Source organism: Perissodus microlepis, chromosome 16 (genome assembly GCF_051167445.1).
Source record: "Perissodus microlepis isolate ML-2025 ecotype Zambia chromosome 16, ASM5116744v1, whole genome shotgun sequence".
Taxonomy (NCBI): Eukaryota; Metazoa; Chordata; class Actinopteri; order Cichliformes; family Cichlidae; genus Perissodus; species Perissodus microlepis.
In genome coordinates this window covers 25188342-25260430 of record NC_140476.1, presented here as the reverse complement: position 1 = coordinate 25260430, position 72089 = coordinate 25188342, and the positions used below count along the sequence as shown (strand labels likewise).

The 72089-nt window shown below is 38.7% G+C and overlaps 2 protein-coding genes across 6 annotated transcripts; both read right to left on the bottom strand.

Annotated features, from left to right (window-relative positions):
• Positions 1 to 32233: 32233 nt before the first annotated feature.
• Positions 32234 to 58963, bottom strand: rif1 (replication timing regulatory factor 1). 5 transcript variants are annotated; one of them, XM_084907869.1, is made up of 37 exons: positions 58737 to 58963; positions 58207 to 58255; positions 57178 to 57312; positions 57013 to 57091; positions 56826 to 56922; positions 56518 to 56648; positions 56264 to 56358; positions 54927 to 55116; positions 54717 to 54809; positions 54404 to 54542; positions 54164 to 54315; positions 53240 to 53357; positions 52983 to 53162; positions 52476 to 52586; positions 51922 to 51984; positions 51152 to 51252; positions 49654 to 49740; positions 49495 to 49568; positions 47972 to 48152; positions 42101 to 42208; positions 41853 to 42002; positions 41500 to 41599; positions 41127 to 41416; positions 40830 to 41032; positions 40555 to 40648; positions 40342 to 40473; positions 39965 to 40107; positions 39788 to 39877; positions 39642 to 39696; positions 36687 to 39318; positions 36406 to 36572; positions 36187 to 36315; positions 36023 to 36109; positions 34219 to 34334; positions 33959 to 34109; positions 33745 to 33868; positions 32234 to 33617 (listed from the first exon to the last, which is right to left on the bottom strand). In XM_084907869.1, the coding sequence occupies exons 3-37, from the start codon at positions 57291 to 57293 to the stop codon at positions 33328 to 33330; spliced, it is 7068 nt and encodes a 2355-aa protein (XP_084763995.1). In that variant the 5' UTR covers positions 57294 to 57312; positions 58207 to 58255; positions 58737 to 58963; the 3' UTR covers positions 32234 to 33327. The 5 variants fall into 5 exon arrangements, with proteins under 5 accessions (XP_084763995.1, XP_084763992.1, XP_084763991.1 ...); XM_084907866.1 differs by having other exon boundaries at positions 36406 to 39318; positions 58730 to 58963; XM_084907865.1 differs by having other exon boundaries at positions 36406 to 39318.
• Positions 58964 to 63435: 4472 nt separating this feature from the next.
• On the bottom strand, positions 63436 to 71446 carry tnfaip6 (tumor necrosis factor, alpha-induced protein 6). The gene is made up of 6 exons (XM_084954564.1): positions 70908 to 71446; positions 69077 to 69214; positions 68188 to 68349; positions 63980 to 64208; positions 63763 to 63803; positions 63436 to 63672 (listed from the first exon to the last, which is right to left on the bottom strand). The coding sequence occupies exons 1-6, from the start codon at positions 71005 to 71007 to the stop codon at positions 63572 to 63574; spliced, it is 771 nt and encodes a 256-aa protein (XP_084810690.1). The 5' UTR covers positions 71008 to 71446; the 3' UTR covers positions 63436 to 63571.
• Positions 71447 to 72089: the final 643 nt, after the last annotated feature.

Here is a 72089-nt window from a genome sequence, read left to right as displayed (position 1 = left end):
AAATGTGTTCAAACAAGTACAAGATATTTACAATAAGCAGACCTCAGTACAAGAAAGAGTCTTTCCAACACTGAAAACACAGAGGAAAACTTTAACATTAAAAGGTGTTCAAACAAGTACAAGATATTTACAATAAGCAGACCTCAGTGCAAGAAAGAGTCTTTCCAACACTGAAAACACAGAGGCCGACTTTAACATTAAAAGGTGTTCAAACAAGTACAAGATATTTACAATAAGCAGACTTCAGTGCAAGAAAGAGTCCTTCCAACACTGAAAACACAGAGGAAAACTTTAACATTAAAAGGTGTTCAAACAAGTACAAGATATTTACAATAAGCAGACCTCAGTGCAAGAAAGAGTCTTTCTAACACTGAAAAGCACAAAGGCCGACTTTGACATTAAAAGGTGTTCAAACAAGTACAAAATATTTACAATAAGCAGACCTCAGTGCAAGAAAGAGTCTTTCCAACATTGAAAAGCACAAAGGCCGACTTTAACATTAAAAGGTGTTCAAACAAGTACAAGATATTTACAATAAGCAGACCTCAGTGCAAGAAAGAGTCTTTCCAACACTTAAAAAAACAGAGGAAAACTTTAACATTAAAAGGTGTTCAAACAAGTACAAGATATTTACAATAAGCAGACCTCAGTACAAGAAAGAGTCTTTCCAACACTGAAAACACAGAGGAAAACTTTAACATTAAAAGGTGTTCAAACAAGTACAAGATATTTACAATAAGCAGACCTCAGTGCAAGAAAGAGTCTTTCCAACACTGAAAACACAGAGGCCGACTTTAACATTAAAAGGTGTTCAAACAAGTACAAGATATTTACAATAAGCAGACCTCAGTACAAGAAAGAGTCTTTCCAACACTGAAAAGCACAAAGGCCGACTTTAACATTAAAAGGTGTTCAAACAAGTACAAGATATTTACAATAAGCAGACCTCAGTGCAAGAAAGAGTCTTTCCAACACTGAAAACACAGAGGAAAACTTTAACATTAAAAGGTGTTCAAACAAGTACAAGATATTTACAATAAGCAGACCTCAGTGCAAGAAAGAGTCTTTCCAACACTGAAAAGCACAAAGGCTGACTTTAACATTAAAAGGTGTTCAAACAAGTACAAGATATTTACAATAAGCAGACCTCAGTACAAGAAAGAGTCTTTCCAACACTGAAAAGCACAAAGGCTGACTTTAACATTAAAAGGTGTTCAAACAAGTACAAGATATTTACAATAAGCAGACCTCAGTGCAAGAAAGAGTCTTTCCAACACTGAAAAGCACAAAGGCTGACTTTAACATTAAAAGGTGTTCAAACAAGTACAAGATATTTACAATAAGCAGACCTCAGTACAAGAAAGAGTCTTTCCAACACTGAAAAGCACAAAGGCTGACTTTAACATTAAAAGGTGTTCAAACAAGTACAAGATATTTACAATAAGCAGACCTCACTGCAAGAAAGAGTCTTTCCAACACTGAAAACACAGAGGCCGACTTTAACATTAAAAGGTGTTCAAACTAGTACAAGATATTTACAATAAGCAGACCTCAGTGCAAGAAAGTTTCTTTCCAACACTGAAAAGCACAAAGGCCGACTTTAACATTAAAAGGTGTTCAAACAAGTAAAAGATATTTACAATAAGCAGACCTCAGTACAAGAAAGAGTCTTTCCAACACTGAAAAGAACAAAGGCCGACTTTGACATTAAAAGGTGTTCAAACAAGTACAAGATATTGAAAATAAGCAGACCTCAGTGCAAGAAAGAGTCTTTCCAACACTGAAAACACAGAGGCCGACTTTAACATTAAAAGGTGTTCAAACAAGTACAAGATATTTACAATAAGCAGACCTCAGTACAAGAAAGAGTCTTTCCAACACTGAAAACACAGAGGAAAACTTTAACATTAAAAGGTGTTCAAACAAGTACAAGATATTTACAATAAGCAGACCTCAGTGCAAGAAAGAGTCTTTCCAACACTGAAAAGCACAGAGGAAAACTTTAACATTAAAAGGTGTTCAAACAAGTACAAGATATTTACAATAAGCAGACCTCAGTACAAGAAAGAGTCTTTCCAACACTGAAAAGCACAAAGGCCGACTTTAACATTAAAATGTGTTCAAACAAGTACAAGATATTTACAATAAGCAGACCTCAGTACAAGAAAGAGTCTTTCCAACACTGAAAACACAGAGGAAAACTTTAACATTAAAAGGTGTTCAAACAAGTACAAGATATTTACAATAAGCAGACCTCAGTGCAAGAAAGAGTCTTTCCAACACTGAAAACACAGAGGCCGACTTTAACATTAAAAGGTGTTCAAACAAGTACAAGATATTTACAATAAGCAGACTTCAGTGCAAGAAAGAGTCCTTCCAACACTGAAAACACAGAGGAAAACTTTAACATTAAAAGGTGTTCAAACAAGTACAAGATATTTACAATAAGCAGACCTCAGTGCAAGAAAGAGTCTTTCTAACACTGAAAAGCACAAAGGCCGACTTTGACATTAAAAGGTGTTCAAACAAGTACAAAATATTTACAATAAGCAGACCTCAGTGCAAGAAAGAGTCTTTCCAACATTGAAAAGCACAAAGGCCGACTTTAACATTAAAAGGTGTTCAAACAAGTACAAGATATTTACAATAAGCAGACCTCAGTGCAAGAAAGAGTCTTTCCAACACTTAAAAAAACAGAGGAAAACTTTAACATTAAAAGGTGTTCAAACAAGTACAAGATATTTACAATAAGCAGACCTCAGTACAAGAAAGAGTCTTTCCAACACTGAAAACACAGAGGAAAACTTTAACATTAAAAGGTGTTCAAACAAGTACAAGATATTTACAATAAGCAGACCTCAGTGCAAGAAAGAGTCTTTCCAACACTGAAAACACAGAGGCCGACTTTAACATTAAAAGGTGTTCAAACAAGTACAAGATATTTACAATAAGCAGACCTCAGTACAAGAAAGAGTCTTTCCAACACTGAAAAGCACAAAGGCCGACTTTAACATTAAAAGGTGTTCAAACAAGTACAAGATATTTACAATAAGCAGACCTCAGTGCAAGAAAGAGTCTTTCCAACACTGAAAACACAGAGGAAAACTTTAACATTAAAAGGTGTTCAAACAAGTACAAGATATTTACAATAAGCAGACCTCAGTGCAAGAAAGAGTCTTTCCAACACTGAAAAGCACAAAGGCTGACTTTAACATTAAAAGGTGTTCAAACAAGTACAAGATATTTACAATAAGCAGACCTCAGTACAAGAAAGAGTCTTTCCAACACTGAAAAGCACAAAGGCTGACTTTAACATTAAAAGGTGTTCAAACAAGTACAAGATATTTACAATAAGCAGACCTCAGTGCAAGAAAGAGTCTTTCCAACACTGAAAACACAGAGGAAAACTTTAACATTAAAAGGTGTTCAAACAAGTACAAGATATTTACAATAAGCAGACCTCAGTGCAAGAAAGAGTCTTTCTAACACTGAAAAGCACAAAGGCCGACTTTGACATTAAAAGGTGTTCAAACAAGTACAAGATATTTACAATAGGCAGACCTCAGTGCAAGAAAGAGACTTTCCAACATTGAAAAGAGCAAAGGCCGACTTTAACATTAAAAGGTGTTCAAACAAGTACAAGATATTTACAATAAGCAGACCTCAGTGCAAGAAAGAGTCTTTCCAACACTGAAAACACAGAGGAAAACTTTAACATTAAAAGGTGTTCAAACAAGTACAAGATATTTACAATAAGCAGACCTCAGTGCAAGAAAGAGTCTTTCCAACACTGAAAAGAACAAAGGCCGACTTTGACATTAAAAGGTGTTCAAACAAGTACAAGACATTGAAAATAAGCAGACCTCAGTGCAAGAAAGAGTCTTTCCAACACTGAAAACACAGAGGCCGACTTTAACATTAAAAGGTGTTCAAACAAGTACAAGATATTTACAATAAGCAGACCTCAGTGCAAGAAGTGTCTTTCCAACCCTGAAAAGAACAAAGGCCGACTGTAACATTAAAAGGTGTTCAAACAAGTACAAGATATTTACAATAAGCAGACCTCAGTACAAGAAAGAGTCTTTCCAACCCTGAAAAGAACAAAGGCCGACTTTGACATTAAAAGGTGTTCAAACAAGTACAAGATATTTACAATAAGCAGACCTCAGTACAAGAAAGAGTCTTTCCAACACTGAAAACACAGAGGAAAACTTTAACATTAAAAGGTGTTCAAACAAGTACAAGATATTTACAATAAGCAGACCTCAGTGCAAGAAAGAGTCTTTCCAACACTGAAAACACAGAGGCCGACTTTAACATTAAAAGGTGTTCAAACAAGTACAAGATATTTACAATAAGCAGACTTCAGTGCAAGAAAGAGTCCTTCCAACACTGAAAACACAGAGGAAAACTTTAACATTAAAAGGTGTTCAAACAAGTACAAGATATTTACAATAAGCAGACCTCAGTGCAAGAAAGAGTCTTTCCAACACTGAAAACACAGAGGAAAACTTTAACATTAAAAGGTGTTCAAACAAGTACAAGATATTTACAATAAGCAGACCTCAGTACAAGAAAGAGTCTTTCCAACACTGAAAAGCACAAAGGCCGACTTTAACATTAAAAGGTGTTCAAACAAGTACAAGATATTTACAATAAGCAGACCTCAGTGCAAGAAAGAGTCTTTCCAGCACTGAAAACACAGAGGAAAATTTTAACATTAAAAGGTGTTCAAACAAGTACAAGATATTTACAATAAGCAGACCTCAGTACAAGAAAGAGTCTTTCCAACACTTAAAAGCACAAAGGCCGACTTTAACATTAAAAGGTGTTCAAACAAGTACAAGATATTTACAATAAGCAGACCTCAGTGCAAGAAAGAGTCTTTCCAACACTGAAAAGAACAAAGGCCGACTTTAACATTAAAAGGTGTTCAAACAAGTACAAGATATTTACAATAAGCAGACCTCAGTACAAGAAAGAGTCTTTCCAACACTGAAAAGCACAAAGGCCGACTTTAACATTAAAAGGTGTTCAAACAAGTACAAGATATTTACAATAAGCAGACCTCAGTGCAAGAAAGAGTCTTTCCAACACTGAAAACACAGAGGCCGACTTTAACATTAAAAGGTGTTCAAACAAGTACAAGATATTTACAATAAGCAGACCTCAGTACAAGAAAGAGTCTTTCCAACACTGAAAAACACAGAGGCCGACTTTAACATTAAAAGGTGTTCAAACAAGTACAAGATATTTACAATAAGCAGACCTCAGTGCAAGAAAGAGTCTTTCCAACATTGAAAAGAACAAAGGCCGACTTTAACATTAAAAGGTATTCAACCAAGTACAAGATATTTACAATAAGCAGACCTCAGTGCAAGAAAGAGTCTTTCCAACACTGAAAAGCACAAAGGCGACTTTAACATTAAAAGGTGTTCAAACAAGTACAAGATATTTACAATAAGCAGACCTCAGTACAAGAAAGAGTCTTTCCAACACTGAAAACCACAAAGGCCGACTTTGACATTAAAAGGTGTTCAAACAAGTACAAGATATTTACAATAAGCAGACCTCAGTACAAGAAAGAGTCTTTCCAACACTGAAAACACAGAGGAAAACTTTAACATTAAAAGGTGTTCAAACAAGTACAAGATATTTACAATAAGCAGACCTCAGTACAAGAAAGAGTGTTTCCAACACTGAAAAGCACAAAGGCCGACTTTGACATTAAAAGGTGTTCAACCAAGTACAAGATATTTACAATAAGCAGACCTCAGTGCAAGAAAGAGTCTTTCCAACACTGAAAAGCACAAAGGCGACTTTAACATTAAAAGGTGTTCAAACAAGTACAAGATATTTACAATAAGCAGACCTCAGTACAAGAAAGAGTGTTTCCAACACTGAAAAGCACAAAGGCCGACTTTGACATTAAAAGGTATTCAACCAAGTACAAGATATTTACAATAAGCAGACCTCAGTGCAAGAAAGAGTCTTTCCAACACTGAAAAGCACAAAGGCGACTTTAACATTAAAAGGTGTTCAAACAAGTACAAGATATTTACAATAAGCAGACCTCAGTACAAGAAAGAGTCTTTCCAACACTGAAAACCACAAAGGCCGACTTTGACATTAAAAGGTGTTCAAACAAGTACAAGATATTTACAATAAGCAGACCTCAGTACAAGAAAGAGTCTTTCCAACACTGAAAACACAGAGGAAAACTTTAACATTAAAAGGTGTTCAAACAAGTACAAGATATTTACAATAAGCAGACCTCAGTACAAGAAAGAGTCTTTCCAACACTGAAAACCACAAAGGCCGACTTTGACATTAAAAGGTGTTCAAACAAGTACAAGATATTTACAATAAGCAGACCTCAGTACAAGAAAGAGTCTTTCCAACACTTAAAAGCACAAAGGCCGACTTTAACATTAAAAGGTGTTCAAACAAGTACAAGATATTTACAATAAGCAGACCTCAGTGCAAGAAAGAGTCTTTCCAACACTGAAAAGAACAAAGGCCGACTTTAACATTAAAAGGTGTTCAAACAAGTACAAGATATTTACAATAAGCAGACCTCAGTACAAGAAAGAGTCTTTCCAACACTGAAAAGCACAAAGGCCGACTTTAACATTAAAAGGTGTTCAAACAAGTACAAGATATTTACAATAAGCAGACCTCAGTGCAAGAAAGAGTCTTTCCAACACTGAAAAGAACAGAGGCCGACTTTAACATTAAAAGGTGTTCAAACAAGTACAAGATATTTACAATAAGCAGACCTCAGTACAAGAAAGAGTCTTTCCAACACTGAAAAGCACAAAGGCCGACTTTAACATTAAAAGGTGTTCAAACAAGTACAAGATATTTACAATAAGCAGACCTCACTGCAAGAAAGAGTCTTTCCAACACTGAAAACACAGAGGCCGACTTTAACATTAAAAGGTGTTCAAACAAGTACAAGATATTTACAATAAGCAGACCTCAGTGCAAGAAAGAGTCTTTCCAACACTGAAAAGAACAAAGGCCGACTTTGACATTAAAAGGTGTTCAAACAAGTACAAGATATTTACAATAAGCAGACCTCAGTACAAGAAAGAGTCTTTCCAACACTGAAAAGAACAAAGGCCGACTTTGACATTAAAAGGTGTTCAAACAAGTACAAGATATTTACAATAAGCAGACCTCAGTACAAGAAAGAGTCTTTCCAACACTGAAAATACAGAGGAAAACTTTAACATTAAAAGGTGTTCAAACAAGTACAAGATATTTACAATAAGCAGACCTCAGTGCAAGAAAGAGTCTTTCCAACACTGAAAATACAGAGGAAAACTTTAACATTAAAAGGTGTTCAAACAAGTACAAGATATTTACAATAAGCAGACCTCAGTGCAAGAAAGAGTCTTTCCAACACTGAAAATACAGAGGAAAACTTTAACATTAAAAGGTGTTCAAACAAGTACAAGATATTTACAATAAGCAGACCTCAGTACAAGAAAGAGTCTTTCCAACACTGAAAATACAGAGGAAAACTTTAACATTAAAAGGTGTTCAAACAAGTACAAGATATTTACAATAAGCAGACCTCAGTGCAAGAAAGAGTCTTTCCAACATTGAAAAGCACAAAGGCCGACTTTAACATTAAAAGGTATTCAACCAAGTACAAGATATTTACAATAAGCAGACCTCAGTGCAAGAAAGAGTCTTTCAAACACTGAAAAGCACAAAGGCGACTTTAACATTAAAAGGTGTTCAAACAAGTACAAGATATTTACAATAAGCAGACCTCAGTACAAGAAAGAGTCTTTCCAACACTGAAAACCACAAAGGCCGACTTTGACATTAAAAGGTGTTCAAACAAGTACAAGATATTTACAATAAGCAGACCTCAGTACAAGAAAGAGTCTTTCCAACACTGAAAACACAGAGGAAAACTTTAACATTAAAAGGTGTTCAAACAAGTACAAGATATTTACAATAAGCAGACCTCAGTGCAAGAAAGAGTCTTTCCAACACTGAAAACATAGAGGCTGACTTTAACATTAAAAGGTGTTCAAACAAGTACAAGATATTTACAATAAGCAGACCTCAGTACAAGAAAGAGTCTTTCCAACACTGAAAAGCACAAAGGAAAACTTTAACATTAAAAGGTGTTCAAACAAGTACAAGATATTTACAATAAGCAGACCTCAGTGCAAGAAAGAGTCTTTCCAACACTGAAAACACAGAGGAAAACTTTAACATTAAAAGGTGTTCAAGCAAGTACAAGATATTTACAATAAGCAGACCTCAGTACAAGAAAGAGTCTTTCCAACACTGAAAAGCACAAAGGAAAACTTTAACATTAAAAGGTGTTCAAACAAGTACAAGATATTTACAATAAGCAGACCTCAGTACAAGAAAGTGTCTTTCCAACACTGAAAACACAGAGGAAAACTTTAACATTAAAAGGTGTTCAAGCAAGTACAAGATATTTACAATAAGCAGACCTCAGTGCAAGAAAGAGTCTTTCCAACATTGAAAAGCACAAAGGCCGACTTTAACATTAAAAGGTGTTCAAACAAGTACAAGATATTTACAATAAGCAGACCTCAGTACAAGAAAGAGTCTTTCCAACACTGAAAAGCACAAAGGCCGACTTTAACATTAAAAGGTGTTCAAACAAGTACAAGATATTTACAATAAGCAGACCTCAGTGCAAGAAAGAGTATTTCCAACACTGAAAAGCACAAAGGCCGACTTTAACAGTAAAAGGTGTTCAAACAAGTACAATATATTGAAAATAAGCAGACCTCAGTGCAAGAAAGAGTCTTTCCAACACTGAAAACACAGAGGAAAACTTTAACATTAAAAGGTGTTCAAACAAGTACAAGATATTTACAATAAGCAGACCTCAGTGCAAGAAAGAGTCTTTCCAACATTGAAAAGCACAAAGGCCGACTTTAACATTAAAAGGTGTTCAAACAAGTACAAGATATTTACAATAAGCAGACCTCAGTACAAGAAAGAGTCTTTCCAACACTGAAAAGCACAAAGGCCGACTTTAACATTAAAAGGTGTTCAAAGAAGTACAAGATATTTACAATAAGCAGACCTCAGTGCAAGAAAGAGTCTTTCCAACACTGAAAAGCACAAAGGCCGACTTTAACAGTAAAAGGTGTTCAAACAAGTACAAGATATTTACAATAAGCAGACCTCAGTACAAGAAAGAGTTTTTCCAACACTGAAAAGCACAAAGGCGACTTTAACATTAAAAGGTGTTCAAACAAGTACAAGATATTTACAATAAGCAGACCTCAGTGCAAGAAAGAGTCTTTCCAACACTGAAAACACAGAGGAAAACTTTAACATTAAAAGGTGTTCAAACAAGTACAAGATATTTACAATAAGCAGACCTCAGTGCAAGAAAGAGTCTTTCCAACACTGAAAAGCACAAAGGAAAACTTTAACATTAAAAGGTGTTCAAACAAGTACAAGATATTTACAATAAGCAGACCTCAGTACAAGAAAGTGTCTTTCCAACACTGAAAACACAGAGGAAAACTTTAACATTAAAAGGTGTTCAAGCAAGTACAAGATATTTACAATAAGCAGACCTCAGTGCAAGAAAGAGTCTTTCCAACATTGAAAAGCACAAAGGCCGACTTTAACATTAAAAGGTGTTCAAACAAGTACAAGATATTTACAATAAGCAGACCTCAGTACAAGAAAGAGTCTTTCCAACACTGAAAAGCACAAAGGCCGACTTTAACATTAAAAGGTGTTCAAACAAGTACAAGATATTTACAATAAGCAGACCTCAGTGCAAGAAAGAGTATTTCCAACACTGAAAAGCACAAAGGCCGACTTTAACAGTAAAAGGTGTTCAAACAAGTACAATATATTGAAAATAAGCAGACCTCAGTGCAAGAAAGAGTCTTTCCAACACTGAAAACACAGAGGAAAACTTTAACATTAAAAGGTGTTCAAACAAGTACAAGATATTTACAATAAGCAGACCTCAGTGCAAGAAAGAGTCTTTCCAACACTGAAAACACAGAGGAAAACTTTAACATTAAAAGGTGTTCAAACAAGTACAAGATATTTACAATAAGCAGACCTCAGTGCAAGAAAGAGTCTTTCCAACACTGAAAACACAGAGGAAAATTTTAACATTAAAAGGTGTTCAAACAAGTACAAGATATTTACAATAAGCAGACCTCAGTGCAAGAAAGAGTCTTTCCAACACTGAAAACACAGAGGAAAATTTTAACATTAAAAGGTGTTCAAACAAGTACAAGATATTTACAATAAGCAGACCTCAGTACAAGAAAGAGTCTTTCCAACACTGAAAAGCACAAAGGCCGACTTTAACATTAAAAGGTGTTCAAACAAGTACAAGATATTTACAATAAGCAGACCTCAGTGCAAGAAAGAGTATTTCCAACACTGAAAAGAACAGAGGCCGACTTTAACATTAAAAGGTGTTCAAACAAGTACAAGATATTTACAATAAGCAGACCTCAGTGCAAGAAAGAGTCTTTCCAACACTGAAAAGCACAAAGGCCGACTTTAACATTAAAAGGTGTTCAAACAAGTACAAGATATTTACAATAAGCAGACCTCAGTGCAAGAAAGAGTCTTTCCAACACTGAAAACACAGAGGCCGACTTTAACATTAAAAGGTGTTCAAACAAGTACAAGATATTTACAATAAGCAGACCTCAGTGCAAGAAAGAGTCTTTCCAACACTGAAAAACACAGAGGCAGACTTTAACATTAAAAGGTGTTCAAACAAGTACAAGATATTTACAATAAGCAGACCTCAGTGCAAGAAAGAGTCTTTCCAACACTGAAAAGACCAAAGGCCGACTTTGACATTAAAAGGTGTTCAAACAAGTACAAGATATTTACAATAAGCAGACCTCAGTACAAGAAAGAGTCTTTCCAACACTGAAAAGAACAAAGGCCGACTTTGACATTAAAAGGTGTTCAAACAAGTACAAGATATTTACAATAAGCAGACCTCAGTACAAGAAAGAGTCTTTCCAACACTGAAAAGAACAAAGGAAAACATTAACATTAAAAGGTGTTCAAACAAGTACAAGATATTTACAATAAGCAGACCTCAGTACAAGAAAGAGTCTTTCCAACACTGAAAATACAGAGGAAAACTTTAACATTAAAAGGTGTTCAAACAAGTACAAGATATTTACAATAAGCAGACCTCAGTGCAAGAAAGAGTCTTTCCAACACTGAAAAGCACAAAGGCGACTTTAACATTAAAAGGTGTTCAAACAAGTACAAGATATTTACAATAAGCAGACCTCAGTACAAGAAAGAGTCTTTCCAACACTGAAAACCACAAAGGCCGACTTTAACATTAAAAGGTGTTCAAACAAGTACAAGATATTTACAATAAGCAGACCTCAGTACAAGAAAGAGTCTTTCCAACACTGAAAACACAGAGGAAAACTTTAACATTAAAAGGTGTTCAAACAAGTACAAGATATTTACAATAAGCAGACCTCAGTGCAAGAAAGAGTCTTTCCAACACTGAAAACATAGAGGCTGACTTTAACATTAAAAGGTGTTCAAACAAGTACAAGATATTTACAATAAGCAGACCTCAGTACAAGAAAGAGTGTTTCCAACACTGAAAAGCACAAAGGCCGACTTTAACATTAAAAGGTGTTCAAACAAGTACAAGATATTTACAATAAGCAGACCTCAGTGCAAGAAAGAGTCTTTCCAACACTGAAAAGCACAAAGGCGACTTTAACATTAAAAGGTGTTCAAACAAGTACAAGATATTTACAATAAGCAGACCTCAGTACAAGAAAGAGTCTTTCCAACACTGAAAAGCACAAAGGCCGACTTTAACATTAAAAGGTGTTCAAACAAGTACAAGATATTTACAATAAGCAGACCTCAGTGCAAGAAAGAGTCTTTCCAACACTGAAAAGAACAGAGGCCGACTTTAACATTAAAAGGTGTTCAAACAAGTACAAGATATTTACAATAAGCAGACCTCAGTACAAGAAAGAGTCTTTCCAACACTGAAAAGCACAAAGGCCGACTTTAACATTAAAAGGTGTTCAAACAAGTACAAGATATTTACAATAAGCAGACCTCACTGCAAGAAAGAGTCTTTCCAACACTGAAAAGAACAAAGGCCGACTTTGACATTAAAAGGTGTTCAAACAAGTACAAGATATTTACAATAAGCAGACCTCAGTACAAGAAAGAGTCTTTCCAACACTGAAAATACAGAGGAAAACTTTAACATTAAAAGGTGTTCAAACAAGTACAAGATATTTACAATAAGCAGACCTCAGTACAAGAAAGAGTCTTTCCAACACTGAAAATACAGAGGAAAACTTTAACATTAAAAGGTGTTCAAACAAGTACAAGATATTTACAATAAGCAGACCTCAGTACAAGAAAGAGTCTTTCCAACATTGAAAAGCACAAAGGCCGACTTTAACATTAAAAGGTATTCAACCAAGTACAAGATATTTACAATAAGCAGACCTCAGTGCAAGAAAGAGTCTTTCCAACACTGAAAAGCACAAAGGCGACTTTAACATTAAAAGGTGTTCAAACAAGTACAAGATATTTACAATAAGCAGACCTCAGTACAAGAAAGAGTCTTTCCAACACTGAAAACCACAAACGCCGACTTTGACATTAAAAGGTGTTCAAACAAGTACAAGATATTTACAATAAGCAGACCTCAGTACAAGAAAGAGTCTTTCCAACACTGAAAACACAGAGGAAAACTTTAACATTAAAAGGTGTTCAAACAAGTACAAGATATTTACAATAAGCAGACCTCAGTGCAAGAAAGAGTCTTTCCAACACTGAAAAGATAGAGGCTGACTTTAACATTAAAAGGTGTTCAAACAAGTACAAGATATTTACAATAAGCAGACCTCAGTACAAGAAAGAGTCTTTCCAACACTGAAAAGCACAAAGGCCGACTTTAACATTAAAAGGTGTTCAAACAAGTACAAGATATTTACAATAAGCAGACCTCAGTACAAGAAAGAGTCTTTCCAACACTGAAAAGCACAAAGGAAAACTTTAACATTAAAAGGTGTTCAAACAAGTACAAGATATTTACAATAAGCAGACCTCAGTACAAGAAAGAGTCTTTCCAACACTGAAAAGCACAAAGGCCGACTTTAACATTAAAAGGTGTTCAAACAAGTACAAGATATTTACAATAAGCAGACCTCAGTGCAAGAAAGAGTCTTTCCAACACTGAAAACACAGAGGAAAACTTTAACATTAAAAGGTGTTCAAACAAGTACAAGATATTTACAATAAGCAGACCTCAGTGCAAGAAAGAGTCTTTCCAACACTGAAAACACAGAGGAAAATTTTAACATTAAAAGGTGTTCAAACAAGTACAAGATATTTACAATAAGCAGACCTCAGTGCAAGAAAGAGTCTTTCCAACACTGAAAACACAGAGGAAAATTTTAACATTAAAAGGTGTTCAAACAAGTACAAGATATTTACAATAAGCAGACCTCAGTACAAGAAAGAGTCTTTCCAACACTGAAAAGCACAAAGGCCGACTTTAACATTAAAAGGTGTTCAAACAAGTACAAGATATTTACAATAAGCAGACCTCAGTGCAAGAAAGAGTATTTCCAACACTGAAAAGAACAGAGGCCGACTTTAACATTAAAAGGTGTTCAAACAAGTACAAGATATTTACAATAAGCAGACCTCAGTGCAAGAAAGAGTCTTTCCAACACTGAAAAGCACAAAGGCCGACTTTAACATTAAAAGGTGTTCAAACAAGTACAAGATATTTACAATAAGCAGACCTCAGTGCAAGAAAGAGTCTTTCCAACACTGAAAACACAGAGGCCGACTTTAACATTAAAAGGTGTTCAAACAAGTACAAGATATTTACAATAAGCAGACCTCAGTGCAAGAAAGAGTCTTTCCAACACTGAAAAACACAGAGGCAGACTTTAACATTAAAAGGTGTTCAAACAAGTACAAGATATTTACAATAAGCAGACCTCAGTGCAAGAAAGAGTCTTTCCAACACTGAAAAGACCAAAGGCCGACTTTGACATTAAAAGGTGTTCAAACAAGTACAAGATATTTACAATAAGCAGACCTCAGTACAAGAAAGAGTCTTTCCAACACTGAAAAGAACAAAGGCCGACTTTGACATTAAAAGGTGTTCAAACAAGTACAAGATATTTACAATAAGCAGACCTCAGTACAAGAAAGAGTCTTTCCAACACTGAAAAGAACAAAGGAAAACATTAACATTAAAAGGTGTTCAAACAAGTACAAGATATTTACAATAAGCAGACCTCAGTACAAGAAAGAGTCTTTCCAACACTGAAAATACAGAGGAAAACTTTAACATTAAAAGGTGTTCAAACAAGTACAAGATATTTACAATAAGCAGACCTCAGTGCAAGAAAGAGTCTTTCCAACACTGAAAAGCACAAAGGCGACTTTAACATTAAAAGGTGTTCAAACAAGTACAAGATATTTACAATAAGCAGACCTCAGTACAAGAAAGAGTCTTTCCAACACTGAAAACCACAAAGGCCGACTTTAACATTAAAAGGTGTTCAAACAAGTACAAGATATTTACAATAAGCAGACCTCAGTACAAGAAAGAGTCTTTCCAACACTGAAAACACAGAGGAAAACTTTAACATTAAAAGGTGTTCAAACAAGTACAAGATATTTACAATAAGCAGACCTCAGTGCAAGAAAGAGTCTTTCCAACACTGAAAACATAGAGGCTGACTTTAACATTAAAAGGTGTTCAAACAAGTACAAGATATTTACAATAAGCAGACCTCAGTACAAGAAAGAGTGTTTCCAACACTGAAAAGCACAAAGGCCGACTTTAACATTAAAAGGTGTTCAAACAAGTACAAGATATTTACAATAAGCAGACCTCAGTGCAAGAAAGAGTCTTTCCAACACTGAAAAGCACAAAGGCGACTTTAACATTAAAAGGTGTTCAAACAAGTACAAGATATTTACAATAAGCAGACCTCAGTACAAGAAAGAGTCTTTCCAACACTGAAAAGCACAAAGGCCGACTTTAACATTAAAAGGTGTTCAAACAAGTACAAGATATTTACAATAAGCAGACCTCAGTGCAAGAAAGAGTCTTTCCAACACTGAAAAGAACAGAGGCCGACTTTAACATTAAAAGGTGTTCAAACAAGTACAAGATATTTACAATAAGCAGACCTCAGTACAAGAAAGAGTCTTTCCAACACTGAAAAGCACAAAGGCCGACTTTAACATTAAAAGGTGTTCAAACAAGTACAAGATATTTACAATAAGCAGACCTCACTGCAAGAAAGAGTCTTTCCAACACTGAAAAGAACAAAGGCCGACTTTGACATTAAAAGGTGTTCAAACAAGTACAAGATATTTACAATAAGCAGACCTCAGTACAAGAAAGAGTCTTTCCAACACTGAAAATACAGAGGAAAACTTTAACATTAAAAGGTGTTCAAACAAGTACAAGATATTTACAATAAGCAGACCTCAGTACAAGAAAGAGTCTTTCCAACACTGAAAATACAGAGGAAAACTTTAACATTAAAAGGTGTTCAAACAAGTACAAGATATTTACAATAAGCAGACCTCAGTACAAGAAAGAGTCTTTCCAACATTGAAAAGCACAAAGGCCGACTTTAACATTAAAAGGTATTCAACCAAGTACAAGATATTTACAATAAGCAGACCTCAGTGCAAGAAAGAGTCTTTCCAACACTGAAAAGCACAAAGGCGACTTTAACATTAAAAGGTGTTCAAACAAGTACAAGATATTTACAATAAGCAGACCTCAGTACAAGAAAGAGTCTTTCCAACACTGAAAACCACAAACGCCGACTTTGACATTAAAAGGTGTTCAAACAAGTACAAGATATTTACAATAAGCAGACCTCAGTACAAGAAAGAGTCTTTCCAACACTGAAAACACAGAGGAAAACTTTAACATTAAAAGGTGTTCAAACAAGTACAAGATATTTACAATAAGCAGACCTCAGTGCAAGAAAGAGTCTTTCCAACACTGAAAAGATAGAGGCTGACTTTAACATTAAAAGGTGTTCAAACAAGTACAAGATATTTACAATAAGCAGACCTCAGTACAAGAAAGAGTCTTTCCAACACTGAAAAGCACAAAGGCCGACTTTAACATTAAAAGGTGTTCAAACAAGTACAAGATATTTACAATAAGCAGACCTCAGTACAAGAAAGAGTCTTTCCAACACTGAAAAGCACAAAGGAAAACTTTAACATTAAAAGGTGTTCAAACAAGTACAAGATATTTACAATAAGCAGACCTCAGTACAAGAAAGAGTCTTTCCAACATTGAAAAGCACAAAGGCCGACTTTAACATTAAAAGGTGTTCAAACAAGTACAAGATATTTACAATAAGCAGACCTCAGTACAAGAAAGAGTCTTTCCAACACTGAAAAGCACAAAGGCCGACTTTAACATTAAAAGGTGTTCAAACAAGTACAAGATATTTACAATAAGCAGACCTCAGTGCAAGAAAGAGTATTTCCAACACTGAAAAGCACAAAGGCCGACTTTAACAGTAAAAGGTGTTCAAACAAGTACAATATATTGAAAATAAGCAGACCTCAGTGCAAGAAAGAGTCTTTCCAACACTGAAAACACAGAGGAAAACTTTAACATTAAAAGGTGTTCAAACAAGTACAAGATATTTACAATAAGCAGACCTCAGTGCAAGAAAGAGTCTTTCCAACATTGAAAAGCACAAAGGCCGACTTTAACATTAAAAGGTGTTCAAACAAGTACAAGATATTTACAATAAGCAGACCTCAGTGCAAGAAAGAGTCTTTCCAACATTGAAAAGCACAAAGGCCGACTTTAACATTAAAAGGTGTTCAAACAAGTACAAGATATTTACAATAAGCAGACCTCAGTACAAGAAAGAGTCTTTCCAACACTGAAAAGCACAAAGGCCGACTTTAACATTAAAAGGTGTTCAAAGAAGTACAAGATATTTACAATAAGCAGACCTCAGTGCAAGAAAGAGTCTTTCCAACACTGAAAAGCACAAAGGCCGACTTTAACAGTAAAAGGTGTTCAAACAAGTACAAGATATTTACAATAAGCAGACCTCAGTACAAGAAAGAGTTTTTCCAACACTGAAAAGCACAAAGGCGACTTTAACATTAAAAGGTGTTCAAACAAGTACAAGATATTTACAATAAGCAGACCTCAGTGCAAGAAAGAGTCTTTCCAACACTGAAAACACAGAGGAAAACTTTAACATTAAAAGATGTTCAAAGAAGTACAAGATATTTACAATAAGCAGACCTCAGTGCAAGAAAGAGTCTTTCCAACACTGAAAACACAGAGGCCGACTTTAACATTAAAAGGTGTTCAAACAAGTACAAGATATTTACAATAAGCAGACCTCAGTACAAGAAAGAGTCTTTCCAACACTGAAAAGCACAAAGGCCGACTTTAACATTAAAAGGTGTTCAAACAAGTACAAGATATTTACAATAAGCAGACCTCAGTGCAAGAAAGAGTCTTACCAACACTGAAAACACACAGGAAAACTTTAACATTAAAAGGTGTTCAAACAAGTACAAGATATTTACAATAAGCAGACCTCAGTGCAAGAAAGAGTCTTTCCAACACTGAAAAGCACAGAGGAAAACTTTAACATTAAAAGGTGTTCAAACAAGTACAAGATATTTACAATAAGCAGACCTCAGTGCAAGAAAGAGTCTTTCCAACACTGAAAACACAGAGGCCGACTTTAACATTAAAAGGTGTTCAAACAAGTACAAGATATTTACAATAAGCAGACCTCAGTGCAAGAAAGAGTCTTTCCAACACTGAAAAGCACAAAGGCCGAGTTTAACATTAAAAGGTGTTCAAACAAGTACAAGATATTTACAATAAGCAGACCTCGGTGCAAGAAAGAGTCTTTCCAACACTGAAAACACAGAGGAAAACTTTAACATTAAAAGGTGTTCAAACAAGTACAAGATATTGAAAATAAGTAGACCGCAGTGCAAGAAAGAGTCTTTCCAACACTGAAAACACAGAGGCCGACTTTGACATTAAAAGGTGTTCAAACAAGTACAAGATATTTACAATAAGCAGACCTCAGTACAAGAAAGAGTCTTTCCAACACTGAAAATACAGAGGAAAACTTTAACATTAAAAGGTGTTCAAACAAGTACAAGATATTTACAATAAGCAGACCTCAGTGCAAGAAAGAGTCTTTCCAACATTGAAAAGCACAAAGGCCGACTTTAACATTAAAAGGTATTCAACCAAGTACAAGATATTTACAATAAGCAGACCTCAGTGCAAGAAAGAGTCTTTCCAACACTGAAAAGCACAAAGGCGACTTTAACATTAAAAGGTGTTCAAACAAGTACAAGATATTTACAATAAGCAGACCTCAGTACAAAAAAGAGTCTTTCCAACACTGAAAACCACAAAGGCCGACTTTGACATTAAAAGGTGTTCAAACAAGTACAAGATATTTACAATAAGCAGACCTCAGTACAAGAAAGAGTCTTTCCAACACTGAAAACACAGAGGAAAACTTTAACATTAAAAGGTGTTCAAACAAGTACAAGATATTTACAATAAGCAGACCTCAGTACAAGAAAGAGTCTTTCCAACACTGAAAACACAGAGGAAAACTTTAACATTAAAAGGTGTTCAAACAAGTACAAGATATTTACAATAAGCAGACCTCAGTACAAGAAAGAGTCTTTCCAACACTGAAAACACAGAGGAAAACTTTAACATTAAAAGGTGTTCAAACAAGTACAAGATATTTACAATAAGCAGACCTCAGTACAAGAAAGAGTCTTTCCAACACTGAAAACACAGAGGAAAACTTTAACATTAAAAGGTGTTCAAACAAGTACAAGATATTTACAATAAGCAGACCTCAGTGCAAGAAAGAGTCTTTCCAACACTGAAAACACAGAGGAAAACTTTAACATTAAAAGGTGTTCAAACAAGTACAAGATATTTACAATAAGATGACCTCAGTACAAGAAAGAGTCTTTCCAACACTGAAAAGCACAAAGGCCGACTTTAACATTAAAAGGTGTTCAAACAAGTACAAGATATTTACAATAAGCAGACCTCAGTACAAGAAAGAGTCTTTCCAACACTGAAAACACAGAGGCCGACTTTGACATTAAAAGGTGTTCAAACAAGTACAAGATATTTAAAATAAGCAGACCTCAGTGCAAGAAAGAGTCTTTCCAACACTGAAAACACAGAGGAAAACTTTAACATTAAAAGGTGTTCAAACAAGTACAAGATATTTACAATAAGCAGACCTCAGTACAAGAAAGAGTCTTTCCAACACTGAAAAGGACAAAGGCCGACTTTAACAGTAAAAGGTGTTCAAACAAGTACAAGATATTTAAGATAAGCAGACCTCAGTACAAGAAAGAGTCTTTCCAACACTGAAAACACAGAGGCCGACTTTAACATTAAAAGGTGTTCAAAGAAGTACAAGATATTTACAATAAGCAGACCTCAGTACAAGAAAGAGTCTTTCCAACACTGAAAAGCACAAAGGCCGACTTTAACAGTAAAAGGTGTTCAAACAAGTACAAGATATTTACAATAAGCAGACCTCAGTGCAAGAAAGAGTCTTTCCAACACTGAAAAGCACAAAGGCGACTTTAACATTAAAAGGTGTTCAAACAAGTACAAGATATTTACAATAAGCAGACCTCAGTACAAGAAAGAGTCTTTCCAACACTGAAAACCACAAAGGCCGACTTTGACATTAAAAGGTGTTCAAACAAGTACAAGATATTTACAATAAGCAGACCTCAGTACAAGAAAGAGTCTTTCCAACACTGAAAACACAGAGGAAAACTTTAACATTAAAAGGTGTTCAAACAAGTACAAGATATTTACAATAAGCAGACCTCAGTGCAAGAAAGAGTCTTTCCAACACTGAAAACATAGAGGCTGACTTTAACATTAAAAGGTGTTCAAACAAGTACAAGATATTTACAATAAGCAGACCTCAGTACAAGAAAGAGTCTTTCCAACACTGAAAAGCACAAAGGAAAACTTTAACATTAAAAGGTGTTCAAACAAGTACAAGATATTTACAATAAGCAGACCTCAGTACAAGAAAGAGTCTTTCCAACACTGAAAACACAGAGGAAAACTTTAACATTAAAAGGTGTTCAAACAAGTACAAGATATTTACAATAAGCAGACCTCAGTGCAAGAAAGAGTCTTTCCAACATTGAAAAGCACAAAGGCGACTTTAACATTAAAAGGTGTTCAAACAAGTACAAGATATTTACAATAAGCAGACCTCAGTACAAGAAAGAGTCTTTCCAACACTGAAAAGCACAAAGGAAAACTTTAACATTAAAAGGTGTTCAAACAAGTACAAGATATTTACAATAAGCAGACCTCAGTACAAGAAAGAGTCTTTCCAACACTGAAAAGCACAAAGGCCGACTTTAACATTAAAAGGTGTTCAAACAAGTACAAGATATTTACAATAAGCAGACCTCAGTACAAGAAAGAGTCTTTCCAACACTGAAAAGCACAAAGGAAAACTTTAACATTAAAAGGTGTTCAAACAAGTACAAGATATTTACAATAAGCAGACCTCAGTACAAGAAAGAGTCTTTCCAACACTGAAAACACAGAGGAAAACTTTAACATTAAAAGGTGTTCAAACAAGTACAAGATATTTACAATAAGCAGACCTCAGTGCAAGAAAGAGTCTTTCCAACATTGAAAAGCACAAAGGCCGACTTTAACATTAAAAGGTGTTCAAACAAGTACAAGATATTTACAATAAGCAGACCTCAGTACAAGAAAGAGTCTTTCCAACACTGAAAAGCACAAAGGAAAACTTTAACATTAAAAGGTGTTCAAACAAGTACAAGATATTTACAATAAGCAGACCTCAGTACAAGAAAGAGTCTTTCCAACACTGAAAAGCACAAAGGCCGACTTTAACATTAAAAGGTGTTCAAACAAGTACAAGATATTTACAATAAGCAGACCTCAGTACAAGAAAGAGTCTTTCCAACACTGAAAAGCACAAAGGAAAACTTTAACATTAAAAGGTGTTCAAACAAGTACAAGATATTTACAATAAGCAGACCTCAGTACAAGAAAGAGTCTTTCCAACACTGAAAAGCACAAAGGCCGACTTTAACATTAAAAGGTGTTCAAAGAAGTACAAGATATTTACAATAAGCAGACCTCAGTGCAAGAAAGAGTCTTTCCAACACTGAAAAGCACAAAGGCCGACTTTAACAGTAAAAGGTGTTCAAACAAGTACAAGATATTTACAATAAGCAGACCTCAGTGCAAGAAAGAGTCTTTCCAACACTGAAAAGCACAAAGGCCGACTTTAACATTAAAAGGTGTTCAAAGAAGTACAAGATATTTACAATAAGCAGACCTCAGTGCAAGAAAGAGTCTTTCCAACACTGAAAAGCACAAAGGCCGACTTTAACAGTAAAAGGTGTTCAAACAAGTACAAGATATTTACAATAAGCAGACCTCAGTGCAAGAAAGAGTCTTTCCAACACTGAAAACACACAGGAAAACTTTAACATTAAAAGGTGTTCAAACAAGTACAAGATATTTACAATAAGCAGACCTCAGTGCAAGAAAGAGTCTTTCCAACACTGAAAAGCACAGAGGAAAACTTTAACATTAAAAGGTGTTCAAACAAGTACAAGATATTTACAATAAGCAGACCTCAGTGCAAGAAAGAGTCTTTCCAACACTGAAAAGCACAAAGGCCGAGTTTAACATTAAAAGGTGTTCAAACAAGTACAAGATATTTACAATAAGCAGACCTCGGTGCAAGAAAGAGTCTTTCCAACACTGAAAACACAGAGGAAAACTTTAACATTAAAAGGTGTTCAAACAAGTACAAGATATTGAAAATAAGTAGACCGCAGTGCAAGAAAGAGTCTTTCCAACACTGAAAACACAGAGGCCGACTTTGACATTAAAAGGTGTTCAAACAAGTACAAGATATTTACAATAAGCAGACCTCAGTGCAAGAAAGAGTCTTTCCAACATTGAAAAGCACAAAGGCCGACTTTAACATTAAAAGGTATTCAACCAAGTACAAGATATTTACAATAAGCAGACCTCAGTGCAAGAAAGAGTCTTTCCAACATTGAAAAGCACAAAGGCCGACTTTAACATTAAAAGGTATTCAACCAAGTACAAGATATTTACAATAAGCAGACCTCAGTGCAAGAAAGAGTCTTTCCAACACTGAAAAGCACAAAGGCGACTTTAACATTAAAAGGTGTTCAAACAAGTACAAGATATTTACAATAAGCAGACCTCAGTACAAGAAAGAGTCTTTCCAACACTGAAAACCACAAAGGCCGACTTTGACATTAAAAGGTGTTCAAACAAGTACAAGATATTTACAATAAGCAGACCTCAGTACAAGAAAGAGTCTTTCCAACACTGAAAACACAGAGGAAAACTTTAACATTAAAAGGTGTTCAAACAAGTACAAGATATTTACAATAAGCAGACCTCAGTGCAAGAAAGAGTCTTTCCAACACTGAAAACATAGAGGCTGACTTTAACATTAAAAGGTGTTCAAACAAGTACAAGATATTTACAATAAGCAGACCTCAGTACAAGAAAGAGTCTTTCCAACACTGAAAACACAGAGGAAAACTTTAACATTAAAAGGTGTTCAAACAAGTACAAGATATTTACAATAAGCAGACCTCAGTACAAGAAAGAGTCTTTCCAACACTGAAAAGCACAAAGGCCGACTTTAACATTAAAAGGTGTTCAAACAAGTACAAGATATTTACAATAAGCAGACCTCAGTACAAGAAAGAGTCTTTCCAACACTGAAAACACAGAGGAAAACTTTAACATTAAAAGGTGTTCAAACAAGTACAAGATATTTAAAATAAGCAGACCTCAGTGCAAGAAAGAGTCTTTCCAACACTGAAAAGAACAGAGGCCGACTTTAACATTAAAAGGTGTTCAAACAAGTACAAGATATTTAAGATAAGCAGACCTCAGTACAAGAAAGAGTCTTTCCAACACTGAAAACACAGAGGAAAACTTTAACATTAAAAGGTGTTCAAACAAGTACAAGATATTTACAATAAGCAGACCTCAGTACAAGAAAGAGTCTTTCCAACACTGAAAAGCACAAAGGCCGACTTTAACATTAAAAGGTGTTCAAACAAGTACAAGATATTTACAATAAGCAGACGTCAGTGCAAGAAAGAGTCTTTCCAACACTGAAAAGCACAAAGGCCGACTTTAACATTAAAAGGTGTTCAAACAAGTACAAGATATTTACAATAAGCAGACCTCAGTGCAAGAAAGAGTCTTTCCAACACTGAAAACACAGAGACCGACTTTAACATTAAAAGGTGTTCAAACAAGTACAAGATATTTACAATAAGCAGACCTCAGTACAAGAAAGAGTCTTTCCAACACTGAAAAGAACAAATGAAAACTTTAACATTAAAAGGTGTTCAAACAAGTACAAGATATTTACAATAAGCAGACCTCAGTGCAAGAAAGAGTCTTTCCAACACTGAAAAGCACAAAGGCCGACTTTAACATTAAAAGGTGTTCAAACAAGTACAAGATATTTACAATAAGCAGACCTCAGTACAAGAAAGAGTCTTTCCAACACTGAAAACACAGAGGAAAACTTTAACATTAAAAGGTGTTCAAACAAGTACAAGATATTTACAATAAGCAGACCTCAGTGCAAGAAAGAGTCTTTCCAACACTGAAAACACAGAGACCGACTTTGACATTAAAAGGTGTTCAAACAAGTACAAGATATTTACAATAAGCAGACCTCAGTGCAAGAAAGAGTCTTTCCAACACTGAAAACACAGAGACCGACTTTGACATTAAAAGGTGTTCAAACAAGTACAAGATATTTACAATAAGCAGACCTCAGTGCAAGAAAGAGTCTTTCCAACACTGAAAAGCACAAAGGCCGACTTTAACATTAAAAGGTGTTCAAACAAGTACAAGATATTTACAATAAGCAGACCTCAGTGCAAGAAAGAGTCTTTCCAACACTGAAAAGAACAAAGGCCGACTTTAACATTAAAAGGTGTTCAAACAAGTACAATATATTGAAAATAAGCAGACCGCAGTGCAAGAAAGAGTCTTTCCAACACTGAAAAGAACAAAGGCCGACTTTGACATTAAAAGGTGTTCAAACAAGTACAAGATATTTACAATAAGCAGACCTCAGTGCAAGAAAGAGTCTTTCCAACACTGAAAAGAACAGAGGAAAACTTTAACATTAAAAGGTGTTCAAACAAGTACAAGATATTTACAATAAGCAGACCTCAGTGCAAGAAAGAGTCTTTCCAACACTGAAAAGAACAAAGGAAAACTTTAACATTAAAAGGTGTTCAAACAAGTACAATATATTGAAAATAAGCAGACCTCAGTGCAAGAAAGTGTCTTTTCAACACTGAAAAGCACAAAGGCCGACTTTGACATTAAAAGGTGTTCAAACAAGTACAAGATATTTACAATAAGCAGACCTCAGTGCAAGAAAGAGTCTTTCCAACACTGAAAAGAACAAAGGCCGACTTTAACATTAAAAGGTGTTCAAACAAGTACAATATATTGAAAATAAGCAGACCGCAGTGCAAGAAAGAGTCTTTCCAACACTGAAAACAACAAAGGCCGACTTTGACATTAAAAGGTGTTCAAACAAGTACAAGATATTCACAATAAGCAGACCTCAGTGCAAGAAAGAGTCTTTCCAACACTGAAAAGAACAGAGGAAAACTTTAACATTAAAAGGTGTTCAAACAAGTACAAGATATTTACAATAAGCAGACCTCAGTGCAAGAAACAGTCTTTCCAACACTGAAAAGAACAGAGGAAAACTTTAACATTAAAAGGTGTTCAAACAAGTACAACATATTTACAATAAGCAGACCTCAGTGCAAGAAAGAGTCTTTCCAACACTGAAAAGAACAGAGGAAAACTTTAACATTAAAAGGTGTTCAAACAAGTACAAGATATTTACAATAAGCAGACCTCAGTGCAAGAAAGAGTCTTTCCAACACTGAAAAGAACAAAGGAAAACTTTAACATTAAAAGGTGTTCAAACAAGTACAACATATTTACAATAAGCAGACCTCGGTGCAAGAAAGAGTCTTTCCAACACTGAAAAGAACAAAGGCCGACTTTGACATTAAAAGGTGTTCAAACAAGTACAAGATATTTACAATAAGCAGACCTCAGTGCAAGAAAGAGTCTTTCCAACACTGAAAAGTACAGAGGCCGACTTTAACATTAAAAGGTGTTCAAACAAGTACAAGATATTTACAATAAGCAGACCTCAGTACAAGAAAGAGTCTTTCCAACCCTGAAAAGAACAAAGGCCGACTTTAACATTAAAAGGTGTTCAAACAAGTACAAGATATTTACAATAAGCAGACCTCAGTGCAAGAAAGAGTCTTTCCAACACTGAAAAGAACAGAGGCCGACTTTAACATTAAAAGGTGTTCAAACAAGTACAAGATATTTACAATAAGCAGACCTCAGTGCAAGAAAGAGTCTTTCCAACACTGAAAACACAGAGACCGACTTTGACATTAAAAGGTGTTCAAACAAGTACAAGATATTTACAATAAGCAGACCTCAGTGCAAGAAAGAGTCTTTCCAACACTGAAAAGCACAAAGGCCGACTTTAACATTAAAAGGTGTTCAAACAAGTACAAGATATTTACAATAAGCAGACCTCAGTGCAAGAAAGAGTCTTTCCAACACTGAAAAGCACAAAGGCCGACTTTAACATTAAAAGGTGTTCAAACAAGTACAAGATATTTACAATAAGCAGACCTCAGTGCAAGAAAGAGTCTTTCCAACACTGAAAAGAACAAAGGCCGACTTTAACATTAAAAGGTGTTCAAACAAGTACAATATATTGAAAATAAGCAGACCGCAGTGCAAGAAAGAGTCTTTCCAACACTGAAAAGAACAAAGGCCGACTTTGACATTAAAAGGTGTTCAAACAAGTACAAGATATTTACAATAAGCAGACCTCAGTGCAAGAAAGAGTCTTTCCAACACTGAAAAGAACAGAGGAAAACTTTAACATTAAAAGGTGTTCAAACAAGTACAAGATATTTACAATAAGCAGACCTCAGTGCAAGAAAGAGTCTTTCCAACACTGAAAAGAACAAAGGAAAACTTTAACATTAAAAGGTGTTCAAACAAGTACAATATATTGAAAATAAGCAGACCTCAGTGCAAGAAAGTGTCTTTTCAACACTGAAAAGCACAAAGGCCGACTTTGACATTAAAAGGTGTTCAAACAAGTACAAGATATTTACAATAAGCAGACCTCAGTGCAAGAAAGAGTCTTTCCAACACTGAAAAGAACAAAGGCCGACTTTAACATTAAAAGGTGTTCAAACAAGTACAATATATTGAAAATAAGCAGACCGCAGTGCAAGAAAGAGTCTTTCCAACACTGAAAACAACAAAGGCCGACTTTGACATTAAAAGGTGTTCAAACAAGTACAAGATATTCACAATAAGCAGACCTCAGTGCAAGAAAGAGTCTTTCCAACACTGAAAAGAACAGAGGAAAACTTTAACATTAAAAGGTGTTCAAACAAGTACAAGATATTTACAATAAGCAGACCTCAGTGCAAGAAACAGTCTTTCCAACACTGAAAAGAACAGAGGAAAACTTTAACATTAAAAGGTGTTCAAACAAGTACAACATATTTACAATAAGCAGACCTCAGTGCAAGAAAGAGTCTTTCCAACACTGAAAAGAACAGAGGAAAACTTTAACATTAAAAGGTGTTCAAACAAGTACAAGATATTTACAATAAGCAGACCTCAGTGCAAGAAAGAGTCTTTCCAACACTGAAAAGAACAAAGGAAAACTTTAACATTAAAAGGTGTTCAAACAAGTACAACATATTTACAATAAGCAGACCTCGGTGCAAGAAAGAGTCTTTCCAACACTGAAAAGAACAAAGGCCGACTTTGACATTAAAAGGTGTTCAAACAAGTACAAGATATTTACAATAAGCAGACCTCAGTACAAGAAAGAGTCTTTCCAACCCTGAAAAGAACAAAGGCCGACTTTAACATTAAAAGGTGTTCAAACAAGTACAAGATATTTACAATAAGCAGACCTCAGTGCAAGAAAGAGTCTTTCCAACACTGAAAAGAACAGAGGCCGACTTTAACATTAAAAGGTGTTCAAACAAGTACAAGATATTTACAATAAGCAGACCTCAGTACAAGAAAGAGTCTTTCCAACACTGAAAAGAACAAAGGCCGACTTTAACATTAAAAGGTGTTCAAACAAGTACAAGATATTTACAATAAGCAGACCTCAGTACAAGAAACAGTCTTTCCAACACTGAAAAGAACAAAGGCCGACTTTAACATTAAAAGATGTTCAAACAAGTACAAGATATTGAAAATAAGCAGACCTCAGTGCAAGAAAGAGTCTTTCCAACACTGAAAAGCACAGAGGCCGACTTTAACATTAAAAGTAACAAGTACAAGATATTTACAATAAGCAGACCTCATCTCAGTGCAAGAAAGGGAAGTGGGGGGGGGGATCACCTTCCACTTCACTGACACGCTTCACCATCCAGTTCTTCATGAGAAGAGGGGGAGGGTGAGAGGGCGATGTACTCACCTTTACTGACACGCTCGGTATCAGTGTCCCATGCTTCATCAGAAGAGATGGCACTCAGGAGACTGTCATCAAGGATCTTGATCACTTCAGAAAGGCTTCGTTCACGGGATGTTCAACAATGTAGTCAAGATAGCCTGTAAGGAAACAAGTTTAAAATAACATTAGGAATGTAGTAAACACCCAGTGCTAAAGCTACAGGCTTCATTTATGTCAGACTGAATGACACTTTACTTGTTCATGTGAGAAGAAAACAAGATTTCAACTATGTCCACAATCATTAAGTGAAGATCCATTTTTTAAAGAAGAGCACCAAATCTCTGCCAAGGCAGCTCACTCTGTGCACACTACACTTTTAAGGTAACAGCATTGTATTTTGTATGTGTTGATTTTGTTTATTTGTTCTCTTTAAACCTTTATGCAAACACTATGTTGGAGTAGGGTAATGGATAATAGGTAGTGATTTGTAAAGAACTGGACATGAATAGCTTATTATATAAATATAGTATAGTAAATTTATAACTCCCTTATTTTTTTTTTAATTCTTTCATTAACGATGTAAAATATAACGCAACATTTAAACTCCCCATGTATCAATTCCATGTCCTAAATATTGCAATACAAAAAAGGCAGTAGAACTCCAAGCACAATTTTAAAAATAAAACACATTTTTGTAACAGTTTCAATATTCTTTTTTATATTATTTTATTTTCATTATTTTTTTTATCATCGCATTATGTAGCTGGGAAAAAGTTATAGTTTATTTAAATGAAGCCTTTGATCCAGAGAAGAAAATGATGTTAGGACCTACAGGGGATCTGGTATGTTCACTCCTATATGTTCTACCATTGTGAGGATATGCTGTTACCATAGAAACCGATATACACATATATATGTATATTTGGGGGAGGGGGGGCATTTTACGAATTTTAAGCTAATTTTAACCATTGCACTGGAAAAAAGTGTCAAATTTGAAGGCTTCAAATCAAAGTAACACCTTTTTTCACATTCATACACCAGTCGGGAATAAATTCTACACCTCTCCTGGAAAATTTAAAGCATACAAGCAATTTACCGGAAAAGTCTTGGAATACACTTATTTTGATCACATTAAAACTTGATAATCAAACTGGAACTTGTTAAATTATTATAGTCATCTAGTGACTCTTAAAATAACTGAAGAAATTTTGAAATGTACCTGGTGACTGTCGACGACTGGAGGTCCACGACGAGCCATCTTCAAGCTTTGCTGTTATGATGAAACACAAGTACAAAATATCCAAAGATGCAGTAGTTGTTGTCACTTTCTAGTAAAATCCGCTTTCTGTAGAAATATTCTCCAAAAGTTATCTTTCCACAAGCTGAGCTTGGAGCAGGTCAAGACAAGTCCAAGAGCAAGTGTAAAGGAACGGCTGGAACCTTGTGCAGCATTCATATACCAACAGCGGGCCGTGGTTACGGTTGCTAACATGCATGTGCACGTGATAGAACTATATGAATTGAGCCCATCAGTGTAATTTACAGTAAAGTTATGGTCATTTATAGTTACTGCCTTTGTCCCCCTTTATGTGGGATGTCTAATAACCATGTAGGTATATCCAGAAATAAACACAGATATTAGAAAGCAGTAAGTCAGTACCTGAGATGTTTGCTTGAGTGAAAATCATTAGCATAGCTCATGCTAATATTACATTTTCACATTTTTCTTTTCAAAGGTAACAAAAACTTAGCGTTCTCGCTACTTACCATGCTGTAATACAGGTATATCCTAGCAATGACAACATTTAACAAATGTCTTTTAAAATGCTAGCCGTGCTAATTAGCCTTAGGATTGCTTGAGGTCTTGTTTCCAGCTGACAAAAATCCTTAGAACCTAGAAACTATTATTCTTACCACTGTGCTGTGTTTATGTCATAGCAAGAACCTATAACGATTATTGACATTTGACCTCACTGTATGATTATAGCAGCTGTGTGTTATGTCATGGCATGTTTTAAAAATGCCACCTGAAATTTATGCAACCAGTGCAAGGAGGGGGGTTCTTGAGTTTTGTACTTTCATCTGATAACACATACTATTTATGTATATTTAACACAACAGGCAAGGGATTGTGGTATAATTATAATTAACACAGATTGTGTAGTCTTTAAATAGACGACCATTTTTAAAAGCACATATTATTTGAACACTTCAATAACTTATTTTTAGTTTTGCTGCATATAAGTTGAATGCAACTAAATCACATTACCTTAACTTATTTCTAATTCAACACGTAATATAAACACTGCTTATTTTAAAAAATAATAATTAAAACACTCCTTGTAATGCGTTGAAATAAGCCCAACTTTTATTTTTTAATTTAAATAAAGCATTTCAGCCAACATACTGGACACTGTTCTGCTGAACAACACACATATTTCCAATATTGTAGCTGGTGTTACTTAATAATTTATTATTTTATTTGTCACACAATTTAAAACTTTAATAACCTTTCAATAAAACAAAGTCTCAGATTTAATTATTCTGAAACTAAGTTCAAGCTTCCCATAACTTTTTATTGCAAGTTACATTACTAATATAATAAATATAAAATGTTTTTATTGTTCATCCACAAGTGCAGTCTCTGGCTCAAACAACACAGAAGCTTGGTATGTTCGTTTGTCAGTCGAGGCATTACTGCTTGAATGCCTGTCATGAATTTAGCTCATCCAAATGCAATTGTCTGAAGAAAGTCTTTAACACTGTCCCAACTTCCCTTAAGTACAGTGGCAGTAGATGTGGGCTGGAGATGCAATGACCTTGAACCTGCAGGTGACCACACCATCTGTGATCGAGAGCTCATCTCTCCTGGTGTCCTGCAAGGAAACAACAATATTCTTTAGAACACCAAGTTATATTTGGTCTACTTATTTCATTTATCTGTGGCCGGGTTGTGGGGGCAGCAGCCTAAGCAGAGAACTCCCGACCTCCTTCTCCACATCCAGATTATCTAGGGGAACTCCATCATGTCTTGGGTCTGATTCAGGGCCTCCTCTTGGTGGGAGACGGCCAGTACACCTCACCTGGGAAACGCCCAGGAGGAATCCTTGTCAGATGCCAGAACCACTTTAACTGGCTCCTTTCGATGTGGATGAGAGAAAAATACAGGAAAAAAAACATGTTCTGTCTGTGATAGACTGTATATATAAGACATCAACAGGGCGTTTTTACCTAGAGAAGTGATGATCACTGGATTCTTTTTCTCATTTTCAGATCATTGTAAGTACAAATGGTTGTGCGTGAAAATTCAAAGATCATCAGTTTGTGAAATAGTCAGAACAGCCCGTCTGTTTATGTTTTTTTAAACATAATGTGTGTGTATGTGTGTGTGTGTGTGTGTGTGTGTGTGTGTGTGTTTGCAAAATATATACAATGTGCAGGGGTCCAGGGCTCCAAGGGAAGGAAATTGCACACAACCACACTCTCTTCTGTTTACACACACTGCTCTTCTGCCACTGACTCCTTCTCACTCCATGGCACTCAGCCGAACTCGGGAATCTGGGACAGGTTACAGGGGCAGGTCCAGGGAATCTATTTACAGAGACAAATAGTTAGAAAAAAGCTAGAGAATCACAAGGAAATAAGATGAGGAATTTGCCGGGGCTACACAAACTCAGGTTGTACAACGATCCAGCATTGAGACGCTCTGAGTCACAAGTAGTTGCTAGGGAAACTAGGTCAATGACCAGCAGTTGGTGATAATCAGTCCAGGTACGTGGGCCAAGGGCAGGAACCCATAATGAGCTCTGCCCAGACAGACAGGAGGCAGTGAGAGAGAGAGCAAGAGAGGAAACAAAATAACAACAAACATGTCCAAGAGTGAGCTAGCTGGGGAGAAACAGGGACCCAGAACATTATCATTCCCAACGTGTAAAATACTGGGATTTGTCGCACCCCTAGGGCTCTCATACTGAAGCAAAGGGTACCTTTCCACGTCCTTATTATATGCTCTGGGTTCTCAATTGACTCCAATATAAACCCGCAGGCGGTAATTTTAGCTGCCTCAAGTAGTAGTAGGATTGCGAAATGGCCATTTTGTTGAGACCAAATTTCCAACTTATTAGTTTACCTGTAACAGGCATTAAAGTTCTATTACAGTGAGTGTATTAAAGTGTATACTAGCTTCTGAGATTAGATTAGAATCTGTGTGAAGTCGTGTAGGGGGCAGATGTGTTTACCTGTAATTTGATTTGTTGTAGAGAAGAACAGAGGGTTGAGGGAAGAGCATTATGAGGAAGACTAGGTTTTTTTTTTTTTTTATATACAACTTCTTTCTAGGGTTCTGGCTACTATGGTGTGTCAGGGTTTATCATCACTGTACTATGACAGGGGCTTCAGGTGCAACAGGCACCAAAGGGACAGGGAAACATTTACAACGTGGATAGAAGTGCTTGGAAATAACTCAAAGTGACGGTGCTGATTGGATGCATTTTGAATTTCCAGCAAAGACTGATATCAAAAACACAACGTGAGCACACAGCAGAGATCATTCACTTTAATTCACACATCTGTGTGGCATATTGATAAAATACTTCACGTATTAACAGATCAGTTTGATCCAAATGGAGAAACTAAAATGATGCCTGTGCCAAGACTGGAGCTGGAAAATTATGGATTTACGAGTGTTCCTTTCCTCTCCTCCTTTGAATCCATAACGGCAATAATGTATAACAGTAGCATATCAACGGCTATGATCCCATAATAGAAGGAAGTGTGAAATCAGATGGTAAGCAAAACAAGCAGTACTAGTATTTAAAGGTATATTTCAATGCTATGACTTTTGTTTAAAGTCAGCAATCTGCGCAGAAAACTTTACTGTGACCAGCAAACAGTATGGAGACATGTCAAGAAAACTGAGAAATGCACCGAATATCTTTGTACTTTTTCAGAAGGAGATGTAGACCTGTTTAAGGATTTAATGAGCATATTCAAATTATTTTATTTAAGCATTAAAAAAAATAAAAATCACAAAGAATGAAGTGCTGAATGTCTACGTAAAAAAAAAAAAACAAAAAAAACAAAAAACCAAATCAAAACAAAACAGGATATTTAAGTGAGATGACAAAAGGCAAAGAAACTCTGAAACTACAAAACATCACTACACAGGAATTTATCAGCCTGTAGAATAGGCACATGGGAGGAAAGCATATGAACAAGTCATGAAGGCTTCAGCTGCACATGGGGAACATTGAATTACTTTATAAATGTCTCAGTCCTTTAAAACAATGTGCAGAGAAAGTTTAAATGTAAAATGCAGAGACTGCAGCTATTAAAAATCATCACTGTGCAACTGTGCTTCCCTTTCAGTGTTTCTTAAATGTATAAACCCAACCTCAAGCATAGCATGAGAGATGATGTGAAATGTGTTGCTCGCATTTATTAAAAAGTCCTTCAAGCAAGAGGGAAACGCCACCGCCCCCCCCCCCAAAGGGATACTAAGTTAAAACCCTAAAATCTTCTTTGTACAATGGGCTCATTAAACCTTCTCAAATATTTGTATCTTTTGTTGCAGAGTCCTTGAAACCCTTCGGTGTGTGCTTCATAACAGATACAGCCGTCTGATGCTTCAGTCCTTTCAGTGTTTGCCGTCTGTCTGGCAAAGGCGAGTCTGCAGCTCAACCACGACACGTCTCATCATGCCTCCCAACTGATCGTGCATCTCAACAAGCTGCTGTGGTGAGCAGACGCTCAGTTCCTGTGGTGTCATTCTGCAGGACAGTGCCTCTATTTCTGATGACAGACTGTCTTGGGGTAGCTGGCATTCAATTTTCTCATCTCCATCTGGCACCTCTGGTGTCAGATTCCCAGAGGCATCCTGCTCAAGTCTCTCATCTGCACAGACAGGCTCGTCCACCAGCTCTGTTGCTACAAACACAAAGAGGAATTCTGTTTACATAATTCTAAAGAGATCAACACTTACACAAGAGATCATTAGCATGGCATCACTCAGGACATTAACTTGTCACTGATGTAATACGCAATTTTTACATACCCAGTGTGTCGCCTGAGGGTTTATCCTCTTCTGCGTTTCGAGGGACACTTGTCTCTTCCAGTTCAGAAGTCATCATCTCTGTTTCATCAAAGCTCTTCAATTCATCCCCGCCCCGTCCTTTACGCTGGAAAATGACAGTGAGACATCAGGCACATGTGGAAAAGCTGCAGTAATGTTAGTGTTTGTGCTGGGTGGTGTTAGCCTACTGAGGTACCTGTTGTTCATAAATTTTGAGTGCTTTTTTCACATTAGAGATCTTTGGGGAGCGAATTGGCAGAGTCTTGATTTCACTGGGAGTCAGTGCACTCAGGTCACCGACCGTTTTAATGTTTCGGGCACGAACAAGCTGCCCAAAACCTCGAGACCTATGAGGAAGATTGAAGGTTAAATGAGTCTTGGTTACTTTGGTCAGAGATTAACAGAGAATAAATATTTGACCAAAATTTTCCTTTGGTGACCCCGTGCTGTCCTCACCACATGTTAGAGGAAATCTGAGGCAGCACAGCTTCCACAGGTGTAGAGCAGCCAACCAGGGCAGGGTAGATGCAGTCTCTGGAGACAGGTCGGGGTTCCTGGCCCATTTCAGAAATCTGACAAAAAAGGTTCTATGTACCATTAGGATGAAGTCTGATACCTATGTAAAGCTGGAATAATCAACATGTTAATGCTACTGCGACTGAAATTCTGGACCTATGCCAGCGTTTTTTGGGTCATTCCTTCTCTTTCTGATAAGAAAACAACAACAAAAATTATTCTAAAAACATGAGTGAAGCCTCATGCAGGATTCCAGATTAGGGCTGCCACGATTAGTCGACTAGTCGCAATTACGTCGACGACTAATTTAATAGTCAACGCGTCGTTTGAAGCTTTGTAAGATCAAGAAAGACGCAGGAATAAGTAGTAGGATTTAAGAGTATGATAGCAGACTGAAACAGAAGATGGCAGCACTGCATGTACAAGGATGCCAGCTGCCATTAAACCCCGAAGAAGAAGAAGCTGTGTCCGGTATCATAGCTGTGTCCAAATTCAGGGGCCACATCCTTCAGAGACTGCATTTGTAGGCCGATTACGTTACAGCAACGCGACAAAGGCCATGAAAATTTGAAGACTCCTCCAAATGCGTCCTCCTTTTCCCCAGATTTGAAGGATGGGTGGGGTGTATACTTCGTGGCCCAACCTATCCCAGAATTCATAGCGCAGCTCAGCCAGTTCCAGTTTCCAACAATAGCGGCAGCTACATTAATATTACTCTTATTACTCTTTCTGGGTCACAAAATAAACTTTTAACATATTTTCAGGCAAGAATGTAGCTGTGTAAACTTCAAATATCTTCTCGGTTTATCAAGACATCACGTATTTGCAAAAGTGATCGGACATTTTCTGAGACATCTGTTACCCACCAGCTCAATAGCTAGCCGGGGTTCAAGGCTCACTAGAGCCGGCGAGAACACCAAACTCCCAGCACATCAAATTTACTCCAGTGTCCTGTTATATTTTAGATAGCAAGGAGCAGACCGCTGAGTTTATTAAGTTCCACTGAGACAATCTGCAAATTTCATTAAAAGTTTAATAAACTATCATCTGTTTTTATTTTTAGTTAGCACATACCTTAAACACTTAAAGCTGTAAGCTAATGATAGTTATATAAGAGCAGACACATGCTGGTGCAATAAGCTGAACGTTTTACGGCCAATGGACGCATGATCTGATTAATCGACTAATCGCAAAAACAACCGGTGACTAGTCTACTATCAAAATAATCGTTTGTGGCAGCCCTATTCAAGATACATCCCAGTTGCAAAACTAAGGACGGGTACTGAAATCCATCTGTACTAAATGGGCCTGAGGCTACATTTTTCAATTCAATTTATACAGTGCCAAATCCCAACAACAGTCGCTTGAAGGTGAAGACCCTACAATAATACATCTGCCGAGTCTGGTTGGGGATGAGGGGAGAGAGATGGGACATTAAAGAGAGATCAGCGTTATCAATAACTATTAAAGACCAGAGTATTAATAATCTCCAATGGCAACAGCACTCCTTTCTGAACTTCTTTAAGAAGAAATCTGATTGGTACATTAAAGTTCTTTCATATTTGTACCTGACCAGCCAGCATGCTACCTGGGCAGCTAACTGGCACCATCTAATCCAAAAGAAAAGCCACATGTATTTTTCAGAAGTCTGAAACTAAGCTTTAGAAGTAAAGAACACACTGGGCTAAAATGTTGTTTGTGTGTGGCAGCTTACTGGTGAGAAATATCACATTTGTGTGCTTACCAGACATTTCTTGGAGCTCTTGTAACCTGGGCTGTGAAGATTTCTAGGATTCAGTATCACCAAGCCCTTTGTTGGAGTAGTGACATGCTAAAAGAAGCAGAAGACCGTCAGGGTTTGCATGGTTGTAAAATATCGCAATTACAAACACTGATGCTCAAACATACCTTTGGCTGTGGAATATTAGTAACCCTTGACCTTCTAGGTGAGCTGGTTCTGATGGCTGGGCTACGACGATCGATGTCGTCTGCAGTTTCCTGCTGCTGGATTGGATTAGCAAAGGACACACGCCTGGACTACAAGTCGACAACAAAAAAAAAAGTTACAAATATTTCAAGCCAATGTTCATTTGAAATACATTTTACCAAAATGTGTTCATCACTCACTTTAACAAGAGGTGAAGGAGTGTCCACTTCCAGTGGTCTCTTCTGGCCCTTCTTAAGAATACTGGTAGAGGGTGAAGCAGAAGGAGACCAGGTACCTCTGGTCTTGCCACTGCTGGGGCTATGTCCAATATCTGGAGCCATTACAGTCTCCAGGTCCTTCTGTTTCACTGGAGAATCAAGAAAATCGCCTTTACTTGTAGGTTCTGATTGCAATGAAGTCTTACAAACATCAGTCAAAGCATCAGTGTTGGCAGTATTCTGTTCATCCTCCACAATCTCACTTTGATCATCTTTTTCATTCTCCTGTGGTGGTGTGGTCTCTTTCTCAGCACTGGCCTCTGAATGCTGAATTGAAGCAGCATGTTGTTCCTCCTCAGAAAGGTCACCAGTAACTTTTAGACTCTCCATTTGCGTGTCCGTGTTCTCCTCAGGAGGTCCTTGGGGATCTGAATTTAAATCCAACATTTGTTTTTCTGTCACCACTTCATCAGCTTTCTCCTCTGGTGACTCCCTGACCTGCACACTGTGCGTTGCCTCATTAGGAGGTGCAAGTGTCTGTTCATTACACACTTCGACAGATTCAATCATTTCCAAGTCCCCTGTGTGATTTTGTGTGGTGGAATCATCACCATTTGTTTCAGAGTCTCTTTGCTCTGTCTCACTAGCTGGCACAGTCCTTTGCTTTGAGTCATCAGCTTGAGGTTCTGGACCTAGAACATCATCTACTTCCATTGGCAACTCTTCTTTACTTTGAGCTTCAATTGTATTTGTATGCTGGATCAACTCAGAACTAGGTGAATCTTGGGTTTTTGATTCCTCCAAATCAGTGACATCTTTTGCTTCGGTGATTTGACTATCCAACTCCTGAGAGGCATCGGTGTCAACCTTTTCCATATCTTTCTCAATAGTGTCCTTCGATTCGACTGCAAGAAGTCTCTGAAGTGATGCTCTGGGCCTCCCTCTTTTCTTTTTGGGAATGACTGAGTGTTCTCTGACCTCAGAGGATTCAGATTCTGAGGACTCCATACTTGCCATTAACGCTGGAGAGGACCTTCGTCTGGAATATCTGCCCCTGCCTTGAGAGGACTCTGAACCGGAAAGATCTAATGACTGAGAACTCTCTGGTGTAGAGCTAGGACTTGATTTTAGTTGCTCCTCTAATAACTTGCTCCTTCTAGTCCTTCCTCCAATTCGAGCGTCTGCCTGGCTGACTACAGAATTTGTTATGTGAGAATTAGACCTCATTTGCCTTCCTGATGAAATTGTATCGTCATTTTTGTCTTCAGATTCTGACACTTCAGATGATACCTTACTTCTTCTTGATCTACGTTTAGAGGGGCTATCAGTAGATGAAGGTGTGATCACTTGAGAGTCTTCTCTACTTTCTAGTTCGTTGTCTTCATCCTTGAGTAGTTCTTTGCCTAAAATATTTGTCGTGCTTGAGCCAACTTGGGACTTATTAGTTGGAGAAGTAGTGACAACTTGAGAATCCTTTTTGGCGTCTCCAATAGGCTCAGACTCCTGCGACTGGCCTTTAACTTGAGGTGAAGAAATAACCATTTCAGAGTCCTTTGGTTTCTCGCCATTGTTTTCTGACTTTTGGGACTCACCGCCAGTTTGAGGAGAAAGAATGATTGCTTGGGAGTCTGTATCTGACTCCTTGTCTTTTTCAATGTGGTTTACTTGCTCATCTGTGGCAGTTTGACAAGACTCCTTTGTGTCAGGCAAAACGTTTTTTTCCAATCCATCTTCATCACTGAATGCTTTGCTCTGTTGACTAAGCCCACCCTGTGATTGGCTTTCATGATTAGACTGCTTGTCTGATCTTAAATCAGTTTGGCTGGACTCATTGGTGCTTCTCCTTTTACGTCCAGGTTTATCAAGTAACTCCTGTGAACTGGTGTTCAGTTTGATCTTCTTGCGAGCTCTACCCTGAGAATTGGTTTGGCTCGACTCACCCGAGTCCCTCTGAGCTCTTGAGCGCAATCCTTCTCTACCGGTATCCTCTGCAGCTTGCTTACTTCTTGTGTTTGGTCTGCTCTGCATCAGAGACTTTGGAGAATCACTGATAGGCTCTTCTCCAGAACGTCTCCTTTTGACATGTGAGTATTTGGCTTCCCGTTCCTCAGGGTCCTCTCCAGGGAGCTGAGGTCTGACTCTCTGGCGTCCAGATCGTCTGGGTTCACTGGGAGATGTCTGACTTGGAGATGACTGAGAATCCTCCAGCGCTGATTGAGATTCCTCTTCCTGACTTGAGGGAATTATTTCCTGTGAAATAGGCGGTATTTTCGTGCTCTCCATTTCAGTCTGTGTATCTGGGATGACATTTTCATCCTCCATTGAGTCACTAGACAGTCTCTCAGTCAGCTTTACGGGCTCAGTTTTTGTTCTACAGTCTTTGGGTCTTCGAGGGGACTCGTCAGCATTGTTAACTGAGCACTGAGAGCTAGATTTTCCTGTCTGAATGGATTGGGAATCCTGAGAGTTTGGACAAGTGACAGGAGATGAATCCCGAGAGGCTGATGTCTTGCTGGTTTTAGAGGGTTCTTGGCTATTGGATATCTTTAAAAGAGGGCCTGTAAATGAGGACGCAGTGCTGGGGCTGGCGGGTTTTCCCTCAACATACTTCTCCAAAGTAATGAAAGACTGACGACGACTGTTGGGTTTCTGGGGAGTCCCTGAAACCAAATCGGATGAGGGAGAGATGTTAGGGCTTGTGCCTTCTTTAGACTCTTTGTCTACATCTTCACCCCTATCGTCACTCTTTGCATGCTCTTCCATCGAAACATCTGCACACTCTGGGATATTCTCTTGCTGCTTGCCATTTTCTGTCAACTTCTCTGCATCTGTTGGGCTGGCATAGTCTTGAGTCTCTTTCGTTAGAATTTCAGCATCTTCTTTTTCAGTGTCCATCTGAGTAAGGTAAAAGAAACAAAAATATAAACGTTATCAACTCTCTCTACAGATGTACACCAGAACTAACTGATCAATATATCTATATAGTGTTCATTTGGCAATTGCACAGTTTGGTTTCAATGTTGAGCTGATTGGTGCCTATAGAAAAGAACAAAACAATGTCTATGTTATCTCTGTATGTACTCATTGCTGTTAGCTTATGTAGTCAACTAAAAGTGTCCATTTGATTTGTCCAAACAAATCAAAAACATCGAATCGATCCCCTCCCCCAAGAGCAGACTTGGAACTTTGAACCCGACTGGAGTTGTGTGTTTTGTTACCTTGTCAGTAGTCTTTTTGTTTACAACATCGACTTGCTCAGTTGGCAATTTGTCCCTGTGGAGGAAAATATAAATAAATTCTCTGTTAATTCTGAATATGTTTTATAGTTAGGGAGCAGGGATTTATTGTGATTCTGAGAACTTACAAAGAGTCTTCTTGGCTCTGTGTGTACTGTGTGAAGGCCGTGGTATCCAGAGAGGCATCAAGGTTGTTGTACATGGCAGGAATGTCAACTCTTTAACAAAAAGCATTTGCTTTACATAAACAATCATGTGAAATCCAAATGAGCAAATGAAAACAGGCTAAAGAGGGGAAACCTGACCTTTTAGTCCTTTTCACCTCTTTCTGATGCTCTGTCAGAACTCTCTCCTTCGCCTCAGGAGGAATGAACACAAAGTCGATGGATGCCTCTTCTTCCAGGACCTCCCTGCGGGGTGGCTTGGGTGAACCAAAGTCCAGTTTTGTCTGAAGGGAAACAGAAGAAATCAGTTTTGCGATTAAGGGCGACAATAAGGGATTATTAATTATAACATGTCTAATTGATGTTGTGTTTTTAATATGAGTATCTAAACAAATCAATATGGATAAGCTGGCTGGTTAATTTGAGGCTCAAATTGTGTCTTTTTTTTCTCCCCCCCAATGTGTTTATTTCATCCAACATGTCCCTCAGGAAATTATCAAGTTTGATTCTAAAATTACAGAAACTGGCTTGTTGGTCTTCATTGAGCTCTTCTCCTTCAGCTCAGCAGTCTTTCCCAGCAGTGAGTCCCTCTTCCCCACAGATGAAACCGGCATCCCGCTGAGCTTTGTCTCCAACTGAGAATTCTCACTCTGAACACAGAGACAGAGAGAAAGTGCTGAATAAAGCTGAAATCACAAAAGTGAAAAACAAAGATAACTAGGGCAACTCACTGAATACTGTCCACTGAGCTCATCGGGATAACTGACGACCTCGAAGCCAGGAAGAATGATCGGGGTCTTCTGTTTCACCTGGCTCAGTACTGGCCTGTGTTTATTTAAAAAAATATTAGGGTAATATTAGCGACATTAGAGTCTTAAAACCATAGGAATGCCCCTGCAGGGACTAGGAGCCTCTGTAGGAGTATTTGTTTTCCACAGCAGTAGTTTTTAAATGCAATAAAAATTGTGAACTCATTAAAAAAAAAAAAATTAATGAAGACAATCACCTCATCTCATCAGGATACGTGAGGCTGACTGCATTGGCAAAGGTGGAGTTCCAGAACTGGGTGACTGAGGTGCGGAGGTGCTTGTTCTTGTGCGGAAACACCACACAAAGCAGAGGAGAGAGCAAAGCCAGGAGTTCATCATTGTAGGCCAGAGAGGAACGGCTTTGCAAGCAGTTGAAAACCTCACCAAGAAGCTTCTCCAACTGTAGGAAGGGAAGAGAAAAGGACAGACGTTAAAACTAAACCCTAAAATGATAAATGCTAAAAACCTACTTGGTCAGCTGATCAGGAGCCCACCTTTCCCAGAAGCTGTGAGGTGAACTTGGATGGCTCACTGGCTGCATGTTTATAAAGGAGAGTGAGGGGATGAATCAGAGAGTTCAGAGCCTCCTGGACAACATTTGCCAGAACGAGGTTGGTGAAGAGAGCAGAAAGGACGGACAGCAGGGCCGAGCCTACTGCCTCAGAGGAAGTCTCAGGGTCCTCCAGATAAACCTCTAAACACTGTACCAGCAGGGACTGGAACATAGACAGGTTGCCCAGGGCTTTATTCCTCTTTCGCATCCAATTCACAGGAGTATGGGGGGCTGGAAGAAATGACAGGGTTAGAAACTAAGTGCATGTGTGTAATTTGTATAAAAGATGAAGTAAAGCTCGTTTCAGTTCTTACACTTAAGCTTCTGCTGAAACTGAGGCGTGTACGGAGAGAAGTCCACACACTCGACCATGACATGGAGGATACTGGCAACAGCATTACACGTCGAAGGAACCTGAAGGATCAGAGTCAGATTAGAGTTCTTCTAAAGGCTACAAGCAATATTCTCACCACTGTGGAATTTTCTTAAATCATGACAGATTGATGAATCAGCTTATTTTCCAAATATTCACATCTCTGAAAATGTTTATTTTTTGTCCATATTTGTTATGGAACATGAAATAAAGTCATGTTTATTAGGTTTGAGGTTGTTATACTCGGCTGGAAAGCTTCTATGTAAAGCTGTTTATACGTCACCATGTACTCACCCTTAGGGCTTCTCTGTCTATTGCAGCATCCATCTTTGCACAGAGCTCCTCGCAGCAGATGTTCTCCTCAGCTGTGACCACCAATGCAGAGCAGCAAGCAAATACTTTGTAGAGTTTGGACCATGAAGAAAGCATCGACTTCTGAGCCAGCTGAAGAAATTAAAGGGATGAGAATGAGGTCATTGAAGCGGACTGAATGGAAAGCATGACTTTGTTATTTCTTTATGGTTGTTCCATTTGCACCAGACCTGTGGCAGTGGTGTGCCGTGTAAGAGATGTGTAATGGGGAGCATCAGGGCAGAGTGCATAGCACTGAAGTTGTGCTCCAGAGCGTCACCTTGGTTCACTTCATTAGTCTGTCAAAATAAAAGAGTCAAAGGAAGTTAAACGCTGGTGCTACATTTGTTAAATAAGACTTTAACAGAACGTTAAGGTACAAAAAAAACCTTTACACTGCGTTCCAAATTTTTATGCAAATGATGTTTTTCTCCGATTTTCCTAAATAGTCGATTCAAATGACAGTCAGCATAATTTTCAAGTCATCAACCATTAGAGTATAACTCAAATGTTACTCAACAAAACTGCCAATGAAAAAGTATGTTTTTCAAAAATAATAAACTTAAAATGCACTGTTCCAAATTATTACGCACAGAGTTTCAAAACATTTTATAGATAGTAGAGAATTGAAAATGGTCATTTGTTGAATTTGCAGCATTAGTAGATCAATTTTACTGAAATCAAAAGCTATTTCAATCAAAAACATCTTAACAGGTCAAAGCTACATATTAACATAGGACCCCTTATTTGATAGCAGTTTTACAATTCTTGCATCCATGGAACTTGTGAGTTTTTGGAAAGTTTCTTCTTGAATGTCTTTGCAGGATGTCAGAATAGCCTCCCAGAGCTGCTGTTTGGATGTGAACTGCCTCCCACCCTCTTATTTTTTTGTTTGAGGATGCTCCAAAGGTTCTCAATAGGATTGAGGTCAGGGAAGAATGGGGACCACACCATGAGTTTCTCTCCTTTTATGCCGATAGCAGCCAATGATGCAGAGGTGTTCGCTGTAGCACAAGATGGTGCATTGTCTTGCATGAAGATGGTTTTGTTGCAGAAGGCACAGTTCTTCTCTTTCTACCATGGAAGAAAGTGGTCAGTCAGAAACTCCACATACTTTGCAGAGGTCATTTTCACACCTTCAGGGACCCAAAAGAGGCCAACGAGCTCTCTTCCCGTGATTCTGGCTCAAAACATGACTCCACCACGTCCTTGCTGACGTTGCAGCCCTGTTGAGACATGGTGGCTGTCCACCAACCATCCACCACTGCATCCATCTGGACCATCCAGGGTTGCATTGCACTCATCAGTGAACAGGACTGTTTGAAAATTAGTGTTCATGTAGTTCTGGGCCTACGGCAGCCGTTTCTGCTTGTGAGCATTGGTTAGGGGTGGCCAAATATAAGGTTTATGCACAACTGCAAGTCTCTGGAGGATCCTACACCTTGATGTTCGCAGGGCTCCAGCAGCTTCAAATATGTGTTTGCTGCTTTGTTAGCAGCTGCTCTCTTAATCTGATGCATTTGTCTGGCAGAAACCTTCCTCATTGTGCCTTTATCGGCACGAACCCATGTGTGCTCTGACTCAGCCACAAATCTCTTACATTATGGTGATCACGCTTAAGTTTTCGTGAAATATCTGAGGTTTTCATTACGTGTCCAAGGCATTCAACTATTTCACGCTTTTCAGCAGCAGAGAGATCATTTTTCCTTCCTATATTGCTTGAAAATGGTGGTCTGCTTAATAATGTGGAACATCCTTCTTCAGTAGTTTTTCCTTTAATTGGGCTCACCAGGCAAACTAATGATCACAGGTGTCCAAGATTGAGTTTAGTCATCCAACGAGCCCTGAGACACAATTTCATCCATGGGTTTAATTGAAAAACAACTTATTTAATCTTTATGACACTTAAACACAATTTGCATAATAATTTGGAACGCGGTGTATATTCTAAAGTTATTTGGTCTTAAACTTGCATTTTTCTACATCCATATATTAATAAGTGGGCCACCAAGCAAGGCTTTGTTCTTCATACTCAGGGTTTCCACCATTGCACTGCAAACCCTAAAGTTGTCTGTGAAGGTTCTCAGTCATCCAGGTCATCGTAGTCAAAGGAGCTTGCAAAGAAAAGCGTCTGGACTTCTTTAAGTTACTTGAAGACGTTTCACCTCTCATCCGAGAAGCTTCTTCAGTTCTAAGGTCAAATGGTGGAGAGTCCCAGATATAAACCTAGTGGGAGTCTCCCCCCACAGAGGGACAAAAGGACCCCCTGATGATCCTCTAATCGCCTGAGCCAAGGTGTGAAACTGGGTGTGGGTCCCAATCAGCCAGAGTTTCGGGTGTGTTCATTGTGAAACCTGGCCCCACCTTATCATGCGAATTCCTGAGGTCAGATGGCCCAGGATGTGAGTGGGCGTTAAGGCGTCTGGGAAGGGATCTCAAAACTGGATTATAGATGGCAGAGAGTTGGTGTCGTAAACCCCCGCCTCTGTTCAAAGATGGTCGCTCACAGTGGACATAGATGGCTTCTTTCACTCCTCTTTCAAACCATCTGTCCTCTCTGTCCAAAATGTGAACATTGGCATCCTCGAAAGAGTGTCCTTTATCCTTAAGATGCAGATGGACTGCTGAGTCTTGTCCTGTGGAGGTGGCTCTTCTGTGTTGTGCCATGCGCTTGTGAAGTGGCTGTTTGGTCTCCCCAATGTAGAGGTCTGGGCATTCCTCGCTGCACTGTACAGCATACACCACATTGTTAAGTCTGTGTTTTGGCTTTTTGTCTTTCGGGTGAACCAGTTTTTGTCTGAGCGTGTTGCTGGGTCTGAAATGCACCGGGATGTCATGCTTGGAGAAAACTCTCCTAAGTTTTTCTGATACACCGGCTACATAGGGGATGACAATGTTGTTGCGTCTGTCCTTCTTATCCTCCCTCGCTGGTGTCTGATCTTCTTTTCTGTGCCTCTTTGCTGACTTTAAGAACGCCCGTTTAGGATAGCCGCACGTTTTGAGTGCTTCCTTTACATGTGTGTGTTCCTTCTTTTTTCCTTCAGGCTTAGAGGGAACATGTTCTGCCCGGTGGTGTAGGGTCCTAATTACTCCAAGTTTGTGTTCCAAAGGGTGATGGGAGTCAAAGAGGAGGTACTGGTCCGTGTGTGTGGGCTTCCGGTAAACTTCGATGTTGAGTTTGCCGTTCTCTTCAATGTGCACAGCGCAGTCCAGGAAACGCAAACAGTTGTCCTTTGTGTCTTCCCTGGTGAACTTGATGTTTTTATCCACAGCGTTAATGTGCGCAGTGAAGGATTCCACTTCTTGTGTCTTGATTTTGACCCAGGTGTCGTCCACATATCTGTACCAGTGGCTGGGTACTCTTCCTTTGAAAGAGCCAAGAGCCTTCCTTTCCACTTCCTCCATGTAAAGGTTGGCTACAATAGGTGACACGGGGGAGCCCATGGCACAGCCATGTTTTTGTCTGTAAAAGCCTTCGTTGTATTTGAAATATGTAGTGGTGAGGCAGAGGTCTAACAGTGTGCAAATCTGATCGGGTGTGAAGTTGGTCCTGTCCTCCAAGGAGCTGTCTTCTTGTAGTCGTTTTCTGACAGTCTCCACGGCCTCCGTGGTGGGTATGCAAGTGAAGAGAGAGACTACATCAAAGGACACCATGGTTTCATCTGGATCCAGGGTAAGTTTCTGGACCTTGTCAGTGAAGTCGGTGGAGTTCTTGATGTGGTGTGGGGTGTTCCCCACAAGAGGAGCAAGGATGGTAGCAAGGTGTTTAGCAATGTTATAAGTGGCTGAGTTTATGCTACTGACTATGGGTCTGAGTGGGACAGCTTCCTTGTGGATTTTAGGAAGTCCGTAGATGCAGGGTATGGCATCCCCTGGGTAAAGGCGGTGATATGTAAGGCGGTCAATAATTTTGTCCTTTTCAAAGTCTTGAAGGCAAGCTATAACTTTCTTTTTGTAGCTGCTTGTGGGGTCTCGCTTTAAGGCTTCGTAGGTATTGTTGTCACTGAGGAGAGTAGTGATCTTTGTATGGTAATCTGTAGTGTTTAGGACCACGGTGCATCTTCCCTTATCAGCAAACCCTAAAGTTGCTTCCAGCTTTGGAGAATTATGTTGCGTTTTTCTGTCTATGTCTTTGGACTGTGGGAGGAAGCTGGAAGAAACCACACAGACACAGGTAGAAAAACTAACACTATCATGATATTATGAAAGGATACTAAATAACCTTGACCCTATCAAAAGTAATCATTTTTAAACATGCTTTTGGCAGTTGTATCAGTATCATTAGTGTCAGAGTTTATCCTTGGCCAGGGCTCTAGACTAACTTTTTGCCATGGGCGTACCGGTACGCCTAACTTTAAAAAGTTAGGCGTACCGGCACAAAAGTTAGGCGCACACAAATTTTTTATATAATATAATTTGTTTTTCTGGATACACGGTGTCATCAATCTTTGAATGCTGAAAAAGCACAGTGTCAGAGCACTGGCTATGAATTTCAGAAGGATCAGGCCTTAACTTAACAGAAAAGTTAGCAATAGTTCTTTTCCTATTACAGCTACATCCACTTCTGTCGTGCCTAGGCTGCTCACTAGGGCTGGGTATCATCACTGATTTCTATAATCCGTTCGATTCCGGTTTTCAAAGTCCCGATTCGATTCAGCTTAGCCTCAGACAGTCAGAAATATTATAATTCTGATCATTTATCAGTACTGACTTCATCAGAATTGTGAACATCACAGCAGATGCCTTTGTGTGAAAGTAACTGAGAATAAAACACAGAAAAACATGAAAGAGATTTTCCTGGTCTGGCTTTTTATAGCAGATAACCTTAAAAATATTCTACAATGTTCTGCATATAAAGTTTAAATTTCTTCAGTATTCAACAACAGAAAAAATAGGCTTTCTTGTCCGAGGTCATTTAAGTGAAAAAAGAAAAAGACAGCGCTGTAAACAGCGGTAGACTGGTGGGTAATAAGCGAATGAATAATACAGAAAACAGAGATTGGAGACGGGAAACTGTTCTTGAAGTACAGAGAGAGATAGAGAGAGAGCTAGCTGTGCATGGAGTGTGATTTTAATTGTCGTGGAAGCAAAACAGCAAAATTCATGACGACATTGATCAAATGTGAAGCGCAGTTTGCTGCTTCTTTTGCTGCTGGCTCGGTGAATTTTGGTTGGAGAGAGACAAAACCTGCAGCTCAGAATCAGCGCAAAAAGACGTAATCACAGCGCGGACCGGACGCATCAGAATCGCTAAGCTCCAACAGCGTGTCCGTCTACGGGCGGTCGGGTGAGAAAGCCGAGAAAGACAAAGTTGATTCTGATGCGTCGGTTCCGTTCTGTGTTTACGTCTTTGTGTGGAATCCGTGTACCTGCTCTCATTTGCTGTTTGGTTGTTGTTGAAATGGTTTTGTGAGCTTTAATCTGAGAATCTGGCGTTTCTGGCAAAACACAGTTATATTTAAAAGTCGATTCAGGATTTAATGAATTGATATCGCTTTATTCAAGCTACTCACCTCCCACTTCCACCTGCACTTTCAACTGGACCACGGCCAATCAGAGAGGTCCCGCCCCTTACCATCTCTGATTGGTTTAGTCCACGATAGGGGCATAATGTGTGTCTGTTGTTGACCACAGGGAAGGTTGCAGATTTTTTTTTTTTTTTTTTGCTACCCGACCAGTTGGTCGCACAGGTGCAACCAAATTTTTTTTTATTTTTTTTTTAATTTTTTTTAAGTCGCACCACTGAAAAATTTGGTCGCACTCTAGAGCCCTGTTGGCCCCATCTAGTTTATCCCCTACATTTATCTAAACAGTGCTGCTTCCAGTCCTCAAAAAAAAGTAACACACGGTGCCTGTGTTCCACTTTATAAAGCAGGCTAATGTGTTGCTTAGAACCCCTCTGCCGATCAAACAAGCCTCTAAAATCTGCACTAAAACTTCAACATTCAGACAGGTAAAAATATTGTCTTCTCAAAGTTGACTTGTTGCAGACAAAGTGAAACAAAGATTTTTAAATGTCCCTATTAAACAACAGCAGTGATTGTCAATAATCCCGCTCCTACTTGTGTGACGATGTCAGTGAGGGAGCTGACGACCACGCTCCACATTCTCAGCAGCTGCTCCTTGTTCTGCAGAGACGTGGCACTGCGGCTGATGGCACCCAACAGCGATTCTGCAAATGCTAGAGGGGAGGTTGGACCTGACAGTCCACAGTTGACCAGCGTTTGAAGGCAGTGATAAAACCTGCAGACAGATTCAGGAGGCAATGCATTAAGCAAAGAAGATGAGAGTGTGTGCATACATAGATATCTAATAGATAAGCAACTGGATATCGGGGTGGGGTCTGTATCCAGTAAGGGTCCCTAGGCAAGATCCAGGCTATCAACACCTACGCCCTGCCCTGTGATCCCCTGCTTGGATAATAACCTGGCCAAAGGAGGAAATCAAACCCACTGACATCAAGACAAGGAAGCTCTTTACCATGCAAGGAGGGTTTCACCCCCAAGTCCAGCACCCTGAGGCTGTATGCTTAGCAGAAGGAAGGAGGCCAGGGACTAGTGAGTGCCAGTACCACGGTCCAGGATGAGACGATGAACAGCCACGAATACATCAGGAAGATGGCCACAACCAGCTGCACGTTCAGTGAATAACTCAGGCAGCATAAACTGAAGAAAGAGGAGGAACCATCATAGAAGGACAAGCGCCTGCACGGTAAGTACCACCGGCAGATAGAGGAAGTGGCTGACAGGCTGAAAAATTATTGTACACTTCATTTGAATTTAGGTGGTTATAATTACTTGTACTGATGCCTCCACAGGAGGACACAACAGGAAAGGAGCATCCAATGGGACATTGTGGAGGGTGCCTCAGGAGTATGGGGTGTCTGGCCCATTATGGTCATTAGATCCCTGTTCAACCATAGCGAGAGCTTGTGTTGTATTGCCACCAGTAAGTCGGACTTGTTTGTAGTGACTGTTGGGCCTCCCAAGGCTGAGACCAGAAAAGGGTGACGTGCCTACTCTGAGTCAGGGATTAGTAACTACCCCAGGTGGAGCGGTTTTAAGTATACCAGTGAGGTGAGAATGGAGCGTGAGATTGACGGACGGACTGGAGCAGTGATGCGGATGCCGCCCCAGTCAATTTAGAAGTCTAATACGTTCCTACCCTCACCTGTGGTCCCGAGTTCTGAGTGGTGAGCAAAAGAATGGAGGTCTCAGATTCAAAAGAAGGAAATTTTTTTTTTCCATCGAATGTTGGCTGGGACTCAAGACTTAAAGTAGAGCCTCTTCTCCTCAACACTGAAAGGAGCCAGGTGAGCCGTTTCAGCTCTCATGGTAGATAGAAGGCACTTAATCATAGAAGGGCTTGTATGTGTGGTCCTCAGGAAGAGTAGAAAAGCCCTATGCAAGAACCAGTTCATTTACCATTTGTAGCAGGTCTTGACTAAGTGACCAACTGTCTTGTTTCCCCCCCCCGCCAGTTTATACAGTTTTCAGTAAAATTACTGGAAGTAATGCACAAGATGTTACCAGTATCTTTTATTGTGTTCCTGTGGAATGAGAATCAAACTAAGTAGTAGACCCACCTCTCATCCTCAACGTAGGCTGGAAGCATGCTGCTGTCGTAGAGGAGGAGGATGAGGAAGAGAGCAGGTGTTCCCTGAGGAGTTAAACAACATTTAAGCAACATTCTGTGTAAGCACTTCCGTGGAGCTATGCTAATCGTTGAACCATGAAGCACTCACATTTAGCACGTCCATCTTGCCCACTTGATAAGATGCAGAACTGAGAACTCTCTGAGGAATTCCTTTCACTGTGGCTTCAAACAGAACCTAAGGTTAAGAAGAAAAAAAAAAAAAAAAAAAAAAAAACACAAAAAAAAAAAAAAAACAGTCAGTGCAGTAACAACTTCTGAGCACTGAATCAGACCCAACACCTCAAGAAGCAGCCCAGTGCCTGGCGGGACTGTCTATCGAAGACATCTACCTGTTCGGAACCATGATAACAGGGTTCTTGCTGATCGGAGCTGGCTCGGCCCTGGCTTATCGAAGATTAAAGAAAACGGAATCAGCTGTTCAAAACCCCACAAGGCTGCCCGCTGTGATTGAAACGATGGGACAAGTCGTGAGTTCTCAAAATGGGCTCATCGAACGCAGCACGGATAAGATCTTGGAGAAGCTTGAGGCAACCGTGAACACTCAGAATAAGACCGCTGAGCGAAAATTGGATAACATCTTGGAGAAGCTCACGGTGGTTGTGAGTTCTCGGAATTTGCTCTTTGAGCGAAAGACTGATAACATCATGGAGAAGCTCACGGCTCTCCAACGGGAGATTGAGAGACCAGTGTCGGACTGCTAGAACAGCTTTGAAATTCACATGAGTTGTTCGCACCAATGTAAAAACCACCATCATTTCATGCAGCTACCACTTCGGCGCCAGCTGTGGTCTCAAGGCTGGAGCCGAACAAAAACACCCTGATAACAGACTGTGCATAGACTGTTTCTTCCTATCCTATGCAAGGCCACCTGGGTTGGCTGGAAGATTGTTTACTTAGCCTGGCAGGGCGAAGGACACCGTCTCAGCTGAACTCTGGACACACACTCATCCCCCCTCCCTTTCCAAACGCCTTCGATGCTTGTCCCCTCCCGGGGCAGATGTCCAGCGCAGACATGCTGCAGGACCGGATGCGCTGTCTACACCGGCTCTCTCTCACCCTTACCCACCCCTGTTGCTTGTCTTGTGTTTCTATGGTGTATTGACAGTCATGTGCTTTTTGTGCTGGGGCGTTTTTTTTTCTGTTCTCAAACTGTTCTCCCATTAGGAGCTCAGTCTGAGTGGAGTTTTTTTTTTTCTCCTCCTCTCACCTCATGTTATGTATTTTCGTTGTCTTTTCCTATCAGCCTACCTTTCTGACATGACTTCCCAATGTGATGTTTGTGTAAAGTTTGGTCAGAAGATTCCTCTGTAAGTGCGCATGTGCCATTAGCGTGCTGCCTGCTGTAACCTATAATTTACTTCGGGATTAATAAAGTATTCTGATTCATTAAAACAGGTAAAAAGCTAACAATATCAGAAACAACTCAAGGAATGATACAATCTGACAAAAACCTATCCTTTGGTTCTGCTTCTCAAACCATTTCTATAAGTGACAGTCTGTAAAGCTCTGCGTTTCTTATGAACAGACTAATTCTAGTTAAATTTTCAGTAAGTGAGTCAGTCTTAAAGCTTTCTGCATAACCTTACCAGGACTCTGTCTGCAGGCAGAGATTCTGAGGCGATGATACTCTGCAGAGCTTGAAGCATCAGTGTCAGTACTTCGCTTCCCTGTCGCTCCTTCTTATTGCCTAACGACAGAGCACAAGTATTATTCAGCAGCGAGTCCAACATCAATATTGTCGTCTTTTCAGGCTCTGCTTGAGATGAGAGGAGAGTCATCATTGGGGACAGAGCCCCTCAGAATTGTAGTCTTGTCACAGCAGTCCAGACTGAAGACCTGAACGCTCCAACTTAAACTGATGATGAGATGTGACAGGGTCAGGCAGAAGAGGACGGTGAGGTCTCGCTCGTCCTCCCATGGAACAAAGCTCAGACCCAATCTGAGTGCTCTATGTGGCGCTTTGAGGTCAGACCCATGACTTTAAGAGCCCACCCTGCTGAGCAGCAGCCACAACACAACTAGAAATTTAACCCATGATTAGTTATTTAACTACAACAAAAACAAAGAGCAGTGGAAACTGCTGACATTTCTGTTTGTCTGCTTATTTCATGTCTGCAGATAATCACTGCCACAGTTTTGCCAGCAAAGATGAATGATTACTAAAGTCTGTGTGCATAAAGGCTCCCGCAGCTTTCTCCATGCTTTGTTACTTCTTTACCAAATCTAACTTACATTTGTTAACGAGACAAATAAATACATGCAAACGAATTAAACATTTTAGATTATCCCACCATAAACATTACACACAAACCAGTCAGCTCCACTGTCAAATCAATCAGGTACCTTCACTACTTACTTGACTCTATGGTCAGGGAAACAAACCGGACAAGACTTGTCCATATGAGGGTCAGAAGAGATTCTGCAGGAGAAAAGAGCTTATAAGCTTATGTTTATATGGACTTAGGAGAGCAGGTTTCAGGTTTAAGTAATCAGTCACCCTATTTTCCAACAAATCCTTCAACAGTCTGTGACAAAGAACTTTTAGACCTCTTATCACAGACCTACATGATTAGCAGTCTGTCGCCCTAACACTACTTCCTTTCTCCAACTCCTCATCTTAAAAAGATTTCCTCATTAACATCAGGATTACCAGTGACAACATTAAGGGGGAAAAAAAGCCCTCTGACTCATTTACAAGTGGCAAGGCTCAATTTTTACAGCCAAAATGATGCATCAGTTCCGCATCACGCCTGAAAGCAGCAATGGCTTTGTTTGGACCAGTGTGAATAAGCACTGGTGACAAAATGCCATTTTTCTTCTAATGCATTCAAATATATTTAGTTTTGAAAATTCATCTCCAAATCAAAGTCGAGGTGAATGTCAGTCAGTGGATGTTTCTGTGAGGTTTACCTGGAGCATCTTTTCCGATGTTGATGAAGCCATCTCTGGTATTCGAGATGAGCACAGCAGCATGTTTAGTAAAGGAGGAAGCACCAGAGAGGAGCGGGTGGTTCAGGGGCTCTACAAAGAAAAACAATTAAAAGGTATAGAGGAGACACACTAAACTCAAGTACTTCTTTAAACACCAAACTGGATGAGATCTTCTTGTCTGTGTTCCTGTGAATGATTTTTTTAAATTTGCACTTGGAGACAGATTTGCAGAAACATGAGCATTTCTGGGACATTTCCGCATCTACAGTAAAACACTTTCTCTTCCCTGTGGCCCCATTGCCAGAAAAAAAAGACCAAAATGGAACTGGACATAGAGCAATGGAGAAAATGAAACAGAAAAAATATTTGAAATTTAAAAGGCGTATTCTTTAGAAACAGTGTGTTTATCTCTGCACCTCCCTGTGTGGAGCCTGAAGGAACAACTATAAAGCAGGCTAATGCAGAAAACATGTGACTCTGACCCACCGAGACTCAGGATGAGTTTGCGTTTTGCTGCAGTCGCAACAACCTCTGGACCTCGAAAATAGTGCAGCAGCATCTCTAGTCCAAGCAGCTGAATCGACGGTATCGAGGAGGCGAGCTGGATGCTGGAGTTCAGGCTCATCCGAGATGTGTTGGCTGGGCTGTTGAAGCCTGGAGCACTTGCTGCAGACCGAAACAAACACTACATCAGTGTCTGTGTAAGCTGGATTAGTGCATTACATGTGGAGGAGTAACCGTACCAGTCTTGGGTGTACCAGGAACAGCAGCGCTATTTTGAGCGACAGTTCTGGAAGGAGTGCCTGGTATAGAAGAGGAAGCGTCGGAGCCGATTGTGCACTGGAGCAGAGGTACAGAAACCTGAGAGACACAGAAACACTTCACTCACACATTAGGAAAAACTGACAAGCTAGTAAACTCGGTGTAGATGGAAATAAAGTTGTGTCTGCATGAATTAAGAAGTAAGAAGAATGCAGTACTGTTACATAAAATTATTAAAAAAAAAAGAAAGAAAAAAAAAGGACCTCCGTGACTGTTCACTGTTGAAGTAAACTCTGTTACCAAGATGTCTAAATATTGACTCATAGCAGCATGTAACCCAAAGAGTTGATTACACTATTATACAGCTATGATGCATATGAAGTATTAAAGTAGGACTAGTATCTACTGCTGAAAGAGGGCTAAGTTCCCAACTGTGGTACTACTGAAGGTTAGCTCATCTTAGACTGGTCAAAGTTAAACTGATAAAAGAATTTGGAATAAGGTGCATTTAAATAAATAAATAAGCACAGTGCAGGATGTCTGACTGTTTACTGTAATTGTCCTACATTTAAACACTTTTAAATCACTTATAACAAACCTCTAGTTATTACCGCAGTGTCAATTAGCTTAAGTCTGCAGTACCTTTTAAACATGACTAATTACTGAGAAAAACTACCCTATAGCTTCACCAGTGACTGCAATCACACACTAAAATCGCACAAAGTCAGAGAATTAGGGATAATGTATGACCAAGTTTACTGTGAACAGAGCAAATCAGTGTGACAAGTGTGTGGCGCTGCAGCCAGTCCACTCTGCCACAGAAGCAGAACTGCAAGGAAGAAAATTAACTCTATGAAATAATCTTTGTTTTTGTTTTTTTAGAAAAAACAAACTGGGAATCTAACCTGATCAAAGTTGGGTGACAGGTTGGGCCCCAGTTGGATCACCAGGTACCACCACACCTCCACCTTGGTGAGCAGCAGGGCTTCTGTTCTGACATTGATGGATGTGAGCGGCTGCATCAGGAGCTTCATACGTTTGGCACTGCACAAGATGTCTTCGGGAGCACCAAGGGTATAGGTTTAAGATTTCAGTTTGACCACTGAACTTCCTATTAAAGACAGGATGAGTGTAATGGGGCTCACCTGGATTCAGAGCAAAGTTATCAATGAGGCTCTTCCAGGCAAGAAAGGCGATCTTCTTAATGGTAGGAGACGAGCTGCGGAAACCAAGCTCCTCCAGGTGCAGGAGAGAGTTGATGAAGGGACCTCCTCTGTGCAGCAGCTGTGCAGGAGACAGTTAACCTGGCTGATCAGGCCATTCTTATCATTCAAAAAGAACAAGGAATTCCAAAGTTTTAAGCAAACCCAACAGGCCTTTCTCAGAATTTCTGGATGCAATGACTCCTAAGTTACACTCATTTATTTAAATATCAGAGACCAAATATACAGACTTTACCTTCCCAAGCAGTTTCACAAACAAAGGCCACAGCTTCAGGACATTGGTTTCGTTCTTGGACATGAAAAGTTTCTGCAGTTCTGGTATCAGTTTCTATGAAGACACAAAGACAGTTGAGCAGAGATTATTACAATTCCCTTTTCATCTGGACAGGTGTTCAGCACAAGCAACACCAAGCATCAAACTCCATAGAGACGTTAGACTACTCACTGTGGACATCATTGTTTCAATAACAGCAGACACCTCATTCTGCTTTTCCAGTAGAAGGGGCATGCCCATCTCCATGGCTGCGGCGGCCCGCAGACGCACCTTTGATGCAGAGTGGACCACCAGAGGGATTACCAGCTTTGCCCACTGTACTGCTCCTTCGCCCATCTGGGTGGGCACCTGCTCCAGCATCCTATAAACACCAAGGACAGAGAGCCCCATCTCATTTTCCAATATAAATATTTTAGCTGTCCATGTGCAGTACTTATCACACAAAAGAGGCCACACTTTCAAACAAGACAAGCTGACCAATAAAATCTGGAATGACACAATCTAGAATTTTAGATCTGAAATGAAAGCTGCACCAATGGAGAGTACCACCACTGCTGTAACATCAGACTTGGGGGAACATTCATTATCCAAAATGTGTAATTTCTCTCCCTGCTGGAGTTGGCTAAAGGTTTGTGAAGCACTTCAGCGAGAGCTGATCAGCTGCAGTCAGAGCTCTGGTCCCCACAGAGTCCCACTGTGAAGCTTCTTTGTGTGGCCAATGCCATATTAGCGTTTTGAAACTGGATGTGAAGAGTGAGGGGTAGCTCTGACTAAGTAAGTGAGGAACACGCTCATGCATGCATGCTCATATGGCAGTAAGTCGCCAATCAACCTTAGCTATACTCCTCTTTTTCTGGCCTTCTGGCCATAATGAAGACCACAAGTTCCAAAATTGCCTTCATGTTGTAATCAATAATCAGAATGAGCTTTATTGACTAAGTATGTGTATTCATATAAGGAATTCAAACTAGCAACTGAATCCATAAAGTGTTCATAATGATTGTTTTGCCACACTTCTACACAGCTGGACTTTTTGCCCTCTGCTGGCCATTAGAAAGAATGTTTCTTGGTCTATGCCAAAGGCCCCTGACATGCCTTCCACAGCAGGGGAACAAAATGCACAATTTACCTGCCCAACATCTGTTCACAAACAGACGCTTAGTATTCTAACTCATATTACACTAAGCAATAGCACTAAAAGCAAATGTGTTTTCTTCCACCAGAGGCTAACATGAAAGAGCTGTGACAACTAAAGAAAGGACATTGGCAACTTCTATTTATCCAGACTAAAAAGCAATGCTGGGGGTTTCAAATAAAATATGTAATCCATTTCTCATTATCATGTAAAATGACTTATTTTAGAAAGCTGCAGGGAGTGTTAATATTCCATTTTGTGTGACATTTCCCTCGACCCAAAGTGAGAATGTCCCACAGAGCATGATTAAAGGAAAACAGGGCAGAATAAAATACTCTGGTTATCCAGAAGTCTGGTTTCAAATAAATCTTACCTGATTATGACATTCAAGGCTTCATGCTCCATTACCACAGAGTGGATGTCTTCCCTTTTCCACACGCTCTCCAGTGTTCCCAGTATGGACGGCACCTGAGTGTAGAAGAAGCAACACGGATCAATACAGCAGCTTTGGAAACGCCTCTGCTCCTGAAATCACTGCTACGTTTTCAGCAGTGTTGACCTGACAACATTTTCAGTAACAGCGATGCTTTCTGAAATTGTAGCACATAAGGTTCAGGTGCTGCTCACTTTTTTAGCAACTTCTTCTGCAGGAAAGCTCTGTTTGGAAATCACCCACAATGCCCTGGTGCAAGTGTTCTTATCAGTCGCCTTCGACACCAGCAAGCAAAGTGCTGAAAGTATTTCCGCTGCAAAGACTTCTGCAAAAAACAAACAAAAATAACAGTTCCATCTGGCCAAGTCAGATCTGCAGTGATGATGTCAAGATTCAAAGCGTTTATTGTCATATGTACAAGAAGGACAAACATTTCTCGGTGCAATTAAATTCTCTCTTTGTTGCAAGACACAAATGCTGTCTGATGTACACATGAAGTTACCTGACACTCCAGAGACAACATGAGAATGGTATACGCAAAACCCCAAGGCTTGTAAGGCAGCTTGGCTCAGCTCAGCATTTGGACTAGTTATGTGAGCCTGGAAGTGGCATAAGAAAATAAGGCTTAAAATTTAAATATAAGCATGGAAAATGTAAGTTTCCGACAATTTTGTGCACAGAAGACTCACCAAGATGGCTTTACCCAAGCGAGAAAAGTGCTTTTCAACTGCAGGGAGGAACTGGCGCCCCTCCTCTCCACTGAGCCGACTGTACAGCAACAACAGGATATTCTGTCACTTGTGGTCTAGTCCTAACTAACGTCAAACTCTGACATACCGGGGCTCGTAACTTACTTGGCGATGGTGAGGTAGGCATCTGTCTGCTCTGACTGTCCAGCAGTGCTGTCCTCCAGAGACTCGAGGAGAGGGAGGAAGCTGGAGTTGCTCAGAGGCCCTGCCGTCGCCATCATTATTACTCACCTTCTCGCCCTTAAAGAGGAGGAGCAGAAAAGGAGGAGAAACATGAGGAAAATGGATAAAAATAAACTTTTATAGAACTGCCCTGTAATAGACTGTCCAGAGTTTATGCACCCTAGATCAGAATCTTCTTGAAAAGTGCAGCCTAGTGGCAGCTCAAGTCAGAATTCAATGGAAAAAGAAGAAATCAGACTCACAGTTGTAATAAAATCCCAAAAGTGCAGGTTTATCTTCACCCAGTTAATTTAAACCAAACGTCTGTTGTTCTGTTTGACTCTGGAGTTTATCAAATTCACTGTCTTTAAACCACAGCAACATCCAATCCACTGTGTCTCTCTTCAACCACGTTTCTCATTTACCACCTGAGGGTACGTACACACTGTGTTTGCCCTCCAGCTATATGGAGATTAGTTTTTAGCTTTTGTTTTTTAATTTTTAAAACTACACACAAATACATAAAATAAACATTTCCGTTCAGAACGCACATTTAATTCCTATTTCTTTACTAACACATCTGTAAACACATCTCCCATTCATCTAGATATTGGGTTTGGATGTGTTAATAAATATTATACAAAGTTAAATTTGTAACTGGCACAGTTGTGACACAACACTGGCAGACGCCATATCTGGAGATATTAGTCAATGCCATATATTTGCATCACTGATATTCTGACATATTTTTTTTATCCCAATTATCTAATTTTCCATCGTTAGTACTAGTGATGATTTCCACTTGAATTTAGTTTTTGTGTGTCTATATGTGTGCTGGGGGGTTGAAGGGGGGCAATTTCCTTGTCTGAATAGTTCACACTGCATAAGCTAGCTGTTTATAACAGCGGGCTTCTACCCCAGAACTGTCACATTGCAAAATAATCACACAAGTAAAAAGATGCATTTACGTACCTCAGTGAGAAGTAGGTGAAGCTGCGATCACCCGCCACTGTAGATACAGCTGTAACACAGTGAAGAATGGGCTTCAAATACAGGCTTGCGACACATGTTCGTTTTAGCTGGCGATGTAAACGCCTCCCAAAACAGTCTGGCAGTGTCTCGCTACTAATGCCATTGCTGGATCCTACACAAATAGAGCAACTATTTTGAACTGACACATCAAAACCTCTGGACGTATTTTCTGAATCGTGACTGAACAATTAGCAGCCTGCTAACTAGCTTTAACAAATTAGCAGCACTAGCAGGCTAAACGTCGAGTCTCCGGCTAGCAAAGTTGCCTTCGCGCCGGCGCACACACAGGCAGACGACGCTGCGGCTAAAACGTCCCTGCTCATCTGCCCTTATTTAGCCTCACTAACAAGAACACAAACCTGCATGGCTAAGCAAACGACTGTTTACACTTGCTTGCTTGTTTGTTTGTTTGTTTGGTTGTTTCAGCCAACACACACAGCACGTCCCCGCTGCTGACACTTACTGCTCACCTAGGTCGGAGTTATGAGAAGGGACACATACACAGCGCCGACGGCAGCAAATAAGCTTCACTTCAGCGGCCACCACGCTTCACTGTCTGGATTGTTTTCTGTGAAGTGCAGCTTTTAATGGCTCCTATTTCAGCCTCCTTTTCTGTGTCTTGTGCCGTTACCCCGCGAAATTTGCTGGCGCCAAACCACCACGCCGACGTACAAAATTACCTTTGACCCCGCTACGTCACACTCGGCCTGCCCCTTTGAACTTATAAGGAGAGCCCCAGAGCTGACAGCGTCAGCTTAAAAGGCTCTGAGAGACAACAGAGCGTAAAGTTATTATTGTGAATAGCTGTTTACAGTTGTGCCTCGTTTTAAAAGTGGTAGAGAGTGTTCCCAGGGGGAAGAGTGCTGAATGAAGCTGACTTCAACACACATGTAGATGGAGGGAACAGAGGTGATGGGGAGGTGTTGGTATGGTGTTAAGGAGAGATGTGCAGATAGTAGTAGATTTTGCATAAAGAATGGACATGGATTTTTTTGAACATATTGCAAGAGGGAGGAGCAGGGAGATGTATAAGACCCGTGTGGACTACTGTGTGCACAAGATGCAATCTGAAAGACATGGGAGGCTGAAAGTTGATATGAGGATAGCATTGGATGGTAGTCTCTAGAATGCCTGTGGAAATCAAGAAGAGAAAACCAGTAAAGGGAAAAGAAAGCAATAAATGGTGGAAGTTAAAAAAAAGGAAGACTGATGCATAGGGTTCAGGAGCTCTGGGTGGTAGTGACTGTTACAAGATGACTGGGTCGTACATCTGACGTGCTTTGGGATCATCAGAAAGAAAGCGAGAAGACTCTTTCTTGATCTTTCTCTTCAAGCTATGATTAAATGTTCATTCTTTGCAGATTTAGAGTATGTCTGACATAATAGGTTAGACTGAAATGACTTTTTAATTCTCAGTGTTTGCTAAGTATGATATGTCATTTGTAATATTTGCAAGTGGGCCCTCTAGTGGGCCCTTCGGCTGGCTATCATGAGTCCTGCTCACAATCTGCTGCTACAGGTTATAATAATGCTTTTGGTACACCTGGTATATTCCAGACATAGAACCGAGGACAAATACTGTCATTGAACATAAAACTAGTTTAAAACCATTTATGTTACCGTGTGCTGGGGAGCAGTGTCCTGATGACATGTAGGTCAATGAAAAACATTACAATCAAGACTGCGGGTATTATGCAGTCGCTCCATCTCTGCCTCAAGCTAATGTAATCAAGTATGTTCTCTTTGGAATTTAACTTGTCCAAGAGGAATTTTTCTTTTAACAGACGCAATGGTCCATGTATAGTGTGGCCAAAAACAGTCAGTGGGACTGAACCCTAAAGGTTTCTGATTTGTCTCTCTGACAACGAATAACAGCAGAGGCAGCCCCTCGTCACACTCCCGGTTTGCAGTACACATCATTGTGAGAACGTACTGGTTTCCTGATTTTGTTTTTAGAAGTAGTCCGAGACATTCAACAAAAACATGCTTAAATGGCTCTTCAATAACTGGGATGGGTAAGTAAGTGTAAGTTAGTCACCCTTCTTAAATCTATTCAACTTTACTTAAGTTGGATTTAAAGTGAAGTCTTCCAACTTAAGCTCCATTTTGACACCCTCACAGACAAGAAAAAATTGCCAACCAGAAAAGTAGTGGGGAACAAAGGTCAATACAAGCAACTTACCCAACACAATATAAGCAACTTACTCAACATACAACGAAAAGAACAAACAACAAAAAAGAATGGACAAGCCCCCAATTCATGAAACAAACTTACAGAAGCCACAGAACCACTGAATTCTGATGTGGTCTCCCAAAGATTTACACCACCTACCTGGTGTAAAACCAAATGTCTTCGTCTGAGCTTGCAGAATGCTGTATGAAAAAATGGGATTGCAGCTGTAGCACCTCTATCTGGTGTTTGTAAGGCTTTGTTTCTATTTAGCTATCTCCTTTGCCATCGCTGCTGTTTTTGGTGTCACCCAGTAATCGTGATCAGGCCCTGCTTTTTCCATCTCTGCCTCAGAGTCGACATTCAGTTCCATTGAAGTGATCGCTGCTCCCAAACATTCACTGTGGGTATTTTGTAGTCATCCCATGAAAACAGTGAGTGATAGAGCTCCCTTTTTCAGTTTCCTCAGTCATCCAGCAGTCACAACAAAGACTCCTCACTGAAGTGCCTGCTACGTACGCAGATGTTTTTTGTGGGACTAAAGTTGTCCTTGTGGATGTTGATTAGCCACTGTGTTCTAACAACAGTATCAACAGGAAATTAATGAAAGCTAATCTCCAAATTATAGAGAGAGGAATTTGCCATGCCTCCTTCTATTCAAGTCAAGTTACCACGTTTAAGGGTTTTCATGTTTATTTCCTCTTCATCAAGTTTTTCATGTTTAGGATGCTTCATGTTTTCTTTTAAGTTTTCCCAGTTTAGGTTTTGTTTAGCTTTGCGTTGTTTCACCCTTTTATTTTGTGCTGTTCTATCAGCCTCAATAAACGGTGCATTTTGTCAATATCAAGTTTATTTTTGCGTGACTGCAATTTGGTCCTCTTCCACTCCTCACACAGTCAGCTTCGCAGCCAGACTGTGACAACAACATTTTTTTTAACTTGCTGAAATGCCAGTTGCCTTCCTCTAACCCTAAATCTGCTCATCCTTACATGTTTCTATAAGCAGTGCAGTAATACTTAAATAGCCAACAGGAACTACTCAGACACGCACTCGCATTCCAGAGTTTGATGCCATATTGTCCACAGAATGCACGAGCAGTTCATTATATCCAAAAAAGCCAGAACCTTCAAAGAAGGAGAATAATAAAAAAATGACCATAGTAATAAATCAAATAATAAGTCTGACAAATAACTGTAGTGCGCCTCAATGCAATTGCATTGGCACAATGAATTTAAAAAAAATAGAAGCGTTACATACACAGCTTGAAAGCAAGACAGCTGCTGCAGATAAATAAGTGGTGTGAGAGGAAAAGCTCTGTACAGCAGTTTGATATTTTAAGCTCTGTGGGAATGTGTGAGTCCGTTATCAGTCATTTACATTACTGTTATTATTTTGCCTTAGTTAACTGTTGTCACTGAAAGCATATTTCTCTTGGCTCTTACTGGAAACTGGAGCATGGCTCCATTTCACGGGCATCTCCATCTCAGTGACTGTATAAAAGTATCGATCTCCTGTAATCAATGACTTCAGCTTGTCAAGCCGAGAGGATAACAGCTCGCAGCTTTTTCCTTGTTTGAGCATGTGCATTGTAAATCAGTGTCTAACAGGAAAACGTTGGGAGATTAGCAGGCTAGGAAAGCTAAAGCTGGCTCTGTTTTCACTGTTCTGAGATCAGTTACAAACCACATTTTGTGTGGAACAAAACTAGCATTAGCAAATAGACAGTTTTTTCCTTCCTGACCAATTTGGAGTGCAGTGTGAAACTCTTAATAAGTCCTTTAGCACATTATCAATGAAAAACGTGATAGTTTTAGCCTTTTAGTTTTGATAATTTATGTGCATTTTGCCAATAATACACCCATATGGAAAAGAAATAGTAAAAACTTATGAAAGACTTACATAAGATGAGGCCTACTTCATATAGTGAATCATATAAGGCTTATACGATTTACTCATGAAAGTGGCCACTTTCTCATTACATTTTTATATATTGTTTTAGTAAGTATCCAAAAACATACAAGTTTCATTGATATGATTTTTCAAGGGATCTTGTATCTGTTTTCACTCTTGTATGCTTTTCATACAAGTTTCACACAAGACAGATACAAACTTTATAAGATTTATATATATCTTTTCCATATGGGCAGTTTTAAGTGTAGCGTTTTATTGCTTATTCTTTTATGTTCTTTTTTTTTTAAGGAATGGTTCTAAAAAATACATTGACAGCTAATAATAAAAATGTTTTGCTAATATGGTAGATATTTATTTAACTATCCATGCATCTATCTTCTTCCGCTTATCCGGGGTGGGTTGCTGTATTTAAGTATACAGACAAAAAAAAACAAAAAAACAAAACAGACAGCACAAAACATTATTCTTATATAGAGCTTTTTTACTCTTCCTGAGCACTCAAAGCACTTTATCTGTGCTTATTGGGTCTCGCCCAAGCATGCAGTCTGGAGTAGCCAAGGTTTTAAATCAGCAACCTTCTGCTCTACCACCTGAGTTACAGTCACCCTATGTAACAGCCAGTGTTGTTTTTGTTTTGTGAATAAAATTTTATGCCTGAAACTAAACTTGGAATGAACACAGAACCCATTAGTGGTTAGAACAGATGAAGAATGCTGCAAATGTAATATTTTAGCATTGTCGATTGAGTGGGTTACTGTTCCCGTGTCCTGCTGGGCCCCCAATTTGGGCTCGTCAGTCGGGACAGTGGGGGCTGTTGACATGGGTCCTGGGTCTGCTTTTCCTCACCTTGCGGTCTCAATCACCGCTTCACTGCAACAGCTAAATTCTGTTTGGTTGTGTACCTGTCTCAGTTTTATCTTTTAGGTGCTGTTTGTTTATTGTGTGTTTGACACAGATCTGTTTGGTCTATCAACGACTTTTGTCCTTTTCTCTCTCTCTTTTTGTCCCTTTACTTTTTCAATTCCTCCTTCTTGTCTTTATGTTATTATCTTCTCCTGTCTTTCACCAGCTCTGACATAAAAAAAAGAATGTATCCTTATTTTTCTCAAATAATTATTCCTTTAATCAGCTACAGAGAATTTTTAATCAAGTACATAAGGTAACATCATAAATACAGCAACAGGATTATGTCAGTGTATTAAACCATCAGTCAAAGGAGGGGCTTTATTTATGTGGGAGAGATGCATTAAAAGCAATATACTGTAACTGGAAGCCCCCAGCTGTAACCGAAGCATCAGAGAGGAACTTCAGTGTCATCACGTTCCCTGGAAAACATCACAAACAAATGTTTTGTATTGCTTTAAATCCAAATGTTTCTTTGTGTTCTTTTGATGTGAAAATGTGAGGGCTCTCACCTGTGCTGATTATATCATCTGGCAAATAATCACCACAGAACCTGGAAATAGATTTTATAAAGTCAGACACTTTCTTGCATTGTTTTTCTTGTAATTAAAAGATTTGGTATTTGAGGCTGTGAAAATGTTACCTTGGGTTCTTAAAACATTTAACTGACATTTTTCCTAAATTCGGACATCTTCTGTGCTAAATAACTACCCAGCTAGTTTTTCTTACCTCCCAGCAAAGCCCGATACGTCATCGTAGCTGTCGTAAACCTCCAAGTAATCTGCCAGACACTCTGTATCATCCTCTACATCAAACTCCATGAAGTGGAGGCGGATCTTCTGGCCCAGGCGGACTCGGATGTGCCAGTAGCAGATCTGTTCATCTTCATACTCCTCAGGGAACCCAGGAGACTGGATGATCTTCTGCTGCTCTGTCAGGACCCCGCCACACTCCTTGGCTATAAGAAATGACATGAGTGGATCAAGGTTTTCAGAAAATATAATATGAGAATATATTTATATAAAGGAAATAAAATTCAGCTATTACTCTAATTTTTTTATTTCTGTTTAATCAGTCTGAGAACCAGCAGCTATAAACACCCCCAACCTTCACCATAATAGATTACTGTCTTCTTTTTTTTCTTTTTTTTTGCATGAACCTTTAGAGTGCTAGCTGACTATAACTGGGACTAAACTATTAAACACTCCATGTTTGCTAGTTACAAAGTTACACTTTTCTTTCTAAAGTAATGCATAACATTAATCACATTATATTTTTCAGCATGCAGTATTTAGTACATGTATGTGTGCATGTACTTAATTCAGTAATTACATTACAGTCACAAATGTCCTTACTCGCATCACAATGGTTCTTCAGTTATCTTAACCCTGGGTGGACTGAAATAAAATTCAACCAAATCTGCCTTTTTCTTCCTGCACTTTGGCTACAATCAAATGATTTCAGTTCATTTTCAGTAGAAGGAAAATAGTGGAGTAGTCTACAACTGTTGTGTAGGTAAGAAGTGATGTGTAATACTTTATTATACTCATAACTTTTTTGAGAATTTACTCAAACATGGTTACAGTTAGTTTAATACTTTAAGTCAACATCTTTCACAGCTCACCGAGCTCAGCTGAATGTTCCACTGGTAAAAACTGTTCTTTGGTGGTATTCTTGTGCTGGGCACTACAGAACATAACCTCAATATAGCAATTCTGTATCACTTTAATAGCAAGGCAAGCATCTGTTATTGTAGGGTACACCAGCACTGAAGAAGGCTGGTAGGAGCTCTTGCAGTACATTGATATATGGTGGCTTTTGAAATTAAAATCAATGTTCGCTGCATATTTCCCTTCTATACTTTATTTTACACCTGTAAAAAGCAGCACATGACTCTTCTAGAATATACTCGTGCAATATATGATTTTACCTACTTTAAAAAAACTGATTTGACTTTACAAAAAGATAACTGGGTAATATAACCCAATGGGGAGGAAAAATGTAGTGTCAACAATTTATTCTTTTAGTCTGTTGCTGGGACTGTGCCTCAGCATATGAAACATTTAAGTTTGGGATGTCCCTTTCATGTGAGCTCTGAATAAATTCAAAACAGAGAAAAGGAATCCTGTTGTTGAGCAAGACAAAAATCAAACACACATGTTGAGACGGTGACAATCACTGCTTTGAGCGACACAAAATTAATGTCTTACAGAATCTTTCATTTTTTGTTCAGATTTGCAACAGTAAGCTAACATCTATCAAAGGGTACAGTTTAGCCAAAATGTCTGATCCAGACATGGTGAGAGGGATTCCACAGCTGGCTGATGTGGTGATCTAAACTGCCAAATTTTGGGATGAGAGAACTATAACCAGTTTCATAAACTGGTTTAAATAAAATTTATATTTTCTAAAAGAAACATTAAATTCCATCAGTATTTTATTATTCTGCATATCAGTGTGTGTATTGTCATATACATTATATAAGACAACATGTTCTTAGCTAGGAGTAAGAGAGCAAGAGACAGTCCTGCAACAGTTTGTTTTCTACTAAAGTGCCACTTAAGTGTTGCTTCTTTCTAAGGTTATCTCAATTCCAATTCTTCATTACGTATTTAGTGGTGACTTGAACAAAATTTCACCAAGGATACAAATTTTGATGTGTGTGTATATACACACACATACACAGGCATCATGACCACCAAGAAGTGAAGTGAATAACGCTAATTATCCCTTGATCGTGACACCTGTAAGTAGGTGCGATATATTATGGAGCAACTGAACATTTCCTCAAATATGGAGGTTGATCAAGCCTTGAAAGCAGCTAATTCCTACAGTTTTCCTACGTTTCTGGGTTAGTTACAACCTCTTTGTCTGCATAAAAGCAGTGTTAGAACACACTATGGTACCAAACCCTCGTATCAGTTGAACAGTACTCCACTGCAGAAAGTAGTGTGTTGCTACAAAAATGGCAAGAAAAAAGGCAATTACCAATGGAAAAGAGGCAGGCCATCATGACACTTAAAAAGGTCTTTTCTATAGAGAAATTTCAAAGAAAGTCAAGGTGTCAGTGAGTACAGTTTCCTTCACCATCAAAAGGCACTCAGAAACAAACTGTGACAGGAAGAGGTCTGACAGACCCAAAGACACAACTGAATCAGAGGACAAGTTTCTGAGAGTTAACAGCTTACATGATTGGCGGGCTCACAGGACAACAGCTTCAAGCACAGCTTAATAGTGGTCGTAGTAAGCAAGTCTCAGTTTCAACTGTGAAGAGAAGACTTTGAGCTGTAGGTTTGACAGGACGAGTTGCAGCAAGAAAGCCATTACTAAGACGTAAGGCAAAGAGGCTTGCCCGGCCATGAAACACCATCATTGGACTACTGAAGACTGGAAGAAGGTATTATGGACTGATGGATCAAAATTTGAAATCTTCAGTTCATCATGCAGGATCTCTGTACCCTGTGAAGTAGGCGAAAGGATGGTTCCACAGTGTGTGGCGTCAACTGTCGAACATGGAGGAGGAACTGTGATGGTCTGGGACTGTTTTGCTGGATTGAGGGTCGGTGACTTGTACAGACTGAGAGAAAAACTAAACCAAAACGGCTACTACAGCATTCTGCATTGGCATGCTCTCTGGTATGCGTTTAGTTGGTCAGGGGTTCATCCTACAGCAAGATAATGACCCAAAACATAAGTCCAAGCCAGAACTACCTCAGGAAAAAAGAACAAGAGGGTAAGCTTGAAAACATGCTTAAACAAACAGTCACCGCAGTCTCCAGACTTAAACCTCATCGAGCTGGTTTGGGATTAACTGGACAGAAGGGTGAAAGCAAAGCAACCTACAAGTGCCACATTTATGGGAACTTCTGTTAGAGATACCGGAAAAACTTTATGAAGAATATTTGATGTCTATTGTAGAAAGAATGCCACGGGTGTGTTCAGCTGTTATATCTGCCAAAGGTGGCTACTTTGATGAGTCAAATTTATTTGTTTTTTGGGTTTTTCCGATTGCTTATTTGTACTATGCTTTTATTTCAGAGTACAATGAGACATTAAACTGGAGAGAAACTAAACTTTCAATAGAAAATGATGCAGCATTATTCAGGGTCAACATTGAGCTGTTAGAGCTCATAAGCCAGAATGTGTCTTAGTTATCTGTTATTCATCAGTTCCACTGGCATCCACCAGGTTTATTCATTTTCTGACCATGACTGAAATTATGGTTGTGAGTCAAGACAAAAAATGGTCCCACTATGGTCTCATCTGCACTAGTTGCCTTTATGGTCCTCCATGTTTGACACAAAACTGTGCTAAATCTGAGGCACCTCAAGATGACAGCAGTAAAGATAAACAGTGGTAAAGCTGTAAAGGTTTTAATGTGTACTGACTCACTAAATAAACAATATGCAGAGCACTGACCAGACTCTATCCATGAATGTGAAGCTGTGTTTTTAAGCACCAAGTATTGTGCTGTGTGTCTAGTGATACAAATCCTGTTTATATATACTGACTTAGCATGTTCCATGTTTTGAGGTTACTGGAACATGGTGCAAGTTTTACCAGTATCCAAATGGATGAGTTTAAGTAAAATTATAAACTGTGCAGTTGTTATGAAGGTTAAAATTAGCTATTGATGATAAAACTGGTTTTGGTTAAAGGCTGTAAAAATGTTTATTTCTACTGTAAAGTTTTTCTATTTTAACATAGGAGTCTGTCTCACTTCTGGAGCCAACCTCAAGTGATCTCCAGAGGAATTGTTTTTGGCACATCTACATTTGTATCTTTTTGGCAGCTCTGCTGCTGCTTCATAACCTGGTGATAATTCTATGTGGGACTGCCACTAAGAGCCACCCTTTCCAATTATACATAGTCATTTTATTAATGAATGATGTTAAAATATTAAACAGTGCACAACAAAAAGGGAACGTCATACTCACAGTTTGGGTTGTAGCAGTAAACATCCCATTTCTCACTTTTGTTCAGCCTGTATCCGTAGTCAATTATGCCAACCTTCCCAAAACCACAGTTGGTTCCGGATTTAACGATTGGGTAGCCAACGCGTCCTTTGTCAAACCATCCAGCAGCGCAGACATGAAAGCCTGAACATGAGAAGAAATATGTTTTTTTCCCCCAACTATCCCCCATGAGCTGTTGATAATACTGACACAAATAAACTACTGTATGCTACAAAGTATGAGAAGTCTTTTAACTCTGCTAAGAACCAGAGAACAGCTGGTCAAAACCTGTTGGGGACCAAGATTTGGCTGTTTTTCCTATGTGTGCACACACAGAGGAATTTAAGTTAGAGTCACAATCAGCAGCCCCCCAGAGCAGGCCAGATAAAACATGGCCTCCTGGGTAGACTCCTGTGGAGAAACTCAGCTGTAACAGCTGACAGTAAGGCTGATTGTAAGGCCAGAGGCAGAGGCAGAGTCCATTTCTGTGCTGTGGGAACAGTGACACTACCCACCAAAGAAGTTGTTAACAGACTTTTACAATATACAGGGAGTGTTTAAAATTAGGCAAGATGGGAGATGGGATTAAGGCAACAGGCACCCATGGAAACACTCATGGAAAGAATTGTTTCACTAACTTCTTCCTTTTGACCTTTACCATGTCAGCACATGCACCACTTTTCCTACAAGTTAAAAGCATTCCAGGGGTTTAAGATGTTACATCAGGATGTTTGATGGACTACACATTAAGGAAGCGCCTGCATGTGTTTTGAGTGAATCACTTCTGATGAATTACAGTCCACACACACTTTCTTTCTCTGGAAGGAACTCTGTGTGTGTGTGTTGTGTTTGCGAATGAACTGCTGCAGACCTATTTGACGAGCTGCCTCCAGTTGTTCGTAAGTGGCCAGCGTCCCTCCCTCATACTTGCAGACAGCCTTGGCCTCTTTATATGTCAACTGGTATCTTCCTTTGCGTGATTCCCGGTGGTAAACTCCAGCTGCTTGTTCTGTCAAAGACAGAGAACAGAAAAGGAAGTCTAAGCCTTGGGATTCTCTGCATACAGAGATAAAGACTAGAGATTCTACATAGCATAGTGATTTTGTGCCTGAGGCATGTTTAAAAGGACCCAGTGGTTACAGCCAATTTGGACACCATGTTATTATTGTGAGAGAGAATGAAAAACACTGTGTGATTCTTTCTTTCTTTTTTTTTTCAAATTGGAAATTGGAAGGCCACCAACAATTTCGTCCTATCAACAGGGAGTCTTCTGCTGATCCTGTGCTTTTACGCATGCTTGACTGCAAAACTTGGCAGAAAACATTCTAAATTAGCCAACAGTTGATATTTTGATCTTTTGATCTTTTTAATGAATGTAATGTTTTTACAATAATTAAACTACAGTAGCCTTTTCAACATGTCGGCTCAGACTGGTGATATCCAGCACTCTACATAGTACTACATCAGTATGTTCTGTAACAATGACTGACCTTAAAAGTTCATATAAACATGTAACCAAGTAACAAATATTGTATGAATTCTTTTTCTTCAGTCTTGCTTCTGTATGAAGGACTGAAACTGCCAAAATCAAAACTAAGCAAAGTTGGAAACATAGGAAATAAATGAGTAAATAAATGAATAGAATTTTATGGTTTTATTTTATGAAGATATACAGACAATAAATGGCATACAAATTCATCATTCATTTATTATATTGAATCTATTTAATGTATTTTAATTTTTTTAATTCATTAATCTATATTTTCTTTCCAAACAAATGTTCAGGTACACACACACACACATATATATATATATATATATATATATATATATATATATATATATATATATATATATATATATATATATATATATATATATATATATATATACATACACACACACATATATATATATATATATATATATATATATATATATATATATATATATATATATATATATATATATATATATATATATATACATACATATATATATATATATATACACATATATATATATACATATATATATACACATACATATATATATATATATATACACATATATATATATACATATATATATACACACACATATATATATATATATATATATATATATATATATATATATATATATATATATATATATATATATATATATATATATATATATATATATATATATATATATTTAAACAGCAGTTTGTTTGATTAGCATTATTGCAGACTCCTCAAAACTCCTCAGTAACATTATTAATGTCACAATAATGGAAAGCAATCACATTCCCAGATTAGCAGAAACAGTATTGAACTTTCTTGTGATCTGGACATTTTGGAAAGCCCAGAGATGAAGTCATTTCCTCATGTTTACTGGCCTCCTGCAGCACTCCTGCCAGGTCATAAACGTGCAGTTTGGCACGAGGGAAGCAGCTGGACTACTGTATAGCCTATTAATCCTCCTGACAACAAGCCTTTATGTGAAAATAACCTCTGCTGTGGATTAACACTGGAGAAAACTTTCTAATAATTACAGGTAGCTGGAAGTTGAACTAGTTTTTATGAATAACCAAAAACTGACTTCGCAGCTCTAAGGGGATGCAGTTGTTCTTATCTGAACTGGATAACAGTTTCTGAAAAAACATTTCAATGTTTCTATCTTCCACAGCATGAAAAAAAGGAATCTTTCGGTCTTACCTAGCCAAATTGAATTGTGAAAAATTCCGTTACTGTAGCTCCATGCCTCCACCTCCTTTAGCACAAACCCGAGTAACCAAAGAAGAGCCAAGACACGCATCCTGCAGCCCTCAGTGCACAGCTGTTCTCTCCAGATGTTTCCAGTAGTTCTCTCCTATGCCCCTCTGCTGCTTCTGGCTTTATATACCAAACGCTGACTGCTGGTGCCTCCCAGGAGAGGTGGGAGGTATCAAGTAGTCTGGTGTGAGATAATTAACTGCAGCCAGTGACTACTTTTACAGTATCCAGCACAAATAAAGATAAATGCTGGAGTTAGTACTGTTTGTCTGTTCACTACAACAGACGTTTGTGTTGTCAGAAAAAGACCTTCTTAAAAATAAAGCAAGTCAATTCAGAGGTTTTGTAATGGGTTAGACATTGTGGAAATGTGTTTAACAACAGAGGAGCGTGTAAAGTTATATTTACACACTGCATAAAAAAAGTCAGAGAGCACTTGAACCATCTTACCTTTGATTTTTGATGTGGGTTGATTATTTTGGTTTACAGTCACCTTTGTTATATCATTTTGTTCTAAACAAGTTTGTGTGTCAGTAAGGACTGTTTACATGAATTTTTAATCCACAAAGACCAGATTTGTGTTCTTTTTATTTTTTGAGCAGTATATTTAATGATTAAAAAAAAAAACAGTTGTTGAGTTTTAAAAGTCATTTATAAATAAAATACTGTACATTACTGTACATAAGAATTCATTATGAGAAAGACTTACACTGCCTTAGAAAACATGTAGGAGTCATTCAAACTGAAAACACTTCTAACATTGTTGCTTTAATTTTTATTAATGTGGTTGTCATGCTCCATTATACTGTATATTTCTCTGTGAGTGTCATCAGCATTAGCTAGGTGTTTGTATTCTCACATGAACAGTGAACTAAATAACTAATTATAAAGTTTCAAATTATAAAGATGAGAGTTGTGTGCTGTGTTTTTAGATTTTAGCCCAACTCTCACGTACAGGATCAATTCCAACACTTAGTGCCAAAAACTAGAGTTCCTCTAATGACCGCTGAAGGCTGGTTCAAAATTGAGTCAGTCTCCACTGAACTCTGTGTTTGTGTGTGTTGTGTTTGTGAGAGAAATACACAACTCAAGAACAAAAAAATTCTGTTTGGATCTTTAACGCTA

Excerpts from the sequence above, each read along its gene's own strand:
- rif1 (XM_084907866.1), bottom strand. The coding sequence starts at position 57,293 with ATGATGGCGACGGCAGGGCCTCTGAGCAACTCCAGCTTCCTCCCTCTC. Across the intron at positions 56,649-56,825 it reads TGTTGTCTCTGGAGTGTCAG|AAGTCTTTGCAGCGGAAATA; the intron begins GTAACTTCATGT and ends TGTTTTTTGCAG. Across the intron at positions 39,319-39,641 it reads ACAAAAAGACTACTGACAAG|ATGGACACTGAAAAAGAAGA; the intron begins GTAACAAAACAC and ends TACCTTACTCAG.
- tnfaip6 (XM_084954564.1), bottom strand. The coding sequence starts at position 71,007 with ATGCGTGTCTTGGCTCTTCTTTGGTTACTCGGGTTTGTGCTAAAGGAG. Across the intron at positions 68,350-69,076 it reads GGAGGCAGCTCGTCAAATAG|GCTTTCATGTCTGCGCTGCT; the intron begins GTCTGCAGCAGT and ends TCTCATGTTCAG. Across the intron at positions 63,673-63,762 it reads AGATGATATAATCAGCACAG|GGAACGTGATGACACTGAAG; the intron begins GTGAGAGCCCTC and ends GATGTTTTCCAG.